The sequence below is a fragment of the Brassica napus genome, chromosome C3 (genome assembly GCF_020379485.1).
Source record: "Brassica napus cultivar Da-Ae chromosome C3, Da-Ae, whole genome shotgun sequence".
NCBI lineage: Eukaryota > Viridiplantae > Streptophyta > Magnoliopsida > Brassicales > Brassicaceae > Brassica > Brassica napus.
The window spans coordinates 67692671-67762953 of NC_063446.1; the positions used below are offsets into that span (position 1 = coordinate 67692671).

The window sequence follows — 70283 nt, forward strand, 5'->3', positions numbered from 1 at the left end:
TCATCTTTTCCTCGAGATTGATGACTTACCGGCGTTAGGGTTTACAGAGAAACGGCGCTAAGGTTTACAGAGAAGAAGCGGCGGCGCTATGGTTTAGAAGAAGCGGCGGCGCTAGTGTTTAGAGGAAGCGGCGGTGAGAACGTTGGTGACCACGGTGGCGAGGGCGACGGTTTGTTCAGAAATAGTGGAAGCGGCGGCGCTAGGGTTTAGAGGAATCGGCGGCGCTAGGGTTTAGAGGAATCGGCGGCGCTAGGGTTAGAAGAAGCTGCGGCGACAACGGTGAGAATGAAGTGAGATAGATAGCCGACGTTGAGAACGATGGTTTGTTCGGAAATCGTGGGAATTCGAAATCGCCTTTGAGAGAGAACTGTTAGGGTTTCTGAATTTCGCGAAAAATGAAACAAAAAAAATAAAAATCACCTTATATATTGGGTAAATAATCCGGTTAGCTTTAAAAGTACATTGGTAAACTTTAAGGTTTGGTCCGGTTTAGACGACTTATTCTGGCTGATAATGTACAACAGACGACTTAATATTTAGTCGTCTGTTTTCAGACGACAAAATATTAAGTCGTCCTAGACCCTAAAATGAACCCCTAAACTAAAATGACTAGATTAACTAACTAACCACGTTATAAAATCAAATTATACTTAAATAGTGTTTACTATACACAGAAATGAACACGCATAAGTAATTTTAAAAATTTTCAAAAACAGTTTTAATGCTTTCCAAAATCTAACCCTAAGAACACATACAATACTACAACATATGTTGATGAAACATAAACTAAAGAATATCATGACTCACTACTTTCACTTGTCTATGCTGAAAACAACTGAAATTTGTTATATCTTAATTTATACCTCCTAAGACATATGTTAATTACATAATTCCCATTTTTCACTTATCAAAATATTTTTTACAAAATTTTTAAATTATGTTTAAGACTAACTGTCCAGACGACTTTCAGTTAAGTCGGCTGGACGACTTATTTTCAAGTCGTCTAAACAGACGACTTTCAGTTAAGTCGTCTGGACGACTTATTTTCAAGTCGTCTAAACAGACGACTTGCGAGGGGTAGAAACGTAAAAAAAATTCCGTTTTTTTGTTTGGTCACAAGGGGATAGTTGTAATTTCAATAGCCTTTTAGGTTACTTTTGCCTTTGACCCAAGTTGGGGTATTGTTTTGGGTTTGACTCCAAGTTTTGAGTCACACTTGGCAATTCTTCCTTATTTTTTTGTTTTCTTTTTTAAATCTATGTTTTAAATGTTATCTTTTAATATGTTTTTTAATAAATCAATTTTATCTTTAAAAAAAATATTAGAAACCCTAATTAAGAAACTCCTATTGGACCGCTAAAAATGATAGTTTCTTAACAACAATGGATCAAAGGGATAATTATGCTCTTAGCAATGATAGGCTAAACCGACATAGACTCTGACTAATTATGGGATCAGCGTTTCTTGGGAATGAGTTTTTCCGCAAGTTTATACTCGAATATCAGTAAACAAATGAGTGGAAGTTTAGTTAAGGCCAACATGACCGGAATAAGATCATTTGAATACAGCTAAATTTAATCTTAAGAATCTTATTTTACAATCAGATCCTAGAAGACTTGTTAATTGGAATTTGGATCAAAGAGCCCAGATTATTATATTTCCAGTTTCCAAGAAATTCTTGGAATTTTATTTCATTATTTTGTTTTAATTCTTTTGGTAAATTTATGTGCTACTACCTTTAAACACACATATATACATACATTTACCCAGTTGATTTTTTTTTTTTACCGAATAGTAATGGATATAAGAAGAGCAAGTCTTCTGGTACATGGAGGACTAACCATATTTACAAACTAATCCACCGGTTCTTGTCAAATCAGAGATCAATCTTAACGGGATATCTATGGATGCAATATTCCCAAGGATTCTTAACCGATGGCTCAACATCTCGAAGAGCCACCCAAACCGCGCTGTTACACTTAAACCCGCTTCCAAAGGCAATCTGCCAAACCCTGTTCCCTTTCCTCATTCTTCCTTTAGCTTCCGTATAAGCCAACTCATACCATATAGAGCTCGATGAAGTGTTACCAAATCTATGCAACGTCATTCTCGACGCTTCCACATGTTTCGGCAAAAGCCTTAAACTCTTCTCTAGCTCGTCGATCACGGCTCTACCTCCCGCGTGTATACAGAAATGATCAAACGCAAGCTTGAAATCCGGCATGTAAGGCTTCATCTTCTTCTTAGCATTAAACAGTTTATTCACAAGAAAAGTCGCAAAGAAGAGAATCTGCTCGCTCATGGGAAGAACGAGAGGACCCAAAGTGGTGATATTCGTCTTAAGAGCTTCTCCAGCTATAGCCATCAGGTCTTTAGACAAAGAAACACCTGTTTTCAAAGTCTCGTCTTGTTCTTGATACACGCAGTTGAACGCTTTCTCATCAGATCCTTTATGAGTCCTTACCGTGTGAACAAGCTTATACTTGGAACGTTTACGATCACAACTCTTGTTAGAGAGAAGAACCGCGGAGCCACCAATCCTAAACAAGCAGTTAGGTATCAACATGGCTTTCTTATTACCAAAGTACCAGTTCTGAGTTATGTTCTCCGTGCTAACCACAAGAGCGTAAGTGTTTCTATATAACTGTAACATGTCATTAGCTAGATCAACGGCGATGACACCAGCACTACATCCCATTCCTCCTAGGTTAAAGCTCTTCACGTTCTCTCTAAGCTTATACTTGTTCACAATCATGGCTGATAAAGAAGGTGTAGGGTTAAACAAACTACAGTTCACGACAAGAACACTTATCTCTTTAAGGTTGACTTTGGTGTTCTCGAAGAGACTGTCGAGTGCACCGAACACCACCAGCTCCGCTTCCTCACGCGCCGCGGCCATAGTGGGACGCGGAGGGACGTAGTGGATAGCCTCCGGTAGGTAAGTCTCGTCGCCGAGACCTGATCGTTTCAGGATCTTGCTCTGAAACTCGAGAGATGATTCGTTGAAAATGTTAGTCAATATAGAATGTTTCATGAATTTTTCGTAGGTAAATTGGAGACTCGACGGAGGGAGGTAGCAGGAGTAATCAACAAGGTAAACTGATCTTGGTCGGGACATGAAGAAGAGAGTGGTTCCGAGAACGAAGACGAGGAAGATGAATGCAAGGTGGTTTAGGCTTAACCGGGAGACGTTCATGACCAGAACCGTCAGCGAAGCGACAAATAAGAGCTTTAAAAAGTGAGTGATGAGGTAATGATAACATAGCTTGACGTTCTTACGGATCTGTACGTTGTCGTCCATGGGAGATTTTTACTAAAAAGGAATGTGAGATTATTGGTTATATTGGTGAGGATTCAAGATGAGTATATGTGCGTATATATATACACGACTGAAGAGAAGAAACCGTGAGGGTTTGTTTTTAATTATCACTATTTTCTCCTGGTTATGTTGGGTGGAGTTTGATATAACTGAAAAACAGAGAGAAGTCGCCATTTGATGAATACGTGGAAGAATGTGGCATCATGTGCATGGGCTAAGAGCATATGCAATGGTGTGCTCCACCAATGAATCCTTAGCATTATTTTATTTATATATATATATTTTTTTTTTGAATAGTTAAGGATTGAAATCAAAAATGGTCGTCCAATGGTGTGTCTGAAGATGGAGTCCTTAGCAATAATAAAAAAAAATTTAAATTGCAATTGAAATTTTGTTAATTGCATAACTAAAAATAAAGATACAATGATGAAAGAAAAAGATACACAAATTATTAATCTTCATCACCAAATTTGTTCCAAATATTTTCGATTAAATCATTCTTCAATCGTTCATGCATATGCCTATCACGAAGATCATTCCGATTGGGAAACAAATTATTCATATTTGTAGGCCTCTCGGTTTCGACCTCTGAACTTCTGGTGACGTCTCCTTCTTCAAATTCTTCTGCATCGTACCGGATGTAACCATCTTGTTCAGTTTCAACTATCATATTGTGTAGTATGATACACGCTCTCATAATCTTCCCTATCTTTTCTTTGTCCAATGTACGAACCGGGTTTTTCACAATCGCAAATCGAGCTTGCAATACTCCAAAAGCCCGCTCCACATCTTTTCGGGCTGCTTCTTGCACTTTAACAAATAACTCTTGTTTCGGAGATTGAGGGAGTGTGATAGATTGGATAAATGTTGACCATTTGGGATATATACCGTCTGTGAGGTAGTATGCCAACTTATACATGTGTCCGTTGACCACATACCTTAACCTGGGAGCTCGACCTTCTAAAATATCATCAAATACAGGAGACCGATCGAGGACATTAATAACATTTAATGTACCTGGAGGACCAAAAAAGGTGTGCCAGATCCAAAGATCTTGTGAAGCTACATCCTCTAGGACAATTGTCGGTTTTGATGATCCACGTGGGTACTGTCCTTTCCAAGCGGTTGGACAATTTTTCCACTCCCAATGCATACAGTCAATGCTCCCGACCATCCCAGGAAACCCTCGTTTCTCTCCAATATCGAGTAGTCGTTGAAGATCCTCCGGTGTGGGTCCTCGTAGATATTCTTCTCCAAATAACTGTATTATTCCGTCAGTGAATTTATGTAAACAAGAAAGTGCAGTGCTCTCACCAAGTCGGAGATACTCGTCAACCGTGTCGGCCGCAGAACCATAAGCAAGCATGCGAATTGCTGCCGTACATTTTTGTAATGGAAAAAGATCCAACCTCCCGGTTGCATCTCTTCTTTGCTGAAAGAATGGAAACCACTCTGATAGGCCATGGACAATACGCAAGAATAATTCCTTATTCATGCGAAAACGGCGTCTGAATAAATGTGGGGCGAATGTACAATCTTCGCTGAAGTAGTCATTCCATAAGCGGTCGTGTCCTCCTTCGCGGTTTCGTTCAACATAAGCACGTGTTCTTTGCGGTATGGATTGGGCCTCCACTATGTTGTTGAAAGTATCTTCGAATATTTCATCGAAAACTTCGTCCAATCTCTCTTCGAATTCATAAGATGAAGATAATGACATTTCTATGTATCCTGTTTGAAAAATAAAAATATTGTATAAATTTTTAATATATTAGTTCAAATTATGTACAATTTTTTTTTAAAAGGTAACAGTTATCCATGAGCTAAATTTTTACCTTGTTCAATTAATTTCATACAAGTAAAAACAATGGCTGAAATTATAATTAATAATTGAATTACTACAAGTTTGAATACACGTTTTGATAGAAGTTTAATACAAATTTTAGTAGAAGTTTTTGATAGAAGTTTAATACAAATTTTAGTAGAAGTTTTGATAGAAGTTTAATACAAATTTTACTACAACTTTTTATTCAAGTTTTACTAGAAGTTTTGAGACAAGTTTTACTAGAAGTTCTGATACATGTTTTGATACGAGTTTTAATACAAGTTGTACTACAAGTTTTGATACAAGTTTAATCTAATATAAGAGAAGCATATAAAGGAATAATAATGCAGTTACCTAATAGTGAAAGCAATAATGAGACCGATATTACAACTTGTTCGAGATTACTGTTGTGGCAACGAGAGTTGTAGCCACCAGAGTACAACAAGATTTTATAGTAGTAGCAAAAGAGAAGAAAAGGAAACAACTTCGAGTTCAGAGAAACAAAGCAAAAGAGATAACTAGCTAAAGAAGCAAAGAGAGATACTTAAACTGAAATACAAGAACCCGTGACTTGGCTCACATGCGGTACTACAACTTTCACAATTCCGTGACTTCGTCCTTGTGAGTTACTGCTGAACCTGAAACAACACAAAAGACAAGAGTTAGTATAAAGCATAAAAGGACAACGCACAAAAGCAGACCGCACATGTAACAAAAGCAATACACACATGTAACTAAAGCAACTACCCAATACACACATTAAAACCTTACTATCATCCTAACATCTCAGCCATAAGTTTGAGTTTTAGAGATGACTCCATCTCAGAAAGTGGATCTCTCTTGGCAAGTAAACGATCTAGAATTTTCTGCTTTTGGAGTTTATCATTCATCTCTAATATGGCCTGTAGCTGTGACATCTCTTCTTCCGTGTCATTCTTCTTCCTCTTCCCAGCAGCTTTAGCACCTTTGACACCCATTGGTCTAGCCTCAGGTTCTCCAACTTCATCTTCTCTATCAAAGTCCACCACATGTTTTCGCTTGTCTTTCCTACCATCTTTAGAAACATAGGTTGAGCACCATTTCTGGTCATTCCTCAGCTCCCTCAACCCATGTTCGAGATTGAACTTGTAACCGTAAGCATCGCAGAAATTGTCGAGGGCAGCTTTCATCACATCATCATCATTTTGGCCACTTCTCTGCTCCCTCAAAGCCGCATCATAGCATCCTACGAATTTACTCACTTGCTCGTTAATCCTAGCCCACCTCTGCTTGCACTGGCGAAGCTCTCTAGGTAATGTCCCAACAAGGAGAGGGCTTGCGTTGTAGTAGTCCACAATCCTCTTCCAGAAATTTTGGGCTTTCTGGTCATTGCTGACTACAGCGTCTTTGCTGGTGTTAAGCCACGCACTAATCAAGTTTTTATCCTCTCTAGGGGACCATTTCCTCCTCTCCTTGATAGTGGGCTCAACACCAGACTCGACAGGAGACTCACCAGGACCTTGACTACCGAACCAAGCAGGTTCGGGTGACTCAAGGTCAACTGAACATTGACTATACAAAAGATTAACATACCCAATTGTATCATTCATGTTTAGAGGATGGTCTGCGTCACTCTATTAGCAACACAGACCCTTAAGTAAGCGAAGTAGATGTAAAAAACATTTATGTTCGGAGTACTTTGGCAGATAGAAAGTAAACTAGCATTTAAGCACCAATCAAATCATCCTAATAAGTTCTCTACTGCTAACTTTTAAAACCTATCAAATCTAAGGAGTTAGGAAGCAAACTACCATTAAATCATCCTAATATGTTTTTTATTCAAAGACAATATCTAAACTATATGCAAACTAAAAAAAACAGTGAAGTGCTGGTTTTTATTAAGCAGCAGCAAGATCGTACCTGGCAAGACAATCTCGAGTTGAGACGTTGTGGCTTAAATCCTCCAAAGCTCTTCCTGAAAACACATAACAGAAAAGAGTTACAAGTATTTTTTATTCAAATAAATTACCTAAACTAAGGATAGTAACTTACCAGCACAAAATCATGACCGTTATTACCATGACCAGTAGACAAACTCCCTTTGCAACCCCTGAATTCTTCTTACGTAAAAAAAACCAACGGTCTTCTCTAGCTTTGCCACCTTCTGGTTAGTCTCAAAGAATTGATCCTTGAGCAGCCTAATTTTTCTCTGAACGTCACGCATCTCCTCCATGATCGCCACATCCCACCACTTCCAAATGTGACAGTCTCCATCGTCAACGTTGACGCACGAGAAGTACCTTCTGCCTGGATCTCTAGGAGTGTACGAAGTTTCAACAACTGGCTCAGCACCACAATAGCGTGTCGTCGGGATGCCTTCATCTGCCTCAGGTTGCAGTGGGTACTGAACCGGCTCTTCAATTGTGTAGCTACTCTCAGCTTCATCCGCGTAGGCTTCAGCTTCTGCTAAGAGTAGGGAGGTCATGTCAAACTCCGAAGATGAAGAAGGCTGGCTGTAGCTATAGTCTTGTCCCATGGTTGGTTGACCTGAAAAAAATAGATAATTTGTAAGCAAAGAAGAAGGATTATTAAAGAGCAATAAGACTACAGAGCAACGAAACAGAATAACGAGAACGAGAACTAATAAAACAAGATAGGCAACACTACAGAGGGCATCCAAGATTGAGTTTTCGAGTTTAACAGACAACAAGATAAGAATAACCAAACCATACATATACGCAAACTAAAAACCAAACACATATAAACCGTAATAAGAAAACAAATAGACGTTCAAATCGATTGAAAACAAATTGGTGTTTCGAAACCGAAATCGAAACATGTTTAAGAACAAATACGAAGATCCCTTATATTGAAACCGAGAACGTTTTGAATAAGTTGAAGCCAAAAGAACCGGAAATCAATTGAAAACCCAAAATTTTTTTGAAACCCTAAATCGAAAGTATCCCCAAATCGATTGAAACGGAAAACGAACCCTAAATTGAGACGATAACATCATAAAACCTAGTTTAATCATTAAATCGACCACATAAGACAACGATTTACCTTGGATCTTCGTGGAAGAACACGATCGAGGAACCACAACGATATCGCCTTTTCGTCGAGAGCTTTGTTTTTTTTTCCTCGGCTTCGGTTGAATGATTTTTTTTTTCCAAAACAAAACACATATGCGACCCAGCCCTATCACCCTCTGCCACGTGCACAAGGATCAAGTCCTTCAACTCCTTATCTACGGACTCATCCTTAGTTATCTTAACCTAAATATTATTATAAAATTGCATAATACATCGGTTTAGCGGTTAAGGACTCCCAACGTGCCTCCGTTGCGGTTGGTCTAACTGATGGAATATGTACGGAGAGTTCGATTTGAATCCATATCAAAAAGTTTGAAACTTCAACCCGTTGCTGCATTGCATATATAGGAAGAAATAATAATCTTCACGAGAATAGACGTGGAAATAGGCTTGGGCTTGGCCCAATTGTGTCTGTGACACCCATACATTTTTGTTAATAAGAGGACCTCCAACAAAATATAGAAAGTGAGAATTCTCAATATTTTAATATTACAAAAAAAAGCAAGTAATAAGCTGACCAAAAGTGTCTAAATATAAAAATTTACAAAAATTCTATTGAACCCCATTTGCTTATGTGTCTATCGTTCATTGGTGCTATTTTATTAAATTATTTTAGAAAAAAGAATAATTTGTTATTTAGATACTCAACTTAAAAACTTAACATTGATGTTACTCTAAGCTTTTGTATTTTTATTTCACTACACAGTTATATATTTCATAGAATCGGCCCGTTAGCAACCTAATTTAAAATTGTTATCTATAGAGAAATGAGCGGAAAAAAATATTTACACGCTTGATTGAGGCTGAAGCTTTCCCTTTCCATCTTGCAGATATCAAAAACTAAAATAAAGTTTGTAATTTTATGTAAATAATCGTTTCATGAGACTTAGTATGTTTGTCTTCCTGCTCTAGTGTTTCATCCATGTTATACCAAGCTTTAGTAATGGAATTTCACAAGTCATTTAAGTGTTAATTCATCACACCTTTTGGATGGTGTATTATTTTCTTATTCTTCTATTTGTGGGGCCATCTTTCCAAAATGGAACATTATCGGCCAAAATGGATTTCCAGCAAAACATGCTTGAAGATCATGTGAGGACAGGTAAAAGTTCTGGTCCTTGGTTTAGGATGCAAGCCCATTTGTGTTCTGTTAAAACTGATGTTTGACCCTACCCTGGAAGGATTATTATGAACCTCATTCATGTTTTCAGGTGTAGTCGTGGAGAATCAATCAGATTTTTCTGGCCTTGTTGTATCAATGTCCATGCTGCGAGTGAAGACAGGATGATTGGAGAATACCATATTGCACCATTACAACTGATAAAGACACAAGATATGTCCACTATAACTGATTAGGATGAGCAGTTTCAATATTGCTGCAAAGACGATTTCAACGGAGTTTTTCTATGTTCCAATTTGGTGGATCTCTTTGTTTCTGCAGCAGATGCAAGATCAATGGAGTACACATTGGGAATTGAACATGCAAGATCAATAATAGTTGATGCTATTTTTTCTTTTTAATTTAAATTTTAATTATTTTATAAAATGATAATAATTTATTATTTACATACTCAACTTAAAAACTCAACATTGATGTTACTCTAAGCTTTTGTATTTTCTTATCTCAACTTAAATTCTCTAGACAATATTATTAAATTGTTATTTTAAATATTTTAGTTATGTGATAAATTTTCATCAATGAAACACACATAATTAAAAGCGGATATGTGGCAATATTTGTACACGATACTTTCATTATCTTTTCTACCTAATCACATTTTTTTTTAAGAACATTTCTAATTTATCACACTATTTTTTACTTTTAAACATATATTTATGAGTAAAATTGGGAATAACTATCGCCGTCGAGAACCCCTCTCCATCCAACAATACTACACTTTGCTGCTCAAGTTTCAAGTATCGATGTCTACTTTATTGATGGTGCTTGAAATGCTGGTACTTTGGGCCGTGCTTTTGGACGGTTGATCATGAATTTTGCTAGAATTTACGTTAATAGATCCTTGAACATAGACTTTGTCAATTTTGCTTTTACTGCAAAAGTTCTTGTCTTCCGTGAAACTCTAAAGAACATGCCAGCATTAGGTTTCTTGAGCTTTCAAGTTTTATTAGACTTTAATATCTTTATATCGCCTGTGCGTTTAGTTTAAGGTTGGAGTTAAAACGAGATTACAAGCATTTTTGATATTAGAAACCTATATCAGTTTCTTCACTTTTCTATCTCTTAGCTTTATCAATTAAGCTGAAAAACAAAGCAACTGATACGTTTGGATTTGACGAGACTCTCTTCTACCAATGCCATTGTATAAAGAACAAAACTTAGGTTCAGCCTTAGGTGAACCTTTAAATTCACCCCACCTTTTAAGACCAATCAAAGTGACACATAAATTATTATTAAAAAATATTAAATTAAATAAAAAATAGTTACAAAAAATAAAAACACTAATTTTAACAACGTTAATGTTTCCAGCAAAACCCTAAACCCTAAATTTTAAATTCTAAACTCTATACCCTAAATTCTAAACCCAAATTAAAACCCCTAAACCCAAACCCTATACCCTAAACCCTAATCCTATACCCTAAACCTAAATTATATACCTTAAACCCAAAAAAATAGACTATAAACCTAAATCATATATCCTAAACCCAAGTCTTAGACCCTAAACCCAAACTGTAAACCTTAACCCAAACCCTATAGCATCTAAGTTTGGGGTTTGAGTTCTAAGTTTGGGGTTTGAGTTTAGGGTTTACCGTTTTGGTTTTAGGTTTAGAATTTGGGTTTAGGGTATATGTTTTGGGTTTAGAATTTACGGTTTGGGTTTAAGATTTACCGTTTGGACTTATGGTTAAGGTTTTGGGTTTAGGATATATAATTTGGGTTTAGGGTTTAGGATTAGGGTTTAAAGTATAGGGTTTGAGTTTAGGGATTTGGATTTGGATTTAGAATTTAGGGTATAGGGTTTAGAATTTAAGATTTAGGGTTTAAGGTTAAGCTGGAAGCGTTAGCGTCGTTAAAATTAACGTTTTTATTTTTTGAAGTTATTTTTTATTTAATTTAATATTTTTTAATTAATAATATATGTGTCACTGGTCCTAAAAAGTGGGGTGAATTTAAAATTTTACGGAGTGAAACTAAGTTCTGTCCCGATCCTTGTATAAAAACTCTCATTATTACTCATGCTCTAATAAATTTGATCTTTTGGTTTACTTATCGAACTAGACCAAACAAAACCAAACCAAAGCTCAGTAATTTGCTCTGCTTTGTAAATTGTTTGGTATTCAGATTAATAAGGGTTCAAAGCTGAACCGTATCGTAAACCAAAACTATTTTGATTTTACCGAAATCTAAAACAACCGGATCGATTTCGGGTCAATCAAATATTATATGAGGTCAATCGATTGATCCGACAAAACACCACCTGCGACAGATAATCATCCTAAAAGTCGCCACGTGTCATCACACATTCTCCTGACTTTTCCATAATCATGAAACCCACGAACACTATCCCCAATAACGACTCTAAATTGAATATTCATCCAGATCTAAGCGAAAATGGAGGAGAGTTTGATCAAGCGCCTCGAAGCTGCGGTTACGAGGCTCGAAGGCCTCTCGAGCACCGGCGGAGGAGGAGTTACTCTTTCCCGCGGAGGAGATTTCTCTTCCGGCGGCAATGTCGCGGCCTATGATCCATCGATTCTGGCTTACGACGATCTGATTTCGCAATGCGTCGGCAGGATTCTCACCGCGGCCGAGAAGATCGGCGGACCTGTTCTAGACGTGACGAAGATCGTCGCCGAGGCCTTCGCTGCGCAGAAGGAGCTGCTTATTCGCATCAAGCAAACTCAGGTGAAACGGGAAACAGATCATGATCCTGCTACTACTAGTTGTAATCGATTCATGGATTTCGGATTGGTTTTGAATCTTTTGTGTATCGTTTTTTGATTTTGAGCAGAAGCCTGACATGGCTGGATTTCTCAAGCCGTTGAATGATGTTACGATGAAAGCTGACGCTATGACTCAAGGAAGGAGGAATGATTACTTCAATCACCTTAAGGCTACTTCTGATAGTTTATCTGCATTGGCTTGGATTGCTTTCACCGGGAAAGATTGTGGTAAGCTAAGCTGAGCCATTATGTTTTTGGTAATCGTCACTGTGAATGATTGTGATGTAGTTTTCACTCTTTTCCTTGCAAAAAAGGTATGAGTATGCCAATAGCTCATGTGGAAGAAAGTTGGCAGATGGCTGAGTTCTACAGCAACAAGGTGGATGATGCTCTTTCTATGCTTTCTGGAAAACATATTGCTTTTTTCAGATTGTATATGCTTAAATTGCTCTTTTAATCATGTGAGCTCTATGTGTTCTTCTTCAGGTTTTAGTGGAGTACCGTAACAAAGACGCTGATCATGTGGAATGGGCTAAGGCCTTGAAAGAGCTTTACTTACCTGGTTTAAGGGATTATGTTAAAAGTCATTACGCCTTGGGACCTGTTTGGAATGCATCAGGGAAGCCTGTTAGTGCTCCTGCAAAGGGTCCACCTGGTGCTCCTGCTCCTCCCCCAGCACCATCCGCATCGCTCTTTAGCTCCGAGTCTTCGAAGCCGTCATCGTCGTCCAACCAGAAGCAAGGGATGTCTGCTGTTTTCCAGCAGCTCAGCTCAGGTTCTGTGACCTCAGGTACGTTTGAATTTGCGTGCGGCTTCATATTTTTCTGAAACTTTGGAATGTGATTCACAAGTAGCTTATTATTCCTTCTTTGGTTCACAGGTCTTAAAAAGGTGACGGATGATATGAAGACAAAGAACCGTGCTGATAGATCTGGAGCAGTGAGTGCCGTTGAGAAGGAAACTCGTACCACCACTAAACCAGCCGTTTCGAAAACTGGACCACCGAAAATGGAACTTCAAATGGGTCGCAAGTGGGTTTTTTTTTAACTAACAAACAACTAGATGATGCAAATTCAAACTATGGTAGAAGTACTCTAATATGGCTTCTACTGAACTATTAGGTGGGCTGTTGAGAACCAAATTGGGAAGAAGGACTTGGTTATCAGCGAGTGTGATTCCAAACAGTCTGTGTATGTATTTGGTTGCAAAGATTCTGTCTTGCAGATACAAGGTAACTCTGCCTGCGTCATTCCTATTCTACTGTAAAAAGTTTGGACAATTGCTAAAATAATGTTTTGAGTTTCTTACTGTTTTTCCATAATCTGTAGGAAAAGTCAATAACATCACCATTGACAAATGCACCAAAATGGGTGTTGTCTTCACGGTGAGTGGGACAATACTGTTTCCTCTTACATTCCCACTTTATTCAGAGAGGCGATTTCTAGTAATGTAAAGTCTAACATGTCTGTATAGGATGTTGTTGCTGCATTTGAGATTGTGAACTGCACAAACGTTGAAGTACAATGCCAGGTATGTTTTCTATCATAATGGCCAAAAAACATATGATGATGTAGTTTCTGCAGTTTTTCTGTGAACACTGATGCTTTTGCTTTGTCTATACGTCATCTATTGCTCTTACAGGGTTCAGCTCCCACAGTCTCTGTGGACAACACAACTGGCTGTCAGTTGTACCTAAACAAAGACTCACTAGAAACAGCTATAACAACAGCTAAGTCGAGTGAGATCAATGTAATGGTCCCTGGTGCTTCCCCTGATGGAGATTGGGTATGTCTTTCCTCTCTTTGTAACCATGACAATCTACTAATACGAAATATTTCTTGAGTCTAGTTACTGTGGGTGATACCAAAATTCAGAATTCATTAATGACAAGCTTATTGTAACCAAGGACTTGTGTACGTTTGAATGAAGTGACACAGTTCATTAAAGCAATCATTCTCATAATGTTTTTTATTATACAACAATGTAGGTGGAACATGCACTGCCTCAACAGTACAACCATGTGTTCACTGAAGGGAAGTTCGAGACAACGCCGGTCTCTCACTCAGGTGCCTAAGTAAAGAGGAATAATCTCTGTTCAGTCTGGGTTTTTGCTTAAAAATGAGGTCTTCTTTTAACTTGGTTTCGTCTAATTATAATAGAAGAGAATCTGGTTTGTTTGTTTGTGGTTCTGTCTCCATCTCCCAGTTTTGGGATTTGGATGTTCTTTTGTTTTTTCTTTTCGTGATGTTGATCATCTCGTCTTTTGTTCGTCCTTGAGGCTTTGGACTGGACTGGATTGGATTTAATATTTTTCTGTGCGCGCTCATACTTTTTTTCTGAGCTATTGCTGATGAGAAAAGGTTGTTCCTTTTTTTTTTGACAACAAAATTATCTACAGACTCATGTGGACTCTGTAAACCAAAATGACAACTCTGCATCCATGTGTACGACGAACGATGGTTGTATCCGAGCACTGCATGCCAAGCGATCCGCCATTGTATTATTCGTCTTAGGAACATGAACAATATCCGAGTTGGTGAAGCTTCTTCTCAAAAGCTTAATATCCTCCAGGTAACTTTCAAATGTTGGTTATTCCTCTGGTTCTGAAACCATCTTCACCAGTTGGGAACAATCCGTTGCAAACGTGACCCCGTACTGTCGCAAGTTTTTCATACATTTCATTACCCAGATTAATGCCTCCATCTCCGCATGAAGAGGTGAGGGACTTGCCCTTACATTCGTTGCCCCTAGTAAACCTTCAAACCCTGGAATGGTACTGAATCATCCTTGTCCTGTGAAAGAATCTTTATCTTTCCAAGAACCATCCGTGAAATACCATCGTCCTGCGTTCCCTAAATGTGATCGGATCTGTACTTCAGGCGCCACCCTTGGATTATTGATCATCTGTGCATCTGCCCAAAGTGTTGATTCCAATTCTGCTAATTTAAGCGTCTCCCTCGGATTCGTATCTATACTACTGAAAACCTTATTATTCCTACCCTTCCAAATGTACTATAATATCCATGCAAACTGATGATCCTCCATTTTCGGGTTGACTCTCCAAAATAAGTGATCCATATTAGCGAATAGAGAACCAATAGGGAATAATGTCGGGTTTGATGGAATCTTTGATAGTGCCCACACTTGACGTGCCGGAGGACACTCGAAGAAAGCATGATTTATTGATTCCTCTGGGTCTCCGCACCGTACACAAACTGTATCTCCTTTTATTCCCCTTGATTTTAAATTCTTTGTCACTGCTATACAACCTGTCAGCAACTGCCATAGAAAATGCCTTAACTTTGTAGGACATTTCACTTTCCAGCAGAATATCTACATTAGGGCCATAAAACCCCGGTAGTTTTTCCTTATCTGGATATATCCTTTCGACATGATACCCTGATTTTACCGTATATCTCCCATTATTATGAAATGTCAACCATTCCTGTCTTACATTTGATTTCTACTCAGAGGAATACTCTCAATCAATTTCGCATCGTTGGGTTCCATCAAAGTCCTAAGTGCCTGTAAATTCCAAGTGCGGGAGTCCTGATGAATAAGGGAATCCACTTTAAGGTCCGGGTAACTATTGTGAAGATTTTTGTTAGCTGGTCTCGGGCGAGTGGATGGGAGCCAATGATCATTCCATACTGAAATAGATGACCCTGTGCCCACCCTTTTAATTAGTCCTTTACAAACCAGAGATCTAGCAGAGATGATACTCCTCCATCCATACGACGGGGAGTATGAGCGAATCGGTTCCAGGGGTGAAGCATTCCTGTAATACTGTCCTTTAAAAACTCGAGAGAAAAGAGAGTTTGGTTTCTCTATCAGCCTCCACAATTGCTTTCCAAGCATTGCCGTGTTAAAATCATTTAAATCTTTAAAACCTAGTCCACCATTATCTTTATGTTCACACAATTTATCCCATGATTTCAAGTGCATTCCCCTTGTACTTCCTCCTGGGCTCCACCAAAACTGAGCTACTGCACTCGTTAGTTTCTTCACTATAGCTTTCGGTAATCTGTACACCGACATCACATGGTTTAGTAGCGCAGTTATCACCGACTTTATAATTACCTCTTTCCCCCTTTGGTAAAAAATCTAAAAGTCCAACCATTCACCCTGTTATTGAGACGATCTTGTACAAAACCAAACACTTGAACCTTCGATCCTCCCAGACTTTCCGGTAAACCTAAATAAGACCCCATTCCTCCTAAATTTTGAATCCCCAATATGTCTCGCAATTCCTGACGGCTTGATTCCTCAATCTTATGTCCAAATTGGATTGAGGATTTCTGGAAATTTATTTGTTGTCCGGATACAGCCTCATAATCCTTTAATATACTGAAAATAGTTTGACATTCATCTTTGTTTGCCTTACAAAAGAACAAACTATCATCTGCAAATAACAGATGAGACACCGCTGGACACGCTCTAGCTACCTTCATACCGGTCAATTGTTTCTCTCGCTCCGCCTTTTTTATATTCCTTATTAAAGCCTCTGTACACATAATAAATAAATAAAGTGATAATGGGTCCCCTTGACGTAATCTTCGTTGAGGTATAATGAGACCACGCAGCTGCCCGTTGAGTAAAACTCTATATTGAACTGAAGATATACACTCGCACATTAACTTAACCCAATGTGCATCAAATCCCATTTTATTAAGAAGGGCCTCTATAAAATTTCACTCTATCCGATCATATGCCTTACTCATATCCGTTTTAATTGCCGTAAACTTATTTTGACAGGATTTGTTGGTTCGCAAACCATGAAACATCTCCTGCGCAATAAGAATATTATCCGATATTAACCTTCCTGCCACAAAAGCCGATTGTGTCTCCGAAATTAGCTGGGGAAGACAATTTTTTAATCTTTGACACAGAACCTTCGAAATGATCTTATAACCAACATTGCATAGGCTTATCGGTCGTAGTTCCGTCATCCTTGTTGGTCTCTCTATCTTTGGAATCATACAAATATTTGTTATGTTTAACCGTAAATCCATATCACCTGTAATCAAAAAATTATTGACCAACTCAACCACATTCTTCTTAATGACATTCCAGAAATGCTGGAAAAGAAGGGCTGTCATTCCATCTGGGCCAGACGCTTTCTCCGGATGCATCATAAATAACGCTTGTCGAACTTCTTCCTCAGTTGCTCTTCGCAGTAACATTTGATTCATCTGAGGGGAAATAGATGGACCTATCTCCTCCAAAAAACTATCAAACTCCCTTGGGTTTGTTGATCTAAACAAATCCTCAAAGTAATCTACTGCCACCTTCTCAACACTGTTCTCTTCAGTGACCCAATTACCTGCTTCATCATGGAGGCCTACTATTTTGTTTCTGAACCGACATTGCTTTGTCAGAGCGTGGTAAAACTTAGTATTTAGGTCCCCAGATGAATACCACATATTTCTACTCTTCTAATGCCAATATTCCTCTTCATCTTTATAGGCCTCTTGTAATTTCCTAGATATCTCAATAATATCCTCTTGTGACCTATTATTATCAGTTTGTACTTCTTCCAACGCATTTTGGAGATTCTGAATTTTGTCCTTCCCATATGGTTGATTATTTTTCCGCCATGATGAAATTTCATGACGACAATTATCAATCTTTGTGATGAAATCCTCTGAACGGCCTTCCTGATTTTCTGTCCATCCTGATACTATTGATTCCATAAGCCCTTCTTGACCAATCTATCGTTTATCAAACCTAAACTGTCCTCTTTTCCTTCCTGGTACTTTTTCTTCCAAAAAGGCTACCACATGTCGATGATCCGATCCCACCAATCTCAAATATTCTGTATAAGAATATGGAAAAAGAGTATGTCATTCCTCATTAGCCAAAGCTCTATCCAGTCGACATCTAACCGTAAATGCTCCTTGCCCTTTACCTCTCCGACCTTGCCATGACATCTTATTTCCCCGAGCCAGAAATTCCAATAAACCACTATTCCTTATCATATTACTAAAAGGGATAAAAGAAGCTGCACTCCGTAGAGACCCCCCATCTTTTTCATGATTCCCAGTAATCTCATTTAGATCGCCAATAATAAACCAGGGTTCAGATCGTGCTAATTTGTATCGAGTTAAGCGTTCCCATACCTGTTCTCTTAGCTTTTGAACCGGATCTCCATAAACGAAAGTAAGAAAGACTTGTTTCCCATTAGACACCGCTTCTATGTCAATCATTCTATTACTAGAGTATAATATTTTTACTTGATATTCATTGTTATAGTAAAGAGCCAAACCACCACTTCTCCCACTCGGATCCATAGTAACCAAGCTATCATATCCAAAGTGAGCCTGAAATTTTTGAACAAATTCAAACTCCTGTTTCGTCTCTGACAAAAATAAAAAATCTGGTTTATGCTTTTGCCGTATTTCCTTAAGATAACTTATGGTCCAGTGACTTCCAAGTCCTCTGCAATTCCAACTTAGTATTTTCATAAAAAAAATATTTTTATATTGCTCATGCGAGCTAGAGGATTCAGGCTTGATGTCACCCAAAGACCGAAAAACGCCAACATTCCATAACCACCATACCAGAGCAATTGTTACACATTCAACACATACAAAACCCCTATATAGTTCCATCACACCTTGACGTAATGCCACATTCCGATAACCATTATTAGTATAACTGTGATTTAATAACAAAGGCCCCCTTGAAACACCCGAGTTCTGTCTCATTCTCGATAACCATGATCTCGAAATCAACCGAGGAAATCTATTAAGACAAGCCCATGTCATAAAGAATCTAATCCCTTGCAGTTCAAATATATCCACATATCCAAGGCAATGCAAATTATAATAATTACTCTTCGAATCTTCCCTACTAATTCTCTCCGTAGAATCCTTATACTGAATCTTATTTAAAAAAAAATAGCTACTGTGGCCATAAGAACCAAAATCGCAAGCATTTGTTCATACTGCTTTTGGGCCACACCCTTTACATTCAAAGCCACTAATACTAACCCATTACCTAGCCAATTTGGCTTTACACACCCGATCAAGATAATGGTAAGAAAAAACCAATTATTAGTGACATTATGTGTACTAGATCTAATCCAACTCTCTCATACATTCCAAAAGTCATCGCCAGAGAATCCACCTAGCACCATTATACCAAGAGATACCTGTAGATTAACCATAGAAAACCATCTAAGATGAACCCAATGTTGAATCCATGAAAGTTCCTTTTTATTCCCAAACCACATAACAAGATTAAAAGGACAAAGAGGACACCTTAAACCCAAACCGCAAAAAGAAACCACGCTACCATTTGAACCAACTACACCATACTTGCTCATAGAACTTATTTGAAAAAAGTAAAACCCAATACGAAAATTAAAACCCCGCCCACTTAAAACAACAGAGAAAACTTGATTCATAAAACCTATGGTTTTGGCATTCCACTCTTCGGGATTGAGGGTCCCTTGCTCTCCTGCTGCTTGACGTTATCTCAATGGCATGTGCCTGTCTTGGTCGGAGCTCGTTTCCGCAGCGAAGCAAGCGCAGACGCAATCCTCATCTTCGTGCTCACTGCGGTACCCAATGAGGCCTTAAGCAGTCTCTTGCGAGAAGCATGCTTCTTCCCTGTTACTTCATCAACCTGCTCCTTCTCCTCAGCGTTAGTGCCTATCTCCAGCTCCCTCTGGGTGTTATCACCCTCCTCATGTTCCTTCATCATCTCCTCCAGCTCACTATCAGAAACGTCTGGTAAGCTATCTGCCGCATCCAAATCAATTACGTGCTCCAAAAAGACAGCTCGAAACTCATCCATATTCATCACCTTATCATCCTCCAAAACCGGTTGTTTCTCCACCAAACCCTGAATCATTTGGAGCCCCTTCTCCACCTCCATAGGATCTGAGATAGCTTATGTTTCCAACGTCTGAGTCTTAACAAGTTGTTCATGGAATTCTTGAGAGGGAAGTATTTTGTCGATCACCAAAGGATCCCTAATCTCTCCATCTTCCTTCGCCTCACTCCTTACTGTACCATGAACCTGCTGAGCCCCTGTGTGTCCTGATAAAGTCCTACCATGGCCCTCTTGAGTATCAACCTGAGTCTCATCTCTCCGTGAACTTCTGTATCTCGAGCCCTCGCCATCTCCGCGGTAGCCTTTGTGGCCATTAGAGGATCCCTTGTTTTCTCTATCAGCCGCCTTAACCCATTTCAAGTCAGCCTCATCAGTCATCTTGCCCTTGCCCTTCCCATGGTAGTCGCGGCCATCTCGCTCTTTGTATTGTTGTTTCGGAGCTCCATTGATGACTACCCCCTTATAGCTCCGTGCTCGATCGTCATGCTTCCCCCCATCATACCAACCCCGTTCCCTTCTCTATCTTCCCTTCTCTTCTCTGGACTCGCCTTCGCGACAGTCTTCTTTGACAGAGGACATAAATCCTCTTTATGACAGAGACTCGAACAAACTTCACAGTACCCGAACAGTTTCTCATACCTCAAAGAGATCTTTACTTCCTCGCCATCGTAGAACTCCCCCCCTTTGAAGTCCAAAGTGGTTTCAAAGCATAACTCTTGAAACGCATCCACCACCACCTGAACTCGACAATGTTCCACATCCACTGCTACTAATCTTCCAAGTGCCTCGCCGAGGCTTTCAAAAGTTGGGGCCGTCCTGAACTCCATTGGAACACCAATCACTCGAACCCAAAAAGTGATTTCGGATGGGAATAGTTGATTCTTCTTTGGTTGCCACCGCGCCAAAGGAAGCACCCAGTAATCAAAATGATAAGGTTGAAGCTTCATGACCGCATCAATATCATTCTCCGTTTCAAAATCAAATTGAAACTTGCCAAACCCCAAGTCTGTCCCAATCACCCGATCCTCCAACTTCCATATCTTAGGTACATTCTGGATCAAAGCCTTCATGTCTTGCTCCGGAGGATTCATACACCTTCCAATCAGAGTTTTTGGAGTAGGTCTTGATGAGCGCCGAGTTGTCGAAGTGAGGCACCGTAATCTTCAATCTTTTTCGAGCACTCTCCTTCCTTCATGTCCCCACCGTTACCCACTAGTTGCCCCTGTGTCATGATGAACAAAATGAGAGAAAGACCTTGTTTTGTTCTGTAGAAAAACGTACAAAATTGATTCGATGAGTTCCAATAAAACAGAGACCCAATATCCCTTTTATAATAAATCCCACTTTCCAAATACCCGAGCCAAGGTTGATCCCCTTTAATTCCATATATCTCCAACTGATATTCTTTGTGAAATCTCGTTCCCAATCTTCTCCATGGAATCTTATTATCATAAACACTAGAAATCACAACTCTCCATATCGCTTTTGTACTTCCCCCATTCTCCTTAAAAGAGAAACAATACAGAATCTTTAAACCGCCAGACTCAATACTTGTAGATCTCTGTGATTTCGTCTTGATGATGATCGAAATCGTAATCGAGATCTCTGAAACACGAGTCCTCCTTAATTTTCCAAAATATCCATTCCGTATATCCAAATCAAATCCCCTGAGATTCGGTAACATCGCCCAATCTAAGAACCCCCACTCCGTGCTTTGTTGTTCCTGTAGATCCATCCGTTCGCCGCCTCCATTTCCAGGATCCCATCGCCGTGAAATCATGAAACCCTAGATCGCCTTACTCTGAACCCAATTAATCATTATATGCAAATTTTTATTTATATGTGTATATATTATTCAACCTTTTTGGTTTTGTTTTGTAAATGATGCGAGCGTTGTAATTCGAAATAGAGGAAAAGTATATATTAAATTATGTCAAATGCTAATAGAAAAGTATATTAGTCAACATCACAGTCGTATGTTAGTAATTGTTCAAATAATTGAGCTACAAAACCAAAACCACAGAGAAAAACTAACGGCAAAGGAGCAAATTCCCGAACAACGACGTCGTTTGAGCATTGTGAATAGGGTCCACTTTTGCTATCCCAAATGGGAACAGTCAATTGTCGTCTTCCTGTCAGGTCAGAGACATCAACAAGAAGAACAACACGAAGCGTGTCTGAATGCTTCATCTCTTCTTCTCCTCCTCCTCCTTTCCCCCCACGTAATTCCCCTAAAATCCACTCTTTCTAGGGTCCGACCATGAACTTTCCTCTCCCCTAAACATCTGCTCTCTTTAGTTTCTCTGATCGGCGACGGAGAAGACCAACTCCGAAGCGGGAATGTCTGTCTCCGAGCTCAAAGAGCGCCACGCCGCCGCAACAGAGACCGTTAATAACCTCCGTGACAGACTTATACAGAGACGCCTCCAGCTACTCGACACCGATGGTTTCTTGCTTCTCTTCCTCTTCTTCTCATGGTTGAAGACATCTTGTTCTTAGTGTTTTTTGATTTCTCTGTGATTGAATTTTGACAGTGGCCAAGTACACGGCGGCTCAAGGTCGTTCTCCGGTGAAATTCGGAGCGACGGATCTAGTTTGTTGCCGTACTCTTCAAGGACACACAGGGAAGGTGAGTGAGAGAGAACTTCAATCTTATCTCTTATCTCACAAGTAAATGAGAAAAGCTTTTTTAACTTTAATAGGTTCATTCATTAGACTGGACACTGGAGAGTAACCGGATCGTCAGTGCATCTCAAGACGGTAGATTAATAGTATGGAACGCTCTAACGAGTCAGAAAACTCACGCTATTAAACTCCCTTGTGCATGGGTTATGACATGTGCCTTCTCTCCGAATGGTCAGACTGTTGCGTGTGGTGGGTTGTTGGACAGTGTTTGTTCTATCTTCAGTCTTAGCTCGACCGCAGACAAAGACGGAACTGTACCGGTTTCGAGAATGCTCAGTGGTCACAAGGGTTATGTTTCGTGCTGTCGGTATGTCCCAAATGATGATGCTCATCTGATTACCAGTTCAGGTGATCAGACATGCGTCTTGTGGGATGTTACTACTGGTCTTAAAATTTCTGTCTTTGGCGGCGAGTTTCAGTCTGGACATACTGCTGATGTACTAAGGTATGGATTTTGCTTCCATGTGGTTGCTTTGCCGGCATCACTTTCTTTGATACGGTTTCTAAAGTAACATATCTTTAGGCATAGGCGTTCGGGTTCCAGTTTTTCGGGTTTAGTTTCTTAGGTCCAGTTTAGGGTTTATATATGTTGAAGTTAGTTCGGTTAATAATACTTCAATTTCGGGTAGATTTTATAACTCTGTCTAAGACCTATCTTCGAATCGAACTCATTATAGTATTCGCTTTCTAAGTGTCTTAAATGTCGGATCAAAATAAATATGAAATTGAGTATTTGATATACCGATATAGATTTGTCGTAGGCAACCTATAGGTTTTGGTCTTTAGGATATAGGGAGTTCAATTGATTTATGTATGAAAGTTAGCATGAATAAAGAGTATATTGGAGTTTAGCTAAACTCAGGCCCTTAAACAACTGTTGTATCCCATTCTTACAGTGTCTCAATCAGTGAATCAAACCCAACTCGGTTCATATCTGGTTCATGTGATACCACTGCACGCTTGTGGGACACTCGCGATGCAAGCAGAGCAGTGGGGACGTTTCATGGGCACAAGGGAGATGTGAATACTGTCAAGTTCTTTCCGGATGGGCATAGATTTGGGACTGGATCAGAAGATGGAACATGCAGGTTGTATGACATTAGGACTGGTCATCAACTCCAGGTGTACCAGCCACAAGGTGATGGTGAGAACCTGCCTGTGACCTCCATCGCATTCTCTGCCTCGGGGAGGCTTCTTTTCGCTGGCTATGCCAATAACAACACCTGCTACGTTTGGGATACTTTCTTGGGAGAGGTAAGCTAATTAAATATTGAGTACTGAATGGTGGGAGTTGTTTTAGCTCATTGTGATCGTTTGGTTCTCTTGCAGGTTGTATTGGATTTGGGGGAGCTTCAGGATTCACACAAGAATCGGATAAGCTGTTTGGGGATGTCAGCAGATGGAAGTGCCTTGTGTACGGGAAGTTGGGATTCAAATCTTAAGGTTAGTAGTGACACTTTTAACATATCATGTTATGTTTTTTCAGTGATATAGAAATTAAGGTAAGAAGTAACATTGGATGTGTGTGTGTTTGTTTAATTACACACAGATATGGGCGTTTGGAGGGCACAGGAGAGTGATATGAAGGAGACAAAACAAACTTAGTCATGTCTCTGCTCTATCTCCAGTTCTTGTGGTTGTTAATATGTTATGTTGTCTGGAAGTAAAACCCTACGGTTGGTTTGTAATCTTGTTGAGAAGGTGTTTTGCTTTTGATATAGTGGAGTTGTGTAAGAAAGGATCACTCTCTAGCCTGCACTTCAAATTCAGATCATTCCATGGAACTTGAAGACCAATATATCATATAAAAAAAGGAAAAACTCCAATGTCTGACAGTAATAATGTAGAAATAAAAGAAGGTAATATTACTATTTAAAAGAAAAGATTGTGCTATGAGGTTGGTTAAGTGAGGATCTTTAGCAACATGAAGAAAACTCTTTGTTTATTTCTGGTAACACTCTTTCGTACTTGGAGAAGATACGTGAGAGATGATCCCTCAAGAGTTTTAGCCGTTGGCAACAATCTCGTGAATGGCCTCAGCGACAGAGACGTCCTCTGCTCTAACCGCCAGTTTCATTGCAATCTCCTTTGAACTGTCCATCCCAAACTGTGCCCTCACTAACACTTTCACGTTCCCTATGTACACACCTGACAGTAAACAAGTGTGTGACCTTGCATTGCTCGGAACTGTCTCCGTCCCCTGCAATTTTGTTTCTCCAAGTGTCAGTTTCAAGTTATCACCAAACCCGGAAAAACAGGAAGAAAACGCAGGAAGAGAGACTAACCTCACAAGGCTGCATGCCAAGAAGATCGATGACAGCCTTTATAGCTTCCCCCAAACTCTCTCTTTGCCCGAGGCCATATTCGTCTACGTGCTCGTCTTCTTCATTCATGCTTTCCCATGCATTCCTGAAATTGGAGACACTCACTTTCACCATGTAATCTGCAGATACAACCTCAAGATCCTCCAGCTGGTACTCATCTTCCACCCCATCGTCCTCTGCTTCTCCTGTGCTTGGGTCAACCTGTGTTACAAATCCCATTCATAATACACAAACAAATTAGTCATCTTGTTTTTCTTTTACCCATGAACAATTAGAGTCAGTCTACTACTTCCACTTCATCTAAATAAGGTAGAAATGAAAAGCAGCATGTACCTCCTTAACAACAAAAGTCAATGTGTTGGAAAACTTTCCAACAGCGGGGACACCTGCTGGCTTCTCAAAAGCAACAAAGGCTTGACCAGGCGAATCGTAAGGAAGTGAGTTTAGGGCCTTTGAAGCTACTTCACTGAATTCCTCTGCTTCTGAAGCATCTACTATGACATTGACCTACAAAACAACTCATGTCATGAGGAAAGAGGGCATAAGCATAAGATAAGCTTTACACCAATGTTCAAGACAAATGGTTCAGTACCCTCTCCAACAACTGCTCTGGGATTGTGTTAGTGCAGTTGTACTGAAACACCACATGATTGTCGAAGATATGCTTGACAACATTGACGGCATATTCTGTTTCTGCTTCAGTTAGCTCCACAGGTGAAGAAGACTGAAAAAGAAAGTACAAGTTAAAGCAATCGAGGTAAGCTAATGACATTAGATTTAAACGGAAAAATAATTTCAGCACTAACCTTGAAAAGTTTTCCAAAGGCGGCAAACTCTGGAATAGATGAGAGAAGTCTTTCATAGCCTTCAAAACCAGAAGCAGGTGCAGCTGGTGGCGCACCGAGACCCGTGGGCTTTTTACCTTGAGCTTTCTTCTCTGCAAGAGGCTGAGATTTTACTTCCTTGGGCACAGAGTTGATATCAAAAGCTTCTTCAGAGGGATCCTGCAGGATCAAAGATATAAGATAACTAATGTACAAAGAAGCCTACGAAAATAAGAAAACCGAGAAATGATAAAACTCACATAATTCTTCAGACTAGTTTCCATGTTGCCCAGAGGAGCCTCCAAGGAACCAAACAGAAACTCCTTGCTATCTTTATCAGCGTCAAGAGTACCATCACCACCAAGGACGCTCAAAAATAATGTTGCTCTATCACGTACCTTAAAATAAAGAGGTCAAAATCCATGATCAAATCAGCAAACAATTTGCATGTATCTTCCCAGAAAATATTTGCAAAGTCAAACATATGAATGTATAATGATGCAACCGACCCAAGGGGTATACAAATAGCAGACAGAAACAAAAAAAATGCACAGATACTACAACCAATAGACCAAGACTAGAAACGCACCTCATCATCACTGTCATAGATGCAGCGCTTCAGCAGAACGGTAATCCTGGGCTGTCGAGCATCCAATGATTAAGCTCTTGACAATGAGTCATGGAAGATATAATAAAGAAATAAGTTAACAATAGAACTGTACATACCTTCAAGGATTCAACCATAAACCCAAACTTTGCTAGTGTTGAAACAGCAGCAGCCCGGACAGTGGCATTTTCCAGATGCACACGATTATAAATATATCGTATATACTTGCTTGGATCTGAGGTTTTGGGCCCTTCGATTCCCAGAAAATGAAGGATCTGTGCGAAAAACACATTTAAATACCACACATGTTTTAATTGAAACATCAGATGGATCATGGAGAAAATGATTTACCTGTGTTGAAAGATATGTGAACTCACAATCTTCAATGAATTCACAAAGATGAAGCAATCCACCTTCCTTCGCATCAGGGATATCTCTGATAATGGTCACAATAGAATCTACTATTGCTCTTTTATACTCAAATCCACCTTCTTCCCTAAGAATGTTGCTTAAGAAGGTCATCCTGTAGATGAAAAGGTGACACATATTATTCATAAGCCACAATGCTATGAAAACAATGCTAGAGATCAAACATACAAATGACACACCGTAAAACTTCACTTACAGGGATCTGTACTTGAGTGGGAATTTCACACACAACGATCTTATTGCGTCCACGACCACAATTTTGAACTCATCAGCAATATCTGACATAAAATTAGTTATCTGCTTCATCAAGCGTTCTACACTTGATTCGTTCCCTGTTTTCAGGAGAGTGGTGATTGCGAGTGTAGCAATGCTTCTGTTCTGGTCAGAAATTAAACTCTCCATATCAATGTTACAGTTGGTGACAGCCATAGGATGAGTCATTGAAACCTGTGGATAAACTTGCGTTTAGTATACAATGAAACATATTTTATGCTTGATGGCCAAGGAACGATGAAGTTATCCAGAAAACTATAATATACTTTCGGTGTCTTACTTTATTTTTTTTGTAACAAACATTCGGTGTCTTACTATACAAAGAAAAGAGATGAAAAAAACTTGTTTATAAAGATTTTGATATAAGAAAGGATTGTAAACCTTGTTCAGAGTTCGGACAGCAGCAAATCTCAACACTGGTTTGGGAGAACTCAAAAAGAGCTGGAGAACAGTGATTGCTGGAGTCAATTCTCGGCTTGTAACACCATCAAGCTCAGTGATCGCCCTGGCAGCCTCAAGGATCACCATTTCTGCCTTATGGCGCAGGCAACTCTCCAGAAACTCATAGAACGGACGTTCTCCAGATTGACCATGGTTGGACATGTCACGGATAACCTGCACAATAGAAACTAGAGCTGAATCGCAAAGTTATTTTCAACCACATATCAAATAATCAAAAGGCATGGAGCACTAACCTGACTAGTGTAGCGTATCAAAAGACACTGAGCCAATGGAGAACGAACAGATCCCCTGGTCAAGCTACCGACCAACTTGCTAACAGCCAAGCGATCATTTTGGCGTATCTGAACATGATGATTGATTGTCAATATCTATTAGATAATTCTCACAATCTTAGTAAATGCAAAAAAGAAAAGCACATTGTGTTGGGAGCCTTTTCAAATCAATGTAACATATATATCATTTTCTAACTCATATAACTTCGACAAGTCACAAGTCTCAGGCCGTTCTTCCAACCAAACATGTAACATATGCTATCCGAGACAAATTCTAAATGACCATAGTAAAGAGCTATGATCGGCGCTACAGAAAACCTATTGTTTATGTTTCTAGTAACACATATTTTGTCAACATACTTCTTACCAGTGGATGTTTAATTAAACAAAGAACAGAAACATAAACCAATTTACTTCGGTAACACCAATGCAACAACCTTACCTGATGGAGCAAAGCTAGGGCATGAAACTGAACGAGGGCTGATCTAGATTGAACACCTTCTTGGACCTCATTGCTCCATCTCTTAACAATTTCAGGGTTTGTCTGAAAACAACAATACAAGAATATAAGCATAAACTAACAAATACGAAACAACAAAACAGTTTTGGGTGTGTAGAAAGGTTACCCTTAGCAAGTGAAGCCCACTGACTAAAGCAGCACTTGAAACAACGGGATTCTTATCCACAATGGCTTGTTTCAAGTACCGCTCAATCTGAGTGAGAAGGGTCCCGTCAATAATCCGGCAGAGGACACGGATAGCATTTGCACGATACATATCAATCTTACTGTTCATGTCCTTCATAAGTGAGCTCGTTACAATAATAACCTATCGAGAGAAACACCAAACAAAACTCATCAGAAACATATACCTCTTACAATAAGAGTAGCATAAACTCTCATAAGAAGGCAAACCTCATCAGATGATGGAGATAACTCCTTAATGATCAAGTAGACCATTCTCCTCAAGCCAGTGTCTTTTGATTGGAAAAGCTTTGTAACTGAAAAGAACACTTCCGTTGCTTCAACCTAAGCAAAATAAAATTCAATTTAACCAATTAGAAGGTTATTCATTTTACACCAAATGTGCTAATGATATGTTCAAAAAGCAAATGAAAGTGAAACGGACCTTGGTGAAAGACTCTCCTTGGTTAAGCAAATAAAGGAGCTTGGTGATGACCTGGGAGCATCTTCTAGGATCAACCTGAGCGTCATTAAAGACTCTCGCTTCTTGAAGAACCGCTCCCTTCTCTATTCCCATGAATGGTGAATACTCCACTGAGAAAATAAACACCACAATTCAGAAGACCGGATCGAATGCGGTAATAGAACTAAACCGGTTCCGTAATTACAACAACACACAAAATAGTCTTGTGCAATTGTAGATCTCATTATAACAAATGTTATTTCATAGGTATTCTCAACGATCACAAAGAAGACTTTGATCTTAGGCATTCGCAGACTAGATAGAATCATCATGTTATCAGTTACTATGGTTACTTCCGCTCCTTTGAGATCTAACACAACCAAATCAAATGATACATCGAATCGCACAGATCTGAAAGCTTCGAATCTGATCTAACGCTTTGCACAGAAAAACGGAGGAGGACGTACTCTCATCGTCGTGATCGTCGTCTTTCTTAACGAAAGGTTGCGCCATTGCTGATGTACCGAAAACTCCCTTAAGAAACTACGCTGTCACTTCTCAGATCTCGCTACAGATGCAACAGTCGAAACGCAGAGGAAGGATGTCGTATGTTTTTGAGAGTCTGAAACTGTGATGAGAGATCGAATAAGAAAACAATTTAGAAGCTCTCGATCTGCTGCGGCCGGCTTCAGATTTTTATACTGAGCTCTAGAGGTTAGGATCTTGCGAGAGACTGACACGTCATTTCGGTGATTTTTTTTTTCATCAACTATAACATATTTAAAATGACATGTAAACCAAACGGGTAACTCTATAATACGATTGGTTCCTAGCAAAAATATAAAAATGATGATACGAGCAGTCGCAAAATAAGTTTTTTTTCTTTAATTATTTAGACTTTTTAACATTACATTTTGATATGTACTTTTAACAAAATCTAATAGAAATTTATTTTTATTTATCGATCAAAATTTAATTGATACTATTATTAATTTCTGATAAAAAATCAATTTCTAAAAATTATTTTTACAAAATATTAGAAGATTTGTTCAAAAAAATTATAATATAAAAGAAAAGATATATTTATTTTGACAATAAAATATATGGAAAATAGTATGCTTAAACTTGTTGGAAATATATCTGATATTATTTTTTCAATGTAATTTCAAAATCAATAGCATATTTCGTAAATCTCATTATAACAAATGTTACTTCATATAATTTCTTTTTTTACACTAAAATATATGAAGTTATTATTGAATTAGGAATAGCGGAAATTATTATTTCAACCATGGGATCAGCAATTTCAATATCATTTTTTCATCCATGTCAAACAAAATCAATTCAACTTAAAATTCAGACAACCAAATAAAACTAAGAGGTAAACAAGTTGTTTTCCTATTGGCTCGCTTTTTGCTAATATAGACCATTTGTTTTGGAGAGTTATTCAAAAATGGAGGATCATCAGTTTGCATGGATATTATGATATATATGGAAGGTCCGGAATAATAAAGTTTTCAGTAACCTTGATATTGATCCGAGAGAAACGGTTAACTTAGCAGAATTGGAATCAACACCTTGGACTGAGGCACATGTCATAAATACTCTCATGTTGGTACATGAGGCACGGAACATACCGAATTCAAGGACTACAGGCAGATGGTGTTACACAGACAGTTCTTGGAAGGATAAAGATTTATTTTCAGGGTAAGGCTGGTTCAGCACGCTACCGGGGTTTGAGGGTTTGTTAGGGGCCAGGAATGTAAGGGCATGTCTCTCACCTCTTCATGCGGAGATGGAGGCACTCATTTGGGCGATGGAAAGCATGAAAAATCTAAGACAATTTAGGGTTACGTTTGCTACAGATTGTTCTCAATTGGTGAAGATGGTTTCGGAACCAGAAGAATGACCCGCATTTAAAAGTTACCTGGAATATATTAAGCTCTTGAGAAGAAGCTTCATCAACTCAGATATCGTTCATGTTCCCAGGACAGAAAACATAAAGGCGGATCGCTTGGCACGCAGTGCTCGGACACAACCGTCTTTCGTCGTACACATGGATGCAGAGTTGCCACTTTGGTTTACAGAGTCTACACGAGTCTGTGAATGTTCGCTGTCAAAAAAAAAACAAGTTGATTTAACTAGCTTGAAGCTTTTTTATACCTAATAACAAGAGTTCCTTGAGTCTCTGTTTCCTCGTCTATGTTATTCGTCGTGTCTTTAACATCTCTTTTAGTCTTTGTTTCCTCCATGGGTAACAATCTCTCTCTCTCTCTCTTTCCCCATTGAACTCTCTGCTATTTTTTAATGTTTCGGATTATGTTAAAACACAACTAATTAATTTTTAATTTTGATTTTGCAATTGAATTAGATAGGGGGATCTTGGCAGAGATAAGAATATTAAGAGGAAATATGCAGAGAATTTATAACTTTGGGTAGTTTGGTGAATAGGTTAGTAGTATAGGAGGAATAGATAGGGTGGTTGAGTTTAGAGAGGGGTTTAGGCAGTCAAACCCAAATATTTTAGAGTCTGTAGGGATTTAAAACATCTTTGTGGTAGAAAAAGTCTATGGTCTGAACATTTCGAGTTTCATTCATGATCAAAAGAATTACTTTGAAATAACAATTTAAATAGAGATAACAGTGCTCAAACCAAAACTATAACTCTTAAGATCTTTTAGTATTTGTTATTGCTCTTTCTCTGTCTTGTTATTCCCGGGTGATTATTCACATGTAATATGATTATTTATACCAAACACTTGTAAAATCCTATTGCTGTATGGATTATGTATAATAGTCTTTTTCATTACTTTTATTTTATACTAGATAAGGCTCGTGCGTTGCAACGGGTTTTGTTTGATGTTTTAGTAAAACCATAAAAATAATAAATCATTTTATTATAGATTGAAGATTTTTTTTTGTTTGCATAAGCTGTGAGATATTTATTTATAATTACAAACTCATTTACACACATAAATCCCTATTAGTATTTGTATTTATAATCATGGTGCATAGGTAAATTGTTATCAACTTTGTATTTAAGGCTAGAGAAAACATTCATACCTAAAAATTTAAACCAAACTCAACCAAAGTAAAAATTAAAATGAAAAAAATTGAAAGCTAAATAAGGTCAATCTAGTTAGTGACAATATTATACGGGAAATTACCAAAAATACAACATTCTTAATACCACTTTTATTCTCACTTTTAAAAAGAGAAAAAACACTTATAATCCTAAGGTTAACTAATCTAGACTAAAGGTTTAGAATTGAGGGGGTGGGGTAGGTTTTAGGAATATAGAATTTAGGATTCTAATAAATATATAAATAAATAATTATTTAAAAAAAAAAAATTGTGTTAACTAAATATAGTTAACTCATATAAGTTAACATAAATATATATATGTTAACTAATACCGAGCTTCATAAACTTCATTATTCATTTAAGAATTTTCAATCATATGGCCAAGATTAACCAAGCAACCATCATCATAGCTGAAACTAATAGAAATAATAAAAAGGGCTTTTTTGCAAAACTGACTTACAACTTAAAGTCAAACACAAAACTAACTTCCTTTTTTTTGAAAATTGGTTTTGCCCTATTCACTCCACAAGTTCATATAATTTACGAAAATGCCATCAATTTTTTTTTTTTTCGAAAATGACATCTTTACTCTCTCACCCTCATCATCTTCAAGTAATTACAAGATTGTCATTGTCATCAATACCACAACCACCATGAACAACCAATTTGAAGCTCTTAATGCTCCAAAAAATCGATTTACCCTTCTGATATTAGGCGTTTTCAAGCTCCTAAGACAAATGTTGTAGTATAGTGATTGTCGAACCAATTCTGAGGGATATCAAAGCACTGAGAATGCAAGTACTCACTTAATCTAAGTGCAACCAATGATTTAGATGAGTTTTAAGCTATGACTAAAACTAAAAAGCAATAACAGAATGATACTTTCTTGACTAAGGGAAAAGAGAACTCATGGGCGTAGGGATTAGACCTTGGGTGATCAAGTTTCGAACTAAGGATGACAAATGATCAATCAAACTATCGACCTTAAGCCTAGACACAATTCTAAGCAAGCTCTATGTCTAGATGAATGCTCATTTGCTAACATATCTCAAACATCAAATGTCTTTGGTTGAATAATATGAAAGCAATCATTACTAACAAGTCCATTAGCTATTTTAGCACCTTTAACAACAAATGTCTTTGGCAACGTATACTAAAAGCCTAGGAGAGTTGTCTCAGGCATTTCATCAAACACCTTTTGGGTGGGAAATGCCTATTGATCAACTTTTGAGTGGCCAACTCAGAAGATGCATTATGAATACTCTACTAGCAAGGAACAAGAATGATCTACACTAAAACATCCTAGAACTAACCTAATCACCATTGATCTCCCTAACCCATGAATTCAAAAGGTGATTACTCACTAATCTCCATGATTCCTCTTAAACCCATATTGGATTTCAGATTAATCATGTAGAGAAATAGATAAGAAATCAACAATAACACAAGAACATAGCAATCAAAATCCAAGAGATGAGCTTCTCAAGAGAGTTTTTGTGTATTTCTCAATAGATCAAAAGATCATCTGCCTGGTGGCTACAAAAGATGTTTAAAACATAGGTTTTAGAAATGTAAAACGTGCATAATGAAATGACCAAAAGGCCCTTAAGTAAAATAGAAAATCGACCCAATAATAGACGCGGAGCGACCTCGGCATGTCGCTCCGAGAGGTCTCTCTGGCCTTCGGGAGCAACCTCAGTGGGTCGCTCTGAGAGGTCGCTCCGGGCTTCGCTTCGTGTCGTCTCGCCATAGAGACGCGAGCGACCTCGGGGTGTCGCTTTGGGAGGTCGCTCCGAGAGGGGTGTGAGAAGCGAGCGACCTCGGCGCGTAGCTCTGGGCAAGTCGCTTCACGGGGTGAATATGGCGAGCGACTTCACGGGGTCGCTCCAGCTAGGTCGCTCTGAGAGGTGCTTTGGAGCGACCTCATGACGTCGCTGCGGAACCTCGCTCCCCTGCTCTGCTCGTCCAATGATCACATATTTCACCTCCTTTGAGCTCCAAATGCATCCAAATAGCCCCCAAGAACTCCATGTGGCACTCCAACACCTGATAGAGACTCATGTATGCAAAATGTAACCTAAGCATGGCTAAATCCTAGTCTATATGATCAAAATGCACATAGATGAATGGATAAGATAATGGAAATATGCAAGATATCACCTTCTTCTTTTTCCATTCTTGTGAACTAAACACAATATATCTCTCACTTTCTCTCTACAATGAGCTAAAAAAACCCAAGATTTTGATTCTAAAATTTTTATGGTTCATAGAGTCATAGAAGCTAACGATTCTGGGTGGGTGACTTTCGTTTGTGATTCTGTGTGCTTGGAGAAGCCTTATGTATGCTAAGGAACTTATCTCACCAATTTAAGGTATGACATCGAGTTTTTTTCCAGATCTGTTCGTCAGACGACTTACTTGGGAAGTCGTCTGGCTGTAGACGACTTACCTGGAAGTCGTCTGGCTGTAGACGACTTACCTGGAAGTCGTCTGGTCAACGCAAATGTTATTTTTGCAATTGACTGTGAAATCTGTAACCTGAGACGACTGAAAGTTGAGTCGTCTACTATTGTTTGGTTTCAAAAAAATTTCCAAAGAACCTAGACGACTTACATTTCAGTCGTCATAGGTTAGTTTTGCATTTGACTGGATAATTACAAAAGTTTGACTTCCCCAGACGACTTACATTTCAGTCGTCTGTCGAAAATTAAAATAATAATATTTTTTTAAAAGTAAAGGACTTACAATTAAGTAGTCATAGGTTAGTTTTGCAATTGAAAAAAAAACTTCAAGATTTAATTATACACAGACGACTTATAATTCAGTCGTCCACCAGACGACTTACTTGTAAGTCGTCGAGGATTTTTTTCCGAGATTCTGGTCAAACCTCGTAAATCCTGGACGACTTACATTTCAGTCGTCTCGTGGACGACTGAATTTTAAGTCGTCTGTATATAATTAAATCTTGAAGTTTTTTTTTTCAATTGCAAAACTAACCTATGACGACTTAACTGTAAGTCGTCTACTTTTAAAAAAATATTATTATTTTAACTTTCACTAGACGACTGAAATGTAAGTCGTCTAGAAAAGTCAAACTTCTGAAATAATCCAGTCAAATGCAAAACTAACCTATGACGACTGAAATGTAAGTCGTCTAGCTTTTTGGAGTTTTTTTTTTAACCAAACAATAGTAGACGACTTGTTTTTCAGTCGTCCGAAATAACAGATTTCAAAGTCAATTGCAAAAATAACCTATGCGTTGAACAGACGACGTATAGTTTAGTCGTCTGGACAACTTAGATTGAAGTCGTCCGCGTCTTCTCCGCTAGTTTTTAAGTCTTCCACGTTAGTTTTTGAATAACTTGTATTTTTAAGAGTGATAAGTAACTTCAAGATATGTAAAACTCATATTTACAAAATATGTTCTCTCCCTTAGTTTTACTAAATTTGACTAAGTTTTTCAACGCAAACTTATAAAAAATATGATATGCTTTTACTAGTTACTATTGTTTGTTTCCACCTCTTAAGTATTATTGTTATAGACAATAATGATGACTATTGTTATGAGTTGGAAGAAGGGTTAAATGCTTCTTAAAATATTGTATCAATATGAAGCTACCAACATTCTTGTTTATTAAGATGAGAAAAGGCCATTGGAGTTTATTATTGCATATGAGAGATCCAAAGATAAGAAAAAGGCTACTGAAGTCTATTATTTCATTGATTTGTAAATGTGTAAACACATTGTTAGCACATTTAATACATCTTGGAAAACATTATTACTGATTTTACAAAAAAATCACAACTAAAAGAGTAGACATGCAATTCACAAAACAGACCACAAACAAAACTATTATAGATCATTCCTCTACAAAGATAAGCTTGGATTCCACTTGAGTAGACAAGACCAGACGACTTTTAAGAAGTCCAGACGACTTCCAGGAAGTTCGGACGACTTTGTCAGAAGACTTTTAGGAAGTTCAGACGACTTCCAGACGACTTTACAGGAAGTCCAGACGACTTTTAGGAAGTCCAGACGACTTTCAGATGACTTCCAGACGACTTCCAGACGACTAACAAGTAAGTCGTCCCAGAAGTCTTCCAGATCTGAAAAACCTGCATATTAAATCCAGATCTGAAAAACCTGCATATTCAAAAACGTTCAAATGGCTTAAAAACAGAAAAAATGAGTGGAAGATTAGATAAGAACACACAAAAATACATATCTAAAAATAATAGATCTACCTTTAAATTAGTGGAAGATGAGTACCATCTAATTAAAAACCTGCAAAAAGATAGATTAGTAAGAAAGACATGAGACAAAACTGAAAAATTCATATAAAGTTTGGTGTTTTCAAGTCAAAGAGATTAGAGTGGGTTTGGGGAGTTTTAGTTTGGGAAAAAAGTAAGAACTTTATACAACAAGAAGTTACCAAATGAAGAAAAATCAAACATAAGAACTTACCAAAATGCTTAGAAAAATCCAGACGACTTCCTGGAAGTCCAGACGACTACGACTTCCTGGAAGTCCAGACGACTTTGTCAGAAGACTTCCAAGAAGTCCAGACACTTCCAGACGACTAACAAGTAAGTCGTCTCAGAAGTCTTCCAGATCTGAAAAACCTGCATATCAAATCCAGATCTGAAAAACCTGCATATCCAAAAACGTTCAAATGACTTAAAAATAGAGAAAATGAGTGGAAGATTAGATAAATATACATTTATAGAACACACAAAAATACATATCTAAAATTAATAGATCTACCTTTAAATTAGTGGAAGATGAGTACCATTTGATTAAAAACCTGCAAAAGAGATAGATTAGTAAGAAATACATGAGACAAAACTGAAAAATTCATATAAAGTTTGGTGTTTTCAAGTCAAAGAGATTAGAGAGAGGTTGGAGAGTTTTAGAATGATGAACATTACATTTTTGTTGCAGCCATTTGAGAGGAGGAGAGAGAATGTGTAAATTTTTCTTTATATAGGAAGACAAAAAATCCAATTAGGTTAAATATTTTTGACTCAGACGACTTCCTAGACGACTTACATTTCAGTCGTCTGTTGAATAAATTAAAACAGACGACTTACATATAAGTCGTCCAGAAGAGTTTAATATTTTTAGTGGGAAATTAAATATTTTTAGCGGGAAACTAAAATAGAAGACTTTCCAGACGACTTACAAGTAAGTCATCTGGTTTAAATTATTTAAGGGGGAAAATAATTTTTTTAAAAAATTTTAGGCGGGAATATTTGGACGACTTACATGTAAGTCGTCTGTTTTAATTTCTTCACCACACGACTGAAATGTAAGTCGTCCGAGTAAAATGACCCGGTTAGGTTAAAACATACATTGGTAAAATTAAAGGTTCGGTACGATGTGGACGACTGAAATATACGTCGTCCGGGTAAATTATTCAACAGACGACTGAAATATAAGTCGTCCACACCCTAAACATAACCCCTAAACTTAATTATCTTATTAAACACTTCATAAAATCAAATCAAACTTGAAAAGTGTTTACTATATACAGAAATAAACACATATAGGTGATAACTAATTTTTGAAAAAAAAAACATTTTAGTTTTCCAAAATCTAACCCTAACAGTACATACAATACTACAACATATGTTTGCCAAACTCATAAACCAAAGTATTTCATGATTCACTACTTCCACTCATCTATCTTCAAAACAAATCAATTTTATCATATCTTAATTTATATCACTTAAAACTGTTTATAATTACTTGATTTTTATTTTTCACGCATCAAAATATTTTTTTACAAGATTTATAAATTATTTTTAAAATAAACTAGTACCAGACGACGTACACTTCAGTCGTCCAGACGACTTCCAACATCTCAGACGACTCAGACGATTTACTGGGGCTATATTCGTAAAAATGGCTTCTGTTTTTTTGTTTGGTCACAATGGGTTGAGCTGTAATTTCACTAGGGTTTTAGGTTAGTTTTGCATTTGATTCAAGTTTGGGTATAAGTTTGGGATTAAAATCAAGTTGTGGGTTAGTTTTGGCAAAAAACCCTAATAAAAATTAGTATATTAAATTTTCTTCAACTAATTAGAGTAACATCAAAAAAATTTTATTAGAATTTAGTTCAGAAGATGCTGATTAAAAAATTACACTTTGATATTTCTTGCTAAAAGACTTTCATGATAATAACAATATTATCACATTTCACAGCGCGATATATATCTTCATATAGTTCTACTTGTCCAGCTCATAATGTTGTTTGTATTTCAATTTCACTATATAGAATAGAGTTTTTGTAGAAAAAAAAACTGAAATTGCTTAATGAAATTGGACTAATAATTCATAGAGAAAAAATGCTACAGTTATTTATAGAAAAATATCTCCTTAACAATTAAGTTAGAGTAACTATTTGAACATCAGCTTTTTCATATTATTGATATACTAATTACACATCTGTAACTAAAAAGTTATATATATATATATATATAAATGCATGAATGTTATCATCTAATTAATAGTTTCTTGTATCTTTAAGTTGAGCAAAATCTTTGTAGTTGAAATCAAATTTTTTTCACAAAGTATTTGAGGTAATGGTTGTTTCACACATATGCAGTTGTTGTTTTCTCAATCACTCTTATCTAAAATTTATGATCAGAGACTTTATAGTTCTTACTGTAATCCTTTCGGTTACAAAAAAAAAGGAATAATTGTAATCCTTTTTGGATTATGATTTCTTAAACATAAAATTTATTATTTTAATAAGAAAGATTATTATTATATGGAAATATTTGAAATACTTGTTTTACATTTTTTGTTTAGATTTGAAGAAAAAAGAAAACTACAATTAAACAATCTTTAACAATTTTATTTTGTAGAAGATTTTATAAATTAAAGGATAATTACTATCAAACAAATTTGTACAATTATATTTTCTTTCTGATTTTAGAAAATAAAAATTAGTATTAAGTAAATTATTATACTTTTTTTTGTTTAAGAATTGTAAAAAGGAAAAAAAAATTAGAAAAAAGAATTTATTGTCAACTAAAAACTATCAAATAAGCTTTTGCTATTATTTTTATTTATGATTTTTAAAAAGGAAAATTACTATTAAATAATTCTTGTGTTATTATCTTATTATACTTATATTATTAATTACGATATATTAAGCAATTATGTTTGGTGACAAAATATAGGAGAACTTAATCTTATATATAGATGTGAATAATTGTAATCCTTTGAGTTACAAAAAAAAAAAATTGTAATCCTTTTTGGATTATGATTTTTTAAACAGAAAAATTACTATTTAAATAATAGAGTCTATTATTATATGAAAATATTTTAAATACTTATTTTACTATTTTTTAGATTTGAAAAAAAAAACTACAATTAAACATTTTTTAACAGTTTTTTTTTTGTAGAAGATTTTATAAACGAATAATTACTTTCAAAACTATATATTTTTTTATTTTAGAAAACGAAAAATTAGTATTAAGTAAATTATTATACTTTTTTAGGAATTGTAAAAAGGAAAAAAAATATAAAAATGAAATTATTGTCAACTAAAAAAACTATCAAATAATCTTTTGTTGTTATCTTTATTTAGTATTTTAAAAAATGATTTTACAAAACGAAAATTAGTATTAAGTAAATTATTATACATATTTTTTGTTCAGGAATTGTAAAAAGAAAAAAAAATTAGAAAAATGAAATTATTGTCAACTAAAAACCATCAAATAACATTTTGCTATTATTATCTTTCTTTAGTATTTAAAAAAAGGGAAAATTACCATTAAATAATTCTTTTGTGTTATTATTTTATTATATTTATATTATTAATTATGATATATTTTAACACATTTCATCTTCTTAAATTTTTAATTGTCATGTATCATCGTCATGTTAATTATCAACTTCGAAGAACCAAACTTTATATAATAAGATGTTTTCTCGCAGTTGATAAGCAAAGGAAAATAATCTCTAAATTAATAGGCTTTATCTATTGTTACAGACCTTTTTATCGTCATGGGCTAGATCATATACAAAACTTGGGCATGTTTTCTACACAAATCAACACAATCAGTATTTAAAATGTAAATTCATTGTTATTCTGCCGAGAGTTTGACATAATTCGTATAAAATAATAAATATACTGTTATCTAAACATCAATTTTAGAAGTTCATTTTAAAATCGAATATTATTAAACTTGTCATTTCATAAAGTATTTTCAAATCTATTGTCACTGAAAATTTGCTAAGTTGTGAGTTTTAAAAAAAATTCCAATGGTTTAAAAGTGTTTTAGTTGATTTTTTTAATTTTGTGGAAAGATTATATATAAATCTCATGATTTTGTATAAGGTTCTAAAGTAATCTAACCAAAATTATATTAAATCCTCCAGATTATCTAAAATCATTTAAAACTCAATAAAAAAAACAAATAATGTCAAATTCAAGATTTGAATACATTGTCATTCATGACAGAATTTACTTATACCCCTTTGAGTTGTTTTTATCAAAAACATTTTTTTGGTATATACGTTTGCTTGGATTCAAATCTCAGAAACATATGTAAAAACGTGAATGAATCATTCTCATACCTTTAGTGTCTAGTCCCATAAGGGACCTCCATAATTTTGGAGTTTAAATAGATAGGCAGATGTAGTAGATAGTTAATACAAGAACGATAAACAATATAATAAATATCTTGATTATGCTTATCCACCACTAAACCATAACTGTATGGCCCAAGGCTCTGTCCTTTGTGCTACGTTTCTAACAAAACACACTATAGTCTCTCCGGTTCTAAAACAAACATCATAGTTTCTGACTTTTTGAAACTATAATTCCTTGACGCAGAATGAATGAAACAAACAAAGGAACAAAAAGCCTTGGCAAAAGAGATGAAAAGTGTATGAGAAGTGTGTTTTTAAAATTGAGGATTGCGCTTCATTTCTTCACTACTTGAAGCTGATGGGTTTAAGCCATACTCACCGGTTTGATACTCTTTACTCTCTAATGCTAACTTCCTGAATTTTTTCATGTCTGCACTGTACGATCTCGTGTCATACTCCGAGCTCCCGGTTCCAGGGCTCAAATAAGTGTTTTGTGCTGCTCTTCCTCCCTCGCTTAGATCCTCTATTGACATATCTCCTTCTAGTGCTCTTACAATCTTTACATGTTCCAAGATTCATAACCATGTCTCAGTTATCATCAAGATTGTGATTGCTAAACAAAACAAGAATTAACAAGTTACCTGACTCATCTTAGGTCGTCTTCTTGCCGAGTGTCTGATGGCTGCAGCTGCACAAGAAGCCATTCTAGCCATCTCTTGTTGGTCGTAGTTTGTCTCTAGACGCGGATCTGCTAACTGGCTGTAATCTCCATCTTGAGCTGCTTTCGAACACAGAGGTCTTGCCTGCACAACACAATAGTAACATTAGGTTCTTTTGTTGGGGATTCAACAAGTAAACCAAAGAGCAGACCGACTTACCCAATCGACCAAGCTGTCTTCCATTTCTCCAGTTAGATCCACTGGAGGTCGTCCGGTTATAAGCTCAAGAAGCATTACCCCAAATGAGAAAACATCAGATTTGTCGGATAGTTTTCCGCTTGACGCATACTCTGGAGCTAAGTATCTGAACCCAAAGAAAATGTTAAATGACATAAAACAGAGTGAAAACGTGCCTTACAAGCAAACAGTCCAAAGCTATTTACCCAAAAGTCCCCATGACACGAGTGGAGACATGAGTGTAGTTGTCTTGAGATAGCTTAGCTAATCCAAAATCTGCAACCTGTGTATATATATACACATCAATACTGACTCGAAAGAAAAGATGGGAGGAATGAAAGTCATAGCAGTACATATATATATACCTGAGTTTCAAAACTGAAGTCAAGAAGAATATTTGCAGCTTTGATATCTCTATGGATGATGCGAGGATGACCTACCATTGATATAAATATATACAATATGTTTAGTTTCTTAAAGAGAGCGAGGTAGAAACTAAATCATTCTCTTACAGTCTTCATGCAAATATGCAAGGCCTCTAGCTGATCCCAATGCAATCTTCACTCGTACATGCCAATCCAATACTGGACGACCTTTTCCTGAAGTTTCAATCATGTTGTTGATAAAAGAGACATCATACATAAAAAGTGATGATTCAAGTAAATATTATGTTAGAATTATGTTACCATGAAGATGGAATTCAAGCGTGTTATTAGGTAAAAACTCGTAAACCAATAGCCTTTGACCACCAGAGATGCAATATCCAACAAGAGAGACGAGATGACGATGATGGACACGGCTAATGATCTCAACCTCTGCTTGAAACTCGCGTTCTCCTTGTCCACTTCCAAGTTTAAGACTCTTCACTGCAACTTCTTTGCCACTGGGCAAAACTCCTTTATGAACATACCCAAATCCTCCTTGTCCTAGAAGATTAGACTGAGAGAAACCTTCTGTTGCAATGGACAGTTCATCGTAGGTGAAAGTGCTTTGGTTGTGACCAAGAGTCGCAGCTGGAGGCGACGGTGCGGTTGGACCGGCTAAGTTAGAGCTGTCGCTATGATCCATGTTCACTACATGGTCTTGAGGTGTTCCATTGTTGTAATAGCCACCATTACCTACATATGCAACAACTCCATTATAGCATCTTAAGTCTAATCCTTTTGCACATACCAAGTTCGAGATATAAGCTCACACATCGAGAGTTTCAATGGGACATAAATAATATATAATAAGAGAACCAATTAATTTTAAGTTGGAAGCCGAGAAAACTTAACAAATTAGTATAAACCACTAGACTATAAAAGGCTTAAACATTGATTGTGATTAAACATTTGATTACCATTGGGAGCTCCAAAGGGAGTGTTGTTGTTGTAGTAATGCATGTGGTTGACTTGAGGAGCACGTTTCTCCTTCTTCTTCTTGTAGCAACAGATGCAAATAAACATTAGAAGTAGAAGCAGTAACCCTGCTCCTACAATGACTCCAATAATCAGTCCAAGGTTGGCTTGGTGTGGTTGTTCCCCTGGTGGTGATGACGTGTCTGAATCTCCACTATTCCGGGGAGGGCTTATAGACCGAGGCGGTGAAGGTGAGCCACCGTCACTGGACCTTCTGTTTCCAGACGGTGGAGACGGTGTGGAACCTTCTCTGTTGTTACTGTTGATTCTGTTACGGTCATCATTTTCAGAAGTTCCAGACGGTGGAGACGGTGTGGAACCTTCTCTGTTGTTACTGTTGATTCTGTTACGGTCATCATTTGCAACAGGAGACGGAGGAGATGATCTTTGTGAAGGTGGTGATTGCTTGGACGGTGCTTGAGGAGTTGCAGGTGGAGTTACAGGAGATGAGATTTGAGGAGAAGGTGGAGAAGGATTCTCTTGAGTTTGAGGTGGTGGATTAGGTACAGCTGGAGGAGATGTTGGCAATGATGGGGGAGGGGAGGTTTCCTGCGTCGGTGGTGCAGGCGGCGGTGAAGAAGCTGTTGGCGTTGGAGGAGGAGCAGAATCAGGAGACGGTGGAGAAGAAGCAGGTGAGGTTGGCGGCGATGTATCATTAGACAGAGAACCTGCATTAGGGGTTTCCGGGGCAGGAGGTGAATTCTCCGGAGAGTCTGCCATGATGAAGTCTTTGTTCTTTGGTGAAAGGTTTCTCAGCGGCGGAGAAACCTTCTCCCCGGTGATCCTTGACTCATCAGCCTTGCGTTACAAGCAAAAACAATCGAAACTTAGAACTTGGAGATATTCAGAAGACTTGGTGAAGAGAAGAGAAGAGAAGATTGTTGGAAAGAGAGGAATCCTGATGGTTTCTCTTTTTGGGTTTGGAGAAATGGCTTCGAAGGAGGAGAAGAGATTAAGGAACTATAATTAGAAGCAAAGGCTCTCTATCTTTCTCTCTACCATCTATGATCTATATTTGTTCTTTCTAGCCGTTTGAAGTTTGATGAACCAAACCCGGTCTAGAAGGCCAACCAGTTTGAGATTAGAGATGATTTGAGTACTAATTAACCGAATAAACAAAATTTAATCAAAACCGAACCAGAAAGAACGGTTAGCTCATTCACTACAAGAAAACACTAGCTTAACGAGGAAAATTAACAAGAAAAAATAATCCTCATAAATTTACGTCGACTTTACGAGAAAATTACGTGAAAAAATAAAATCAGCGTTATTTCCTCGTAAAGTAACGACGAAACAATTTCGTCGTAAAGTCGATGTAAAGTGACGTGGCTTTTACGAGGAAAGTGTATTTCCTCGTAAATACCACATAAACTTAGCGTGTTCTTTACGAGGAAATAATTTACGTGTCTATCTAGCGAGGAAATTTTGAATCCACCAACTTTGTAGTTGTCACACGTTTTTTTTTCGGCCACCTAACTAATTTTCGTCGTAAATTCATAGGAAAATTACAACTACCAGATTCGAAAATTTCCTATAAATATGGACGTTTGAACATCATTTTAAACACACCAACAAAAAAAACGTGAAAAATATGGCTAGCTCCGGGAATATTTTCGAGTTGCGGAAGTGGATGTATATGCATAGAGATGCTAACAGGAGAGTGATGAAAGAATACCTTGCGGGGATGGAGACATTTATGCATCAAGCAGATTCAACATCGCTCGCCCAAGAAAGTGGTAAGATGTCCTGTCCTTGTCGGAAATGCAACAATTCGAAATTGGCAAACCGTGAAAATGTTTGGAAGCATTTAATAAATAGAGATTTCACGCCAAATTACTATATCTGGTTTCAACATGGAGAATGTCATAATTATGATCAGAATGAAGCTAGTAGTAGTAATAGCAATTTTCAGGAAGAACCGGTTGATCATCATTTGCATAATAAACATACTTACCATCAGGAGGAGATGGTAGATTATGATAGGGTTCATGATATGGTAGCTGATGCATTCGTAGCTCATGATGAAGATGAAGAACCTAATATAGATGCAAAAAAGTTTTACGAAATGTTAAACGCGGCGATTCAACCACTTTACAGTGGTTGTAGAGAAGGTCTCTCTAAATTGTCGTTGGCTGCTAGAATGATGAATACTAAAACTGATCACAATCTACCTGAAAATTGCATGAACGAATGGGCAGACTTGTTTAAAGAGTATTTGTCGGAAGACAATGTGTCTGCTGATTCTTATTATGAGATTCAGAAACTGGTTTATAGTCTTGGGTTGCCTTCGGAGATGATAGATGTTTGCATCGACAACTGCATGATCTACCGGGGAGATGATGAGAAGTTAGAAGAATGTTGATTCTGCAAGAAGCCACGATTCAAGCCGCAAGGACGGGGACGTAATAGGGTACCGTACCAAAGGATGTGGTACCTACCAATTACAGACAGATTGAAAAGATTGTACCAATCAGAGCAGACTGCTGGAAAGATGAGATGACATGCCGAGCATACTCAGACGGATGGTGAGATGACTCATCCATCAGATGCAAGAGCCTGGAAACATTTTAACAAAGTACATCCGGATTTCGCTAGCAATAGCTGGAATGTGTATCTCGGATTATGCATAGATGGATTTAGTCAGTTCGGAATGTCAGCGAGACAATATTCATTGTGACCAGTCTTTCTGACGCCATACAACCTACCACCGGAGATGTGCATGCAACGGGAGTTGCTATTCTTGACCATATTAATACCTGGTCCGAACCATCCAAAAAGGTCCCTGGATGTTTTCCTACAACCACTGATAAAAGAGTTGAAGGATTTGTGGTCAACAAGGGTGAGGACGTATGACTAGTCAACGAAGACGAATTTTACGATGCGAGCGATGCTTTTGTGGACCATAAGTGACTTTCCTGCCTATGGGATGTTGTCTAGATGGACTACACATGGGAGATTAGCTTGTCCATATTGTAATGGAACGACATATGCGTTTCAACTGAAGAATGGTAGGAAGACAAGTTGGTTTGATTGTTACCATCGATTTCTCCCATTGGCCATCCGTACCGAAGAAACTAGAATTTGTTTAGGCACAAAAGGGTTGTGAGAGACACTTCTCCTCCATATCTAACTGGAGAACAAATTGAAGCGCAAATCAACTACTATAGAGCTAACGAAACAGTTCGTTGGGGTGGTAATTGGCATGTCCCTCGTAATATGCCTGATTCTTACGGTGTTCATCACAACTGGCACAAGAAGAGTATATTTTGGGAGTTGCCATATTGGAAGGATCTTCTTATGCGCCAAAACCTCGATGTGATGCATATAGAGAAGAATTTCTTTGAGAACATCATGAATACAATATTGAATGTCCCAGGGAAGACAAATGACAACATAAAATCGAGGTTGGACTTGCCGGATATTTGCTCAAGAAGTGAGTTACATATAAAAAGCAATGGACAAGTTCCCGTTCCGATATTCAGATTGTCTTCGGAAAAAAGTCGGTGTTGTTCAACTGGGTGGCATCAGAAGTGAAGTTCCCCGATGGGTATGTTTCAAATCTCTCTAGATGTGTTGAAAAGGGACAAAAGTTCTCTGGGATGAAGAGTCATGATTGTCATGTCTTTATGCAACGACTACTTCCCTTTGCATTTGCAGAGCTACTTCCAACAAACGTACATGAAGCACTTGCAGGTTGTGTATTATAGCGCAATAATTTTATAACGGTTTAGTTTGCAAAATAATATATGACTAACAATGAGTTTAATTGTTTTTGGAATATAAAAGGCATTGGAGCATTTTTTCAGGGTTCTGAGCACACGCACTCTTAAAGAAGAAGTTGTGGAACAGCTTCAGGAGAACATTCTCATCTTATTGTGCAACTTGGAGAAGATATTTCCTCCCGGATTTTTTGACGTCATGGAGCATCTAGCTGTCCACCTCCCATATGAGGCATTGCTTCGTGGACCTGTACATTACAGATGGATGTATCAATATGAGCGAGCCATGAAATATTTGAAGGGAAAAGCAAAGAACCTCGCCAAAGTTGAAAGTTCTATAATTGCTGGAAGTTTGACTGAGGAAGTTTCTGACTTCACATCGTACTACTTTGCGTCAAAAGTACGTACCCGGAGAATACCTCCAAGAAGATATGATGATGGTGGTGTTGCGCCAACATATGCAGTTGCTAATGTTCCAGACATCTTTAGCCAGATTGGGCAACCCGGTGGGAAGTCAAAAGAGGTTTGGTGGTCGAGTGAACAAGACGCTCATAGTGCACACACCTATATTCTACTCAATTGCGAGGATCCATTGATGCGTTATTTTGAAAGGTAACATATATGGACACTTCTAAACACATATAAGTATAAATTATATAATTGCGAGAGATTCATTCATATAAAATGTGATTTTACAGCCTATTTGTTTCTCAAGTCGAAAAAATATTTCCTGGTATATCCACAAGTGACGTAGACAAAAGGAAAGATCAACACTTTATTAAGTGGTTGAGGAATCAATATTAACTCAAACTCTTTTTCATACATGCTCTGTATTTCAACGTTCTATTTATTTTTGCAGGTTGATTATGACGACGATGCAGATGATCCCAAGTGGTTACACGAAGTAATTCAATCTCCACTTGTAAAGGTCACCACATCACAGATGTATTTCACACGAGGCTATACTTTTCACACATATGAGTATGGTAGACAGCGGGCGACCAGTAACTATGGAATATGTGTGAAAGGGGAAACTGATTTCTACGGGATCTTGACGGAGATTATTGAAGTCGAATTCCCAGGGATATTGAAGCTGAAATGCGTCCTCTTCAAATGTGAATGGTTCGACCCCGTCGTCAACAGAGGTGTTTGGTTTAACAAATTCGGTGTAGTTGATGTCAACGGTGGACGAAGGTACAACAAATTCGAACCTTTCATCTTAGCTTCACAAGCAGACCAAGTTAGCTTCCTTCCATACCCTCGGATGAGAGATTCAAGTATAAATTGGTTAGCCGTGATCAAAGTTACACTTCGAGGACGAATCATCAGTGGAGAAGAACCACCATTGCAAGAAGAACAGATAAATGAAGTCGAGGAACCTGAACAAGAAATTGATGACATCCTTCTCATTGATCCGCATAATCACGAGTACGAAATCTTACCGACGATGCCACAGACAAAGCTGTTGAAGACGAGTTTAATGAAAATGATGATGTTTCTAGTGATGACGAGAATGTCGATGTATCCGATTGATGTATTTGATTTTGTGTAAGTTAATATGGGAGTTTGTTTTATAAATAAGATATTGAGATTATAAGTTAAGGAATTGTGGTTTGGAATGGAAAGAATAGATTGAGGTGAAATAATAGATTGAGGTTAAAGGGTAGATGGGTTTGGAATATATGAAGTAGAAGATAAGGAAGATGGGGTTTGGGGTTTCGGATTTTAGGGATTTAAACATAATACTCGTTAATTCTTCGTAAAGCAACGTGGAACTTACGACGAAATATAAAAATAAAGAACGCGGGCCTCGTTAATTACACGTAAGCATAAATCGTCGTAAAGCACTCGTAAGCCAACGAGGAAATAACGACGAAATAAAAAACGCGGGCCTTGCTAATTCCTCGTAGAATAAAAACTAGAAAAAAGAGAGAGAAAAGATACTGGAATCACATGTGGCGAGACTTACGTAAGTCTAGCCCACATGTGTTCCAATATCTTCTTCTCCTTTTTTTTCAAATATTTCTAATTTGAAAAGCATTTTGTTGAGGTGTGTGATTTGAGAAGGAAAGTTGCGGGTATTTATAGAAAAGCGGGGCTCGCTAATTCCTCGTAAAAGGATGACTCGTAAATTCCACGTAAGCTAAATCGTCGTAAGAAACTCGTAAACCTAAACGCGGGCCTTTGTAATTCCTCGCTATTTCCTCGTATAATAAAACGCGGGCCTTTGTAATTCCTCGTAACTTTACGAGAAAATGAAGAGAATATGTAATCTTATATATACTCCCGAGCGCTCACTCTTTCTTTCCTCTCCACTTCCTCCCCACTTCCTCTCTATTTCGTAGCAATGGTAATTCTCTCTAATTCCTCTCTAATTTGATTAGTTTAGGATAGATTAGATGGTTAGTATATGAAATTTAGATAGGTTTACGGATTTTATGTTAATTAGTGTTGATTAGGTGGATAATGTAGGAAATTATACTGTTGATGTTAATTTTTAAAATTAAATTGTTTTTCCAGGTTCGAAAGAGCAGACTTACTGCCCATTACAGAGAGATGTTCGGTGAGTCGGGCAGCTGTTTAGACCCGTCTTCTTCAGCTCCCGGTTCTTCGGGTCAGGAGACTGTCCCCGAGACTCAGTCTTCTCAGAGAGTCTCTCGGTCTCCTTCTTCTAGTGAACCATCGGTTCCTCATGTGCCTCCACCAATGGCTCCTCCGACGATGCCTCCTCCTGTGCCTCCTCCGATGGCTCCTCCGATGCCCGCCAATATTCATCCCGATTTGATGGTGCCTCCGAGTGCTCCTTACTCGCAGTACACTGTCAAGGACATTCTCCGTTTGCCACACAGAGAAGGTTTACCAGTCATCGACCCCGACCGACCGGACGGAACTTTGTGGTATGTTACATTAATTTTTTTTTAATTCGTTTAAAATTCTTTTATAACATTAAAAAATATTTGATATTTTAAATTTTGTTTTTTCCTGGGGTTGACAATTGTCTTGCATCAGACGTAACCGACACGATCAAAGGTTACTTCTCCATGCCACATCCGAACTGGAGTAAGACGCCTCACTACGTCAAAAAGACGTGGTTCAAAATTTACGCTGTAAGTTTCTATTAATTAATTATATATACTTTAATTTTTTCATGATTTATATATATTTCTTTTAAAAAAACTAATTATTAATTTATTTTTTTCAACAGCAAAAAATATCATTGGGCCTTGGGGATCACTGAGAGGGTGAGGAAAAAGTTTATCGCGAAGGCGAAAGTTCGTTTGTTGGACACAGTCTCCAACTGGAAGGGTGACTGGATCGTGAAGGGGTATGAGCGTGGCAAACCCGCTGAGCTCACCACGGATGTGTGAGATGGCCTCATCCGTTATTGGCGTCTTCCTGATTCCATTTGTATCGCCCAGTCTTGCTCTAACTTCCGTAACACTGTCGATGAGCACGGGAATGTGCCGATGCTTCACACTACGGGCCAAAAACCCCACGCCGGTGTCCGTTTGGAAATGGTAATTAAATATTTTATTAAATAAATTTTTTAATATATATATATATTTTTATTCTAACTTTCTTAAATGTTTTTTAGGCCAAAGAGACGGGACATCTCCCGTCTCTTATGGAACTTTACGAGAGGACCCACAAGAATAAGGTAGGCGTATTTCTAGATGGCAAGTCCGAGCAAATCTACAACGACTTGGTTGCTCGGGTTGAAGACCGCCAGACCCAGCTGACCCAGCAGTCCACCGACGGATTACCCGTCACCTTATCCACACTTGAAGTAGATAAGATTTACGAGGAGGTAAATTTTCTAAAATTTTAATTTTTTTATTATTCATTTAATTTAACTTTAAATTTTTACTAACAATATTTATTTTTTTGTTTTTAAGGGTGTCCCTAAAAGAAAAGGACGGACGTTGGGGATTGGTTCCGTCAACGATGTTCCGAGAGCGACATCGTCTTATGGTCAGCGACGGGATGATGAAGTCACTCAGCTGCGTAACGAGTTGGCCTCAACGCAATCTGCATTCACAGCTCGTGCGGGTGGACTCGAGGGCTTCTTGGACGTTATACCGACCACAAATCCGGAATGGGAGACCATGTTGAGGAACATGCGACGACAAAATCTCATTCCAGGCGAGGAACCATCCGACGACACACATGCCGAGGAGGATGTAAACAGGAGGAGTGATGAATTCCTCCGGACGATGCACGATTCTTAGTTCTTTTTTTTCCGTGGTTGTATTATAAATTCAAAACTTATTTATATATAAAATATTTCCGTATTTTTTTTTATATTTAAATTTTATTAATAAAGTAAATAATTTTAAATATTTTTTAATTATATTTTTAAATTATGTAAAATAATAAAACGAAGTAGATTCGTAGCTAATGTACGACTTATTTACGTTGAAAGTTTACGAAAAAATCACGAGAAATGTTAAACGGGTATTTTACGAGGAAAGAATTTCAAGGTAATTACGTGAATTTTACGAGAAAATACATTCGAGATATGTACGTGTCGTTTACGAGGAAACGCTTTCGTGGTATTTACGAGGAATGCTAGCGACATTCTTACATGGACTATCTACATGGTCTTTAGGACGATTTGTTTTCTTCGTCTTTACGACGAAATGGTTTCTCGCTACTTTACGACGAAATAGTTTCTCGCTACTTTACGACGAATTAGCGAGGAAATATGCGTTACGACGAACGTATAACCACGAAACGTGATTCGCTAATTCCTCGTCTCGCAAACTCTTTTTTGAGTTTGCAAACAGTACACGAGAGAGACAGTGTTTAACCAAGAGAGGCTCCAACTTGGTTACACTAAAGTATCTTATTATCAGAAAGTCTTTACCGACCATGATCCATAAAACATTCCCACCTTCTGCGGATTCATAATCATACATCTCTGCTCAACGTTACAACTCTTTAAAGTTCAAAGAACCCATAAATAAAGTACATTCACATATCTCCAATACCAGTTACATTTAGCATTAATCGATGGGTCTAAAACCCCTAACGAACTTTGTCTTCTACATAAATCTCCAGAAAATAAACCAAGCTCCGCGAAAGGTGGGATGATGTACCTGGGCTTTACTAATAGAACATCAAGAGCTACCACTCAATCTGAACATTATGATGTAGCACCACTAAACCGAAGAAACATTGTCTGAACCTTGAGGTGGACCTGAGCTTCCGCTCATTGCTGTTGCAGCTACATGTGAGCCAGGAACAGAGAATGGTGATGCACCTGGAGGCCTTGGCATTGGTGGCCGTGGAAATGACATACCCATGGGAGGTCTTTGAGCCACATTAGCAAGATTTGCAGCGGTTCTGTTTGTTGGTAATGATGCCTTTGAGGACATTGAAGATGGGGCACCGAGTCTAGCTGCTATGATCTGCGCTCTTTCATGGTATAGCCTTTGCCTTGACCTCTCCAATTGCTCTTTTACCCTTACTGTCAAGCTTTCAGCGTCGTTGAATATAGATAGTTTTGCTTCTAGTTTACGCAACTGCTTAGACGTTTAAAAAAAACCTCGTTATTATGTTTAAACACTCAACAACAATACAGCACCAAAACAGAATCAAAGCTGCATACACTTGAACCATTTTTGTACCTGCTTCTCTATCAATGATCCAGAAAGTTGTCGGATATGATCTTCTTCTTGTTTTGCAAGATGCTTTGCCTTTACTGTTGCAGCTGAGAGAGCAGAGATAGCTGCGCGCTTAAGCTTATCAGTGTTATGTTTGTCTTTTGTCTCTTCAGAGACACCCTTCTCTTTCTTTGTATTTTCACCTGCAAACAATGTTTAAACAACAAACCAATAAGATATAAAAGAATCATGCAATGCAGGTCCAGTTTCAAATCTGTCCAAGAGATAGAGACAACCATCTGTTCCATTTTCCGGTACAGAAGCTGATGCAACGGCCTGCTGTGCAACCGACGTGTCTGGCATACTAAGAACATCCTTTGCACTCTCCTTAGCTTGTTCAATCTCCTCTCCTACTGTTTTGACCATATCTTGAGGATCCTTCTGTGACTGTGACATATCCTTCATCTCCACATCTTTTGATGCTTCCGGCTGAGAAGCATCTGGAGCTAACTGGGAGACAGTTGCTTGAGAGGCGTCTTTATTTTCACTAGAAAGCTTATTCCTATTCTTTAAAGGTTCTTGGAGCTCTTTCCCTGAACATTTATCCAGCGATGTACAAATTATATCCGCTGGTTCCTCTGATTTTTCAGTTGCCACTGAATTACTAGATCTTTTTCGTCCTTCAGCATCTGGTTTCCTAGCAGATTTTTTAGTTCGGGAACCAGGTTGCTTTTCTTCAGAGACTGAATCCTGATTTTCTTTGCCTGAATCAGCTTCTGTCATTTCCCTGTCATTTGCATTCAAGGAGACATCTTCTGCTTTCTGGCTTTTTCCTTCTGGCTGCTCATCTTTATGGGCACTATCACCGTTCCCCACTGCATCCACACTGCAAATGTCTTGCTTGTTTTAGATTTACGATACAATAACCTATATCTTCAAAATATTGAGATATTCAAATAAACGTTAAACCTTTTTGATTCAGCTGAATCCTTCTTGTTGTCTAGTGGATCTTCGAGAACAAAACAATGTCTTGTGGCAAGCAGCAATCCAGAATTGCTTTTCGGAGATTTTATGGAAGCCCGGGCTGAAGCAGTAGCAACGTCAGATCCCGCCAATCTCACCAGAAAAGCTGCCTGTAGAAAAAAGAACCTTGCAGGATCAGAAAGGAAAGAAGGTGCATTTATCAAAAAATCTCAGTCGCCGTTGCATCAAATTTTATGTCTTCCAACACAGCTTACCAGTCCCATGACAGGATTTCCTAAATCAGCAAAGGATAAAGAAGCTTCAGGTGTGATACGATAACCAAGCTCTTCAAAAGCTTCAGTCAGAGCTTTCAAAGCTACGTTTTCATCAGCATCATCTTTACATCTTTCATCAGTGACGGTTTCTACCTTAAGCGTTTTCTGTTCGGCTTCCACTTCACTAGTTTCTTCACTCGCATCTCCAGGTTTCGAAGATTCTGGAGGAACGTTTCCTTCATTGTCATCTTCTGTTTCTGGAGCTTCCTTCACAGTTTCAGCTTCTTTAACAGGATTCTTATTCTCTGTCTCTTCAGGTGCATCTTTTAGGACAGATTTATCATCTTTAGACACAGCTGAATCTGTAGTGTCTTTTGTACTTGGAACTTTGTAGCCAAATTGATCAAGAAACGCATCCTCGATTGGCATTTGAAGAAAATGAAGCATACACTGAGCTTTTGTCTTTGTAGCAACATGCTCTGCAATCTCATTAAAATTTTCCTTGAAAATTTCTAAGCCTTCAAGGAGAAGAAGAGTCTCTTGATCAGTCCACTTCCCACTACCAACGCCAGGAGCCTCAGCAGAGTCCATTAGTATAAAGTCGGAAGATGACATATCTGAGCTGAACTTGCCACTGTCAAAGCATTCCGTACACAAGTCAAAATCCGCCTGTCAAAAACCTCAATATTAGCATGTAAGTTTTGAAAAACTATTAAAGAAAATAGGAGAAAGAATGACAAACAATAAGATGGATAGTACATGATCATAGTCAAATTGTGTGTTTTCTTTCTATATCAGATATTCAAAGCCAAAGGGAACAGATGAAATGAAAATAAAGTAAAGAGACAAAACACCTGCGTAGGGCAGTGGTAGCGCTTGCGAGAGCAATCAGCTGAACAGGAGTTGCAGTGATATTCGACCGCTGGACCCTCTTGCTTCAGCAAGTCATCAGGCGCCACCGGATCTGGGAACAACCCAGATGGTGGCGTAGCTTGTGCTGTGGGACGAGGCTTGTGAACAAGAGCAGGGGAAGCCTCATCTGTTTGAAACCGAAATAAACTGTTAAGCAGAGACTCCTTGTCTCCTAAATCATCATGATCACCGGGAGTAGAACTAGCATCTGGTGACGGGAAGGGGTGAAAATTGATTAAGCCCCAGTAGTCCAAGAACTCCATCACCTCTTGCTTTGCTTCCGAGTCTCCAACCTCGAGTTCTGATAAGTCTTTAACTTCTATTTGTGAGTTGGGATCTGAATGAAACTTCCTCATGATCCAATCCCGGATTTCCCTACACACCTCAAGAGTGCGACCCTCCAACTTGCCGTTAAAGAAAGAGGGCAATGAGCGCTCTTCAAGCGGGTGAATTTTTCCCCATGAAAACCAACCTTGAAAAAGTTTCAGTAGAGGAACACATATTATATGGATGACTAGTTGTGAAGGTTGAAGCACAACAACAACGATTATCATACTCAACCGTAATTCAAGATAAGGACTAGCAATCCTTTTTTCTAACTCGATCAGCAACAAAAAAAAATTAAAACTTGCTATAGGATCATAGAATACAACCCTAATAATCTCAACCACATTATTTCAAATTTGGTTTCTCTTCTAAAAAAAATTGAGTGTTAAATTCTCCTCCTTTCTAAACAAAACAAAACAAATCAACAATTTGCTTTTAGACTCGAAACCAACACAGTGAAGAAGACGAAGACGAACGAACCGCAATGATTAGGCACCACATGAACATTACTCTCGCGAGATCTAATTGCTTCGAACTCAGCTTCGATCTTAGCCTCCCACTCACGGATCGCTTTGTCCCTCTCTTCCTCCTCCTTCAACTTCTCCCCGTCCGTACTCACCACCGCGGCACTCAACACCTCCGCCTTCACCCCAGCCGCGGACGGCATGCTGCTGGGCGCCTGTCGAGCTCTAGTCAAAGGCCCGCTGTGGACAGGAGAAAAGAAAGCAAGCATCGCCTTCTCGCGCTTCAACATCCTCTTCGCAGAAGCGGAATTGGAGGTCCCGAGAGCGTTCGCTTTGCGTTTCAAACGCCGCCGCGTCGCCGGCTCAGATGCCGGAGAGTCTCCAGCCGAAGCTAGGGTTCGTTTCTCATCCATTTCTCTCTCAAGTGTGTTGGCTCTTTGCTGCTACAACAACAACGAAACCATTTCCGAGGCTTTAGCAAAAAAACGTTTGCTATTATTCCCAATCTCAATTTTGCTTCTTCCCCCTTCACTCTTCCTTTTGCATTTAACTTTGTTTTGGGTTTTTTTTTTATATAATTAAGTTTTATTTGGGTGCGGAATTAGCATATTGTAAATTTGAGGATATGGTTTTAAATTTAAAAAATAAATATTAAAAATTTTAAAATAAAAAAGTTATTTTAGTCATTTTTATCTTTTAATGCTATTTTGTGATAAAAACTTAAAAAAATTAGAGAAAAAGACAAAAATAGCACTAAATCAAGTTTTTGTTCACAAACTAGCATTCAAGGTCAAAAGTCACAAAAATAGCACTTAATGTTTTATCAAAAGTCACAAACTTAGGGTTTAGAGTTAAAGGGTGGGGTTTAGGATTTAGGGTTTAGGGTTTAGGGTTTAGGGTTTAGGGTTTAGGGTTTAGGGTTTAGGGTTTAAGAGTTTAGGGTTTAGGGTTTAAGGTTTAGGGTTTAGAATTTAGGGTTTAGGGTTTAGAGTTGAGAAATGAGGTTTTAGGGATAAGATTTCAAATTTTGAAAAATAAAAAATTAAAATTTTCAAAGGATAAACTTAGAAAGATGTTATTTTGGTCATTTTAGTTTTTGAGTGCTATTTTGTGATATAAATTTAAAAAAGTGCTATTTTGGAGATTTGCCCAAAAAACTATTTAGAAAAATTGTCCTTTAAAATAATAACTACGCATAGTATTTTTTAAGACACAATACATAAGTGAACAACGGTAGAATTTAATAGAAAGTTTAATTCCTACAAATCAATTTTTTTTATTTTAGTTCAGATTTGATTTGAATTTTCGGGTCCGGTTAAAATGTTCAGACTACTTGTTTTCATATACAGTATTTCTCATTCAGTTATGTATTTTATGAATTTTTAAAATGTATATGTTATTGGATTAAATATGTGCAGTCATTATTCTAAATTACTATAGATGAGTGATATTTAATTTATTAGTTTCTTAATTCTATATATTAAACGTTAGTGTTTGTTCAATTTTATGATTTTATCGAATGCGTGACCAAACTTTTCCTACAAAGTTATTCTATTGTATGTACAAAACTTAAACATCTTGGCGCAACAATTTTCAAAATTGGTTCCTTTTAGTGTAGTTCGAACCTCCGCCTAGCTATTATGTAATTGTTGTGACAATGAACCTCGATGGATCTTCACTTGCTGCCTCTTTAGCTCACGTTTTGGGACCTTTAGAAAATCTACGTCCAGTTTCTGCAATATCAAGACCAAAACAACACATAGAAAAGAACAATCACTGAGTTAACCTAATTCTAAAAGAAAATATCACTTTCTCTTTTGTTTTTTGGTAATGTATAAAACTAAAACTTCCTACTTTCTTGCCATTTAAATAAAGTTGAAAGTTCTATGAGCTACTTAATTACACCAGAGACATAAAATAGTATGTGTACATACATGATCGCCACATCCCACATGTGACCTAGCTACATATATCATGTTAATCTATCTAGAAATGTATTCCATAAATAATTTTTTTTTTTTTAATTATCAGTGTTAAATGATGCTGTAAAATGACATTAGTGAAAACTTCTTGTTACACGTACGGTTTCCACCTAATTAATTGTCACGAAATAAACATTTGAAGTGTTGGGAATGCTCCGAATATTTAAATAGTAGCATCTTAGAGATATAATTTTGCAATTCTAATTTAAAGATTAATGAGTGATGAGAAGTTCGAAAGAAAAATCGATGTCGCCATTTTTTTCTTCTGAAGCTTATGGAAAATAGAACATTGGACAGAATAAATTCTTCAACCGCAAACAATCTTTTTACATCGTTGAGGAACAGTGAAGAGGTGAAAAACCATAGAAACACACATTAAAGAAAAATTAAGCAATCAATCAGAACCTATAATGTTGCTTCTAAAAAGAACTTCTCTTGTGATCTTTCTTGGACTTCGAGAATCCTAACCCTAATCTCTCTCTCCACCAACCACTCGACCCTTTTGATTTGGTTCTAGGTGAATCATCGTCTTCTTCGTTGAGTTCTTCTCTCAAAGTTGGCATTCTCTTCGTGGTGTTGACTTCTTCCTTGAGAGGTAGGATCATGCCATCGCAAAAGATTTCATCTGCTGTGGTCATGGAGCAGTTCTTGACACCGAACTCGAAATCATCTGACGACACAGGTGCCTCCTTGTACTTGATTATTTCGTTCTTGGTCGCTGCGAAACCGCTGGAGAAGGAGATCCTTGGCTCTGCATATCCACCTTGCTGATGATGTTGCTTCATGTTGGAACACTCCATTTTTATCTTCTCTCTTTATCTTTATTTGATACGTTAGTGTATTTGATGCACTCTGTATTGGTAAAATGTGTGTATTTATATGAAACATCTTAGATTCATATAACTTGTTTTTTAGTGCAACATGATTGGGATTAATAATATCTTATTATCGTGTATGATGTCACATATACAAAGGGACGAATGTGTTGTCTCTTGGAGTTTAAAGATCTAAGATTAGATTTTTAATTGATTTAGTTATCTTCAATAGTAACTTATAACCCATTTTAGGATCAACGGCGGGGAAAAGTTAATGCAAATAATCTCTTCATACATAAGAAGGGCTATATATGATCACCAAAACAATACTATTTCTATTTAATTGTTGGAAGATGAAACCCTAGATTAACGCAAATGGATGTTTTAAGAACATGTACGTTTTAATTTTATGCACATGCATTCTCAAAAAAAATCTTATGCCAAACTCAGTTATTTTATGCTTCTAATAGAAATGTGGATAAAATATTAATACTCTGTTGGCTTTCAAAGGTCTCCGAAGGTTGCACAAAAATTATTTGCTGAGAACATATAACGAATATTCTTATAGATTAATACTGTAGCATAAATTACAAATGTTAGTATTTGTAAATAACAATATTTTCGAAGCTATGTTTGTTTAGAGTTAAAAAAAATCAGTGATCTTTAGAATAAGTATGTGTGTGTTTAGTTTTAAAGAAAGAGCTGAACAAAAATAGTAATTATCAGAAAAATGGCTACTAATTTTTAGTAATGATAACCACACGTCGGTGATTGGGTGATCAAGACATTATGTGAATCTCCAAAAGATCCGTGTTCGAATTCCCACCACACTCCACCACGATCATAAAAGATAAACGAGAGTCGTCATGGTAATTAACATTTTTTGGTAAACTCAGAGTAATTAACATCTAATTAATATTTTAGTAATACACATCTCAAAAAGATCCGTACATGTGAAAATGATAGCTGGTATCGGCTAGTTGCAGACTTGTAGTGTTGCACAGAGTAATTAGTATTACTAATCTGAGCTCCCACGCAACTCGGTTTCCGACACGTCAACATTAATTACACACACACACAATTCCCTGTTTAATCCTCACTCCACCAGGCACCAACCAAGAAAACTCATGCAGAAAGAAAAGAATATAAGTACTGTGAGTTTATGATGAACCGTACATTTCTTGTTGTACTTATTTATCAAGTACATTATTTTCCTATCTCGACATAAGTAAGACCTCCTATAACTCTTAAAAGTGATGACGTAAATAGCTGGAAAGAAAAAGCATAATTTTTATTTATTTATGCTGGAAAGAAAAAGCATAATTAACTAACTAGATATACAAAAAAGTCTAATATCTACAAACCCATTTTGGGGCTCTTAATGAGTTAGCCCTACAAATCCATTTGGGGCTCTTAATGAGTTTTTTTTTAAAATAATATTTGGTAGTTAAGAAATTTAGTTAAGAGACCCTCAAATTTTGTGTTCCAACGGGAGTTTCTTAATTAGAGGTTCTTAAAAAAAATTATGAAACATCGTGATTGATACACTAAAATTGGATCTTTGTCTACTGTCAAGTTAACAGTGTAGTTGTAATATCTTTAGATTCAATTCCAGAGGACAGGGTTCACACTTTATCTTTATGGGATCAAAATTTAGTTAAAACGAAGTGGGGGTTTTAAAGAAGTAAATATCGTAAAGAACAGGTAACTAGATTAGGTTGTTTCGGATTGATTTTAAGGCGTTAGTCTAGGGTTTCTTCTTCAGGTATGGAATCACAAACCAAGCAATTATTCAAGTTCAGTTTATAACGAGTCTAAACTCGGATCACTCAAGTTGAATCAACCCACTCTCGTGGTGCTGATTCCTTTGCAAGTCGGTCTTGATGCCTAAACTCTCGTTTGGATCAAGACACGATGGCAAGCTCTAGAGATCAAGTCCGATATGTTCACAATACACCCTAATATCTACTCTCGCTGGCTAGGGATGCAAAGCTCATTCAATTCATATCAGGTTATCAATTAACGGCTAGCTAAATCGATTAACCCTAATTCATGCACTGAGTGATCGGTTCAATGCAAGCAATAAGAACAGATATGAATGTCGACAATCTCAAGATGACTTATTTATGCTTAGCTCACGAATCCAAAACCTAGAACCCTAAACTAACTCGGTGACTACTCAGACATAACACAAGAACAGAGAAGCATGATTTCTGAATAACACTGCATATATTAGATCAAAGAAATCAGAGGGTTCATGATAATCTTCTCTAGGAGATAGATGAGATCTTCTCCCTTACAAGTAGCAATCACTAAAATCAAAGCTCTCTCAGGTCTTTTCTTGCGTAAAAACTAAGGTAAGTCTAAAATAATAAATAGGAAACTGTATATATAGGAGCCACAGGCGGCTAGAGGAAAGAAATAGGAAATCTAGGGCAAATTCCGAAATATTTGGAAACTTCCTTTTTTTATCTCTGTCGCTGGAGCAGGCACTCAGGCTGCTCCGGCCGGCTGTTCCGCGCGAAAGACTCTAAATCATACTTTTCTCTATTCTTTTCCTCTAGCTGGTCCATTTCTCATCCAATGCAACTCTAGACATGTTATGATTCGAAGGGGACTAAAAAGACTCGATAAAACCTTGAAAACTATTAGTAAAACATACGTATAATGTGCCAAAAACACAATATATCAGTGATGAGAAAATAAACATTGTGATGTGAAGATAAACTTAGGCTATCCTAAAAAATATGAAACATTGTGATGAGAAGATAAACGTTCACTACAAGAAAACATAATCTTAACGAGGGCGATTTTCCTCGTTATTTCGTCGTAAAAGAGGCTTTACGACGAATTAGCGAGGAAACGCGTTTGCTCGTTACACGTCCGTCGTAACACATATTTCCTCGCTAATTCGTCGTAACTTAGCGAGGAATATATTTCGTCGTAAAGACGAAGTAGAACGATTCGTCGTAAAGATGTCGCTACAATTCCTCGTAAGGGCGTCGCTACAATTCCTCGTAAATAACTCGAAAACAGTTCCTCGTAATCTACACGTAAATACCTTGAAAGATTTTCCTCGCAAAATACACGTAACAACCACGAAATGATTTCCTCGTAAAATTGTCGTAAACATTTCCTCGTTATTTCCTCGTAAATACTTCCTCGTAAAATACTCGTAAACTGTTTCTCGTCATTTCCTCGTAAGATTTCCACGTAAAGAGGTCGTACATTAGCTACGAATTTACTTCGTTTTTATTATTTTACAGAATTTTAAAATATAATAAAAAAATAATTAAAATTATTTAATTTAATAATAAATTAAAATTCAAAATAAAAATAAATTCATATGAAAATATTTTATAAATAAATAAGTTTTGAATTTATATAATACAACAACAAAAAAAAACTAAGGGTCGTTCATCGCCCGGTAGAATTCATCACTCCTCCTCGTAACATCCGCCTCGTTATGTACGTCGCCGGATGACTCGCCATGAATGGGATGTTGTTGTCGCATGTTCCTCAACATGGACTCCCATTCCGGATTTGTGGCCGCAATAACGTCTAAGAAGCCCTCGACTCCACCCATACGAGATTTTGTCGCGGTCAACTCGTTACGCAGCTGAGCGGACTCTCTACGCAGCTCCGTGACTTCATCATCCCGTCGCTGACCATAAGACGATGTCGCTCTCGGAACATCGTTGACGGAACCAATACCCAATGTCCGTCCCTTTTTTTTAGGGACAACCTTAAAAACAAAAAAATAAATATTGTAAGTAAATATTTAAAGTTAAATTAAATGAATAATTAAAAATTAATTTTTTTGAAAATTTACCTCCTCGTAAATCTTATCCACTTCAAGTGTGGATAAGGTGACGGGTAATCCGTCGGTAGACTGCTGGGTCAGCTGAGTCTGGCGGTCTTCAACCCGAGCAACTACGTCGTTGTAGATTTGCTCGGACTTGCCATCTACAAATACGCCCGCCTTGTTCTTGTGGGTCCTCTCGTAAAGTTCCATAAGAGACGGGAGATGTCCCGTCTCTTTGGCCTAAAAAACAGTTAAGAAAGTTAGAATAAATTAATATAATTATTAAAAAAATTATTTAATAAAATATTTAATTACCATTTCCAAACGGACACCGGCGTGGGGTTTTTGGCCCGTAGTGTGAAGCATCGGCCCGTTCCCGTGCTCATCGACCGTGTTACGGGAGTTAGAGCAAGCCTGGGCGATTCTAATCGAATCAGGAAGGCGCCAATAACGGATGAGGCCATCCCACACGTCCGTGGTGAGCTCAGCGGGTTTGCCACGCTCATACCCCTTCACGATCCAGTCACCCTTCCAGTTGGAGACCGTGTCCAACAAGCGAACTTTCGCTTTCGCGTTAAACTTCTTCCTCACCCTCTCAGTGATCCCCAAAGCCCAATTATATTTTTGCTGTTGGAAAAAATAAATTAACAATTAGTTTTTTAGAAAGTATATATATAAATCATGAAAAAATTAAAAAATATATAATTAATTAATAGAAACTTACAGCGTAAATTTTGAACCACGTCTTTCTGACGTAGTGAGGCGTCTTACTCCAGTTTGGATGTGCCATGGAGAAGTAACCCTTGATCGTGTCGGTTACGTCCGATGCAAGACATCCGTCAACCCCCCACCTGGAAAATACAAATTTAAAATATAAATTATTTTTTAATGTTATAAAAGATATTTAAACGAATTAAAAAAATTAATGCAACATACCACAACGTTCCGTCCGGTCGGTCTGGGTCGATGACTGGTAAACCTTCTCTGCCTGGCAGACTGAGAATGTCCTCTACCGTGTACTGCGAGTAAGGAGCACTCGGAGGCACCATCAGATCAGGATGAATATCAGCGACCATCGGAGGTGCCATCGGAGGAGGCACAGGAGGAGGCATCGGAGGAGGCACATGAGGAGCCGATGGTGCACTAGAAGAAGTAGACCCAGAGACTCTCTGAGTGTACTGAGTCTCGGGGACAGTCTCCTGGCCCGAAGAACTGGGAGCGGAAGAAGAGGCCGGGTCTAAACGACTACCCGGCTCACCGAAGATCTCTCTGTAATGGGCAGTAAGTCTTCCTTTTCGAACCTGGAAAAAAAAATGAAATTTTTAAAATTAACATCAACAATATATTTTCCAACATTATCCACCTAATCAACACTAAATAACATAAAATCCGCAAACCTATCTAAATTCCCTATACTAACCACCTAATATATCCTAAACTAACCAAATTAGAGAGGAATCAGAGAGGCTTACCATTGCTACGAAATGGAGAGGAAGTAGAGAGGAAGTAGAGAGGAAAGAAAGAGTGAGCGGTCGGGTGTATATATAAGATTACATATCGTCGCAAATTCGTCGTAAATGTACGACGAAATAGCGAGCAGTTACAAAGGCCCGTGTTTTTTTTTACGAGGAAATGGCGAGGAATCACAAAGGCCCGTGTTTTTCTTTTCGTGTACTTTACGACGATTTTGCTTACGTGGAATTAACGTGATATATGTTTAAATCTTTTTACGTGGTCTTTACGACGATTTCATCCTACGTGGAATTAACGAGGGTTATGTTTAAATCCCTATAACCCCAAACCCGAAACCCGAAACCCCAAACCCCAAACCCGAAACCCCAAACCCGAAACCCGAAACCCCAACCCCGAAACCCGAAACCCCAAACCCGAAACCCGAAACCCCAAACCCGAAACCCCAAACCCCATATTCCTTATTTTCTACTTCATATATTCCAAACCTCCATCTTTAATTTTCTACTTCATATATTCCAAACCCCAAACCCGAAACCCGAAACCCCAAACCCGAAACCCGAAACCTGAAACACCAAACCCCATATTCCTTATTTTCTACTTCATATATTCCAAACCCCCATCTTAAAATTTTCTACTTCATATATTCCAAACCCCAAACCCGAAACCCGAAACCCCAACCCCGAAACCCGAAACCCAAAACCCGAAACCCGAAACCCGAAACTCGAAACCCCAAACCCGAAACTCCAACCCCGAAACCCCAAACCCGAAACCCCAAACCCGAAACCCGAAACCCCAAACCCGAAACCCGAACCCCAAACCCGAAACCCGAAACCCGAAACCCGAAACCCGAAACCCGAAACCCGAAACCCAAACCGAAACCCCGAAACCCGAAACCCGAACCCGAAACCCGAAACCCCAAACCCGAAACCCCAAACCCGAAACCCGAAACCCAAATCCCCATCTTTAATTTTCTACTTCATATATTCCAAACCCCCATCTTTAATTTTCTACTTCATATATCCCTAGAACCCCAAACCCGAAACCCGAAACCTGAAACCCGAAACCCGAAACCCCATATTCCTTATTTTCTACTTCATATATTCCAAACCCCCATCTTTAATTTTCTACTTCATATATTTCAAACCCCATATTTAATTTTAGGTTTCGTCGTTATTTCCTCGCTGTCTTACGTGGACTTTACGACGATTTCATCCTGCGTGGACTTTACGACGATTTCATCCTGCGTGGACTTTACGACGATTTCATCCTACGTGGACTTTACGACGATTTCATCCTGCGTGGACTTTACGACGATTTCATCCTGCGTGGACTTTACGACGATTTGTGCTTACGTGGAATTAACGAGTGTTATGTTTAAATCCCTAGAATCAGAAACCCGAAACCCGAAACCCCAACCCCCAAACCCCATACCCTAAACCCGAAACCCCAAACCCGAAACCCGAAACCCCAACCCCGAAACCAGAAACCCGAAACCCCAAACCCCAAACCCGAAACCCCAAACCCCATATTCCTTATTTTCTACTTCATATATTCCAAACCCCATCTTTAATTTTCTACTTCATATATTCCAAACCCCAAACCCGAAACCCGAAACCCCAACCCCGAAACCCGAAACCCCAACCCCGAAACCCAAAACCCAAAACCCGAAACCCCAAACCCGAAACCCGAAACTCGAAACCCCAAACCCGAAACCCCAACCCCGAAACCCGAAACCCAAAACCCGAAACCCAAACCCCAACCCCGAAACCCCAAACCCCATATTCCTTATTTTCTACTTCATATATTCCAAACCCCCATCTTTAATTTTCTACTTCATATATTCCAAACCCCATATTTAATTTTAGGTTTCGTCGTTATTTCCTCGTTGTCTTACGTGGACTTTACGACGATTTCATCCTGCGTGGACTTTACGACGATTTCATCCTACGTGGACTTTACGACGATTTCATCCTGCGTGGACTTTACGACGATTTCATCCTGCGTGGACTTTACGACGATTTCTGCTTACGTGGAATTAACGAGTGTTATGTTTAAATCCCTAGAATCAGAAACCCGAAACCCGAAACCCGAAATCCCAACCCCCAAACCCCATACCCTAAACCCGAAACCCCAAACCCGAAACCCGAAACCCCAAACCCGAAACCCAAACCCGAAACCCGAAACCCAAACCCGAAACCAAAAACCCGAAACCCCATATTCCTTATTTTCTACTTCATATATTCCAAACTCCATCTTTATTTCCATTCCAAACCACAATATCCCACATTTGCTTATTCATAAAACAAACTCCCAGCATTACCTTATTCATAAAACAAACCCCACATTATCTTATTCATAAAACAAACTCCCTCATCTTATTCATAAAACAAATACATCAATCGGATACATCGACATTCTCGTCATCACTAGAAACATCATCATTTTCATTAAACTCGTCTTCAACAGCTTCGTCTGTGGCATCATCGGTAAGATCTTCGTACTCGTGATTATGCGGATCAATGAGAAGGATGTCATCAATTTCTTGTTCAGGTTCCTCGACTTCATTTATCTGTTCTTCTTGCAATGGTGGTTCTTCTCCACTGATGATTCGTCCTCGAGGTGTAACTTTGATCACTGCTAACCAATTTATACCTGAATCTCTCATCCGAGGGTATGGAAGGAAGCTAACTTGGTCTGCTTGTGAAGCTAAGATGAAAGGCTCGAATTTGTTGTACCTTCGTCCACCGTTGACATCAACTACACCGAATTTGTTAGACCGAACACCTCTGTTGACGACGGGGTCGAACCATTCACATTTGAAGAGGACGCATTTCAGCTTCAGTATCCCTGGAAATTCGACTTCAATAATCTCCGTCAAGATCCCGTAGAAATCTGTTTCCCCTTTCACACATATTCCATAGTTACTGGTCGCCCGCTGTCTACCATAGTCATATGTATGAAAAGTATAGCCTCGTGTGAAATACATCTGTGATGTGGTGACCTTTACAAGTGGAGATTGAATTACTTCGTGTAACCACTTAGGATAATCTGCATCGTCGTCGTCATAATCAACCTGCAAAAATAAAGAGAATGTTAATGAAATACAGATAATGTATGAAAAAAAAGTTTTAGTTAGTACCTGATTCCGCAACCACTTAATGAAGTGTTGATCTTTCCTTTTGTCTACGTCACTTGTGGATATACCAGGAAATGTTTCTTCGACTTGAGAAACAAATAGGCTGTAAAATCACATTTTATAGGAATGAATCTCTCGCAATTATACAATTAATTATACTTATATGTGTTTCGAAGTGTCAATATATGTTACCTTTCAAAATAACGCATCAATGGATCTTCGCAATTGAGTAGAATATAGGTGTGTGCACTATGAGCGTCTTCTTCACTCGACCACCAAACCTCTTTACACTTCCCACCGAGTCGCCCAATCTGGCTAAAGATGTCTGGAACACCAGCAACTGCATATGTTGGCGCAACACCACCATCATCATATCTTCTTGGAGCTCTTCTCCGTGTACGTACTTTTGACGCAAAGTAGTACGATGTGAAGTGAGAAACTTCTTCCGTCAAACTTCCAGCAATTATAGAACCTTCAACTTTGGCGAGGTTCTTTGCTTTTCCCTTCAAATATTTCATGGCTCGCTCATACTGATACATCCATCCGTAATGTACAGGTCCACGAAGCAATGCCTCATATGGGAGGTGGACAGCTAGATGCTCCATGACGTCAAAAAATCCGGGAGGAAATATCTTCTCCAAGTTGCACAATAAGATGGGAATGTTCTCCTGAAGCTGTTCCACAACTTCTTCTTTAAGAGTGCGTGTGCTCAGATCCCTGAAAAATGCTCCAATGCCTTTTATATTCAAAAAAAAATTAAACACATTGTTAGTCATATATTATTTTGTAAATTATTGTGATATAATACACTACGTACCTGCAAGTGCTTCATGTACGTTTGTTGGAAGTAGCTCCGCAAATGCAAAGGGCAGTAGTCGTTGCATAAATACATGACAATCATGACTCTTCATCCCGGAGAACTTTTGACCCTTTTCAACACATCTAGAGAGATTCGAAACATACCCATCGGGGAACTTCACTTCTGATGCCACCCAGTTGAACAACACCGACTTTTTTTCTGAAGATAATCTGAATATCGGAACGGGAACTTGTCCATTGCTTTTAATATGTAACTCGCTTCTTGAGCAAATATCCGGCAAGTCCAACCTCGATTTTATGTTGTCTTTTGTCTTCCCTGGGACATTCAATATTGTATTCATGATGTTCTCAAAGAAATTCTTCTCTATATGCATCACATCGAGGTTGTGGCGCAGAAGAAGATCCTTCCAATATGGCAACTCCCAAAATATACTCTTCTTGTGCCAGTTGTGATGAACACCGTAAGAATCTGGCATATTACGAGGGACATGCCAATTACCACCCCAACGAACTGTTTCGTTAGCTCCGTAGTAGTCGATTTGCGCTTCAATTTGTTCTCCAGTTAGATATGGAGGAGGAGTGTCTCTCACAACCCTTTTGTGCCTAAACAAATTCTTGTTTCTTCGGTAAGGATGGCCAATGGGAAGAAATCGACGGTGACAATCAAACCAACTTGTCTTCCTACCATTCTTCAGTTGAAACGCATCTGTCGTTCCATTACAATATGGACAAGCTAATCTCCCATGTGTAGTCCATCCAGACAACATCCCATAGGCAGGGAAATCACTTATGGTCCACAAAAGCATCGCTCGCATCGTAAAATTCGTCTTCGTTGAACAGTCATACGTCCTCACCCCTGTTGACCACAAATCCTTCAACTCTTTTATCAGTGGTTGTAGGAAAACATCCAGGGACCTTTTTGGATGGTTCGGACCAGGTATTAATATGGTCAAGAATAGTAACTCCCGTTGCATGCACATCTCCGGTGGCAGGTTGTATGGAGTAAGAAAGACTGGCCACAATGAATATTGTCTCCCTGACATTCCGAACGGACTAAATCCATCTGTGCATAATCCGAGATACACATTCCGGATATTGCTAGCGAAATCTGGATGTACTTTGTTGAAATGTTTCCAGGCTCTTGCATCTGATGGATGAGTCATCTCACCATCCGTCTGAGTATGCTCGGCATGCCATCTCATCTTTCCAGCAGTCTGCTCTGATTGATACAATCTTTTCAATCTGTCTGTAATTGGTAGGTACCACATCCTTTGGTATGGTACCCTATTACGTCCCCGTCCTTGCGGCTTGAATCGTGGCTTCTTGCAGAATCGACATTCTTCTAGCTTCTCATCATCTCCCCAATAGATCATGCAGTTGTCGATGCAAACATCTATCATCTCAGAAGGCAACCCAAGACTATAAACCAGTTTCTGAATCTCATAATAAGAATCAGCAGACACATTGTCTTCCGGCAAATACTCTTTAAACAAGTCCGCCCATTCGTTCATGCAACTTTCAGGTAGATTGTGATCAGTTTTAATATTCATCATTCTAGCAGCTAACGACAATTTAGAGAGACCTTCTCTACAACCACTGTAAAGTGGTTGATTCGCCGCGTTTAACATTTCGTAAAACTTTTTTGCATCTATATTAGGTTCTTCATCTCCATCATGAGCTACGAATGCATCAGCTACCATATCATGAACCCTATCATAATCTACCATCTCCTCTTGCTGGTAACTATGTTCATTATGCAAATGATGATCAACCGGTTCTTTTTCCTGAAAATTGCTATTACTACTACTAGCTTCATTCTGATCATAATTAAAACCTTCTCCATGTTGAAACCAGATATAGTAATTTGCCGTGAAACCTCTATTTATTAAATGCTTCCAAACATTTTCACGGTTTGCCAGTTTCGAATTGTTGCATTTCCGACAAGGACAGAACATCTTACCACTTTCTTGGGCGAGCGGTGTTGAATCTGCTTGATGCATAAATGTCTCCAGACCCGCAAGGTATTCTTTCGTCACTCTCCCGTTAGCATCTCTATGCATATACATCCACTTCCGCAACTCGTAAATATTCCCGGAGCCAGCCATTTTTTTTTCTTTCACGTTTTTTGTTGTTGGTGTGTTTAAAATGATGTTTAAACATCCATATTTATAGGAAAATTCGAATCTGGTAGTTGTAATTTTGCTATGAATTTACGACGAAAATTAATTAGGTGGGCAAAAAAAACGTGTAACACCTATAAAGTTGGTGGATTCAAACATTTCCTCGCTAAATACACGTAAACTATTCCCTCGTAAATACCACGCAAAGTTTACGTCGTATTTACGAGGAAATAGTTTTTCCTCGTAAAATACTCGTAAAGTTACATCCACTTTACGACGAAACAGTTTTGTCGTTACGTTACGAGGAAATAACGATGACTTTAGTTTTTCACGTAAATTCGTCGTAAGCTCGACGCAAATGTACGAGGATTTTTTTTCCTCGTTAATTTTCGTCGTTAAGCATGTGTTTTCTTGTAGTGGTTGGACTCAACAAGTCAGCTAACCAAACCGTCAACCTATTGATTTTCCGTTCTTTAAGCTATCCTAGACACTGCTTTACACAACTAGCAACTGAACAATCACACATCATTTACATCAAAGAGAACAAAAGAGATGAGACTGACCGTGCTTCAATAGCTTGGAACTGGAGAGATTTGATCTTCCAAATAAGAAAAAAAACAAAAGCAAGATTATAATTAGTATATGTTACATATAGCACATGACTGCACCAATAAGGTCTACATTTCTTTCAATGAATATGCAATTTCTTTCACTGATTAAACGTTGACATGCTTTACACCAAAAACCTGTAGACGGTAGGTTCTTGGATGAGGTTCGGATCATACCAAGAGGAGACATCATCGCGCCGATGAGTTAGTCGGTCAGAGCAGGTAAAGCTTCATGAAGCTTGGGCACTGTGTCGGGTTTGAGCTGCGCCTGGCGAAGGTCAGAATCAAACAACTCTCTT

At 38.1% G+C, this 70283-nt stretch overlaps 8 protein-coding genes across 9 annotated transcripts; 2 read left to right on the plus strand and 6 right to left on the minus strand.

The window, feature by feature from the left end:
• Nucleotides 1-1635: 1635 nt before the first annotated feature.
• LOC106434458 (3-ketoacyl-CoA synthase 17) lies at nt 1636-3493 on the minus strand. The gene has a single exon (XM_013875329.3). It carries the CDS (start codon nt 3299-3301, stop codon nt 1877-1879), a length of 1425 nt encoding a protein of 474 aa, XP_013730783.1. The 5' UTR covers nt 3302-3493; the 3' UTR covers nt 1636-1876.
• Nucleotides 3494-3700: 207 nt separating this feature from the next.
• Nucleotides 3701-10726, minus strand: LOC106434457 (glutathione S-transferase T3-like). Of its 2 annotated transcripts, none has more exons than XM_048750383.1 (3): nt 8184-10726; nt 7173-7667; nt 3701-7095 (listed from the first exon to the last, which is right to left on the minus strand). In XM_048750383.1, the coding sequence occupies exon 3, from the start codon at nt 5034-5036 to the stop codon at nt 3771-3773; it is 1266 nt and encodes a 421-aa protein (XP_048606340.1). In that variant the 5' UTR covers nt 5037-7095; nt 7173-7667; nt 8184-10726; the 3' UTR covers nt 3701-3770. The 2 variants fall into 2 exon arrangements, with proteins under 2 accessions (XP_048606340.1, XP_048606341.1); XM_048750384.1 differs by having other exon boundaries at nt 8184-10093.
• Nucleotides 10727-11672: 946 nt separating this feature from the next.
• On the plus strand, nt 11673-14441 carry LOC106434465 (cyclase-associated protein 1). The gene is made up of 10 exons (XM_013875337.3): nt 11673-12077; nt 12184-12343; nt 12430-12494; nt 12602-12905; nt 12996-13146; nt 13237-13346; nt 13444-13499; nt 13589-13645; nt 13757-13900; nt 14103-14441. The coding sequence occupies exons 1-10, from the start codon at nt 11784-11786 to the stop codon at nt 14187-14189; spliced, it is 1428 nt and encodes a 475-aa protein (XP_013730791.1). The 5' UTR covers nt 11673-11783; the 3' UTR covers nt 14190-14441.
• Nucleotides 14442-22080: 7639 nt separating this feature from the next.
• Nucleotides 22081-24423, plus strand: LOC106434467 (guanine nucleotide-binding protein subunit beta). Its single transcript, XM_013875338.3, has 6 exons — nt 22081-22400; nt 22489-22583; nt 22657-23084; nt 23536-23893; nt 23969-24082; nt 24189-24423. The coding sequence occupies exons 1-6, from the start codon at nt 22295-22297 to the stop codon at nt 24222-24224; spliced, it is 1137 nt and encodes a 378-aa protein (XP_013730792.1). The 5' UTR covers nt 22081-22294; the 3' UTR covers nt 24225-24423.
• On the minus strand, nt 24421-29657 carry LOC106434464 (coatomer subunit gamma). The gene is made up of 17 exons (XM_013875336.3): nt 29443-29657; nt 28958-29106; nt 28744-28857; nt 28457-28657; nt 28273-28374; nt 27792-27899; nt 27478-27711; nt 27020-27270; nt 26746-26917; nt 26514-26669; nt 26377-26427; nt 26048-26185; nt 25770-25967; nt 25556-25687; nt 25297-25470; nt 24925-25164; nt 24421-24839 (listed from the first exon to the last, which is right to left on the minus strand). Exons 1-17 carry the CDS (start codon nt 29486-29488, stop codon nt 24645-24647), a joined length of 2661 nt encoding a protein of 886 aa, XP_013730790.1. The 5' UTR covers nt 29489-29657; the 3' UTR covers nt 24421-24644.
• An 11018-nt stretch (nt 29658-40675) lies between these two features.
• LOC106434454 (proline-rich receptor-like protein kinase PERK5) lies at nt 40676-44094 on the minus strand. Its single transcript, XM_022698326.2, has 8 exons — nt 42903-44094; nt 42247-42678; nt 42073-42159; nt 41926-41996; nt 41767-41843; nt 41543-41687; nt 41306-41467; nt 40676-41221 (listed from the first exon to the last, which is right to left on the minus strand). Exons 1-8 carry the CDS (start codon nt 43678-43680, stop codon nt 40979-40981), a joined length of 1995 nt encoding a protein of 664 aa, XP_022554047.2. The 5' UTR covers nt 43681-44094; the 3' UTR covers nt 40676-40978.
• A 7412-nt stretch (nt 44095-51506) lies between these two features.
• LOC106434471 (SWI/SNF complex subunit SWI3D) lies at nt 51507-55766 on the minus strand. Its single transcript, XM_013875341.3, has 7 exons — nt 55243-55766; nt 54378-54907; nt 53524-54192; nt 53255-53418; nt 52582-53171; nt 52310-52488; nt 51507-52204 (listed from the first exon to the last, which is right to left on the minus strand). The coding sequence occupies exons 1-7, from the start codon at nt 55637-55639 to the stop codon at nt 51842-51844; spliced, it is 2892 nt and encodes a 963-aa protein (XP_013730795.2). The 5' UTR covers nt 55640-55766; the 3' UTR covers nt 51507-51841.
• Nucleotides 55767-56930: 1164 nt separating this feature from the next.
• Nucleotides 56931-58234, minus strand: BNAC03G66120D. Its single transcript, XM_048750385.1, has one exon. It carries the CDS (start codon nt 58006-58008, stop codon nt 57628-57630), a length of 381 nt encoding a protein of 126 aa, XP_048606342.1. The 5' UTR covers nt 58009-58234; the 3' UTR covers nt 56931-57627.
• Nucleotides 58235-70283: the final 12049 nt, after the last annotated feature.

Bases quoted from the DNA above. Each gene is read 5' to 3' on its own strand.
- LOC106434458 (XM_013875329.3), bottom strand. From the start codon at position 3,301: ATGGACGACAACGTACAGATCCGTAAGAACGTCAAGCTATGTTATCAT.
- LOC106434457 (XM_048750383.1), bottom strand. From the start codon at position 5,036: ATGTCATTATCTTCATCTTATGAATTCGAAGAGAGATTGGACGAAGTT.
- LOC106434465 (XM_013875337.3), top strand. From the start codon at position 11,784: ATGGAGGAGAGTTTGATCAAGCGCCTCGAAGCTGCGGTTACGAGGCTC. The intron at 12,906-12,995 runs GTACGTTTGAAT...TTTGGTTCACAG, and splicing joins CTCAGGTTCTGTGACCTCAG to GTCTTAAAAAGGTGACGGAT. The intron at 13,901-14,102 runs GTATGTCTTTCC...ACAACAATGTAG, and splicing joins CTTCCCCTGATGGAGATTGG to GTGGAACATGCACTGCCTCA.
- LOC106434467 (XM_013875338.3), top strand. From the start codon at position 22,295: ATGTCTGTCTCCGAGCTCAAAGAGCGCCACGCCGCCGCAACAGAGACC. The intron at 22,584-22,656 runs GTGAGTGAGAGA...TAACTTTAATAG, and splicing joins TTCAAGGACACACAGGGAAG to GTTCATTCATTAGACTGGAC. The intron at 23,894-23,968 runs GTAAGCTAATTA...GTTCTCTTGCAG, and splicing joins GGGATACTTTCTTGGGAGAG to GTTGTATTGGATTTGGGGGA.
- LOC106434464 (XM_013875336.3), bottom strand. From the start codon at position 29,488: ATGGCGCAACCTTTCGTTAAGAAAGACGACGATCACGACGATGAGA. The intron at 26,428-26,513 runs GTATGTACAGTT...GATGCTCGACAG, and splicing joins TTATGGTTGAATCCTTGAAG to CCCAGGATTACCGTTCTGCT. The intron at 25,471-25,555 runs GTACTGAACCAT...GTTGTTTTGTAG, and splicing joins CAGAGCAGTTGTTGGAGAGG to GTCAATGTCATAGTAGATGC.
- LOC106434454 (XM_022698326.2), bottom strand. From the start codon at position 43,680: ATGGCAGACTCTCCGGAGAATTCACCTCCTGCCCCGGAAACCCCTAAT. The intron at 42,160-42,246 runs GTAACATAATTC...TTGAAACTTCAG, and splicing joins GCTTGAATTCCATCTTCATG to GAAAAGGTCGTCCAGTATTG. The intron at 41,222-41,305 runs GTAACTTGTTAA...GAACATGTAAAG, and splicing joins GACGACCTAAGATGAGTCAG to ATTGTAAGAGCACTAGAAGG.
- LOC106434471 (XM_013875341.3), bottom strand. From the start codon at position 55,639: ATGGATGAGAAACGAACCCTAGCTTCGGCTGGAGACTCTCCGGCATCT. The intron at 54,193-54,377 runs GTGTTTTGTCTC...GGTTTTTGACAG, and splicing joins GCTACCACTGCCCTACGCAG to GCGGATTTTGACTTGTGTAC. The intron at 53,172-53,254 runs GTTTAACGTTTA...AGACATTTGCAG, and splicing joins GATTCAGCTGAATCAAAAAG to TGTGGATGCAGTGGGGAACG.
- BNAC03G66120D (XM_048750385.1), bottom strand. From the start codon at position 58,008: ATGGAGTGTTCCAACATGAAGCAACATCATCAGCAAGGTGGATATGCA.